The sequence below is a fragment of the Pseudonaja textilis genome, chromosome 6 (genome assembly GCF_049901715.1).
Source record: "Pseudonaja textilis isolate UNSWEBS1 chromosome 6, rPseTex1.2, whole genome shotgun sequence".
NCBI classification, from domain to species: domain Eukaryota; kingdom Metazoa; phylum Chordata; class Lepidosauria; order Squamata; family Elapidae; genus Pseudonaja; species Pseudonaja textilis.
This window is the reverse complement of record NC_141995.1, coordinates 12,376,631-12,448,719: the sequence shown is the minus strand read 5'-3', so window position 1 is coordinate 12,448,719 and position 72,089 is coordinate 12,376,631. Positions and strand designations below refer to the sequence as shown.

The 72,089-nt window shown below is 41.0% G+C and overlaps 2 protein-coding genes across 5 annotated transcripts; both read right to left on the bottom strand.

Moving 5' to 3' along the window:
- Positions 1-2,958: 2,958 nt before the first annotated feature.
- Positions 2,959-21,775, bottom strand: IBSP (integrin binding sialoprotein). Its single transcript, XM_026698352.2, has 7 exons — positions 21,668-21,775; positions 18,968-19,032; positions 13,632-13,682; positions 13,460-13,531; positions 10,957-11,025; positions 6,853-6,969; positions 2,959-4,100 (listed from the first exon to the last, which is right to left on the bottom strand). The coding sequence occupies exons 2-7, from the start codon at positions 19,019-19,021 to the stop codon at positions 3,558-3,560; spliced, it is 906 nt and encodes a 301-aa protein (XP_026554137.2). The 5' UTR covers positions 19,022-19,032; positions 21,668-21,775; the 3' UTR covers positions 2,959-3,557.
- Positions 21,776-41,627: 19,852 nt separating this feature from the next.
- On the bottom strand, positions 41,628-57,224 carry LOC113434859 (uncharacterized). Of its 4 annotated transcripts, XM_087935896.1 has the most exons (5): positions 57,101-57,224; positions 54,696-54,831; positions 51,382-51,420; positions 48,126-48,194; positions 41,628-45,804 (listed from the first exon to the last, which is right to left on the bottom strand). In XM_087935896.1, exons 4-5 carry the CDS (start codon positions 48,177-48,179, stop codon positions 43,969-43,971), a joined length of 1,890 nt encoding a protein of 629 aa, XP_087792022.1. In that variant the 5' UTR covers positions 48,180-48,194; positions 51,382-51,420; positions 54,696-54,831; positions 57,101-57,224; the 3' UTR covers positions 41,628-43,968. The 4 variants fall into 4 exon arrangements, with proteins under 4 accessions (XP_087792022.1, XP_087792020.1, XP_087792021.1 ...); XM_087935894.1 differs by lacking the exon at positions 51,382-51,420; XM_087935895.1 differs by lacking the exons at positions 51,382-51,420; positions 57,101-57,224 and adding an exon at positions 55,251-55,447.
- Between the last annotated feature and the right edge of the window lie 14,865 nt (positions 57,225-72,089).

Below are 72,089 nucleotides of genomic sequence, written 5' to 3'. Positions count from 1 at the left end.
TACTTTCTTGATAACTGTATAATGAACCTCACAAACTATAAACCTTGAAGAAACAAGTTAATTAAGACTAAGAGCTACTCTCAAGATATTTGACCGTTATTCTTAGTCACATTGATTTCAACTGTGCTTGAGGAATTTAGCTATCACTTCTTCCATCGAACTCTGCTGTTCCACCAGATCTCCGTTTTTCCAGAGTGCCTGCTAATTAGGCTATCTTGTTCGATATAACCTGCCTTCCATCGAGGACCTGTATACTGCACGAGTCAAAAAAGGGCCTGTGAAAATATTTACAGACCCTTCACATCCTGGACATAAACTGTTTCAACTCCTTCCCTCAAAATGATGCTATAGAGCACTGCACATCAGAACAACTAGACACATGGACAGTTTTTTCCTGAACGCCATCACTCTGCTAAACAAATAATTCACTCAACATTGTCCAACTATTTACTAAGTCTGTATTACTATTACTATTAATCTTCTCATCACTGCTTATTGCCCATCTCCTCCCACTTGTGACTGTATGATGTAACTTTGTCGCTTGTATCCTTAGATTTATATGGACTGTTTCTTAGTATGATTTGATTGCTTATTGTACCTTATGACTATTATTAAGTGTTGCACCTGATGATTCTTGACTCTTGAGGAATGTATCTTTTCTTTTTATGTACATTGAGAGCATTTGCACCAAGACAAATTCCTTGTGTGTCCAATCACACTTGGCCAATAAAGAGTTCTATTCTATTCTATTCTATTCTATTCTATTCTATTCTATTCTATTCTATTCTATTCTATTCTATTCAATTCTATTCTATTCTATTCTATTCTATTCTATAAAAATGCTTCAGATCTAATCCAATGTTTCTTCCATAGAAGCAGTGGTGTGGACCCCAAAGCACTTATTGCTAAATTGTTATTTCAAATGAGATAGAAAGGCCCAAATGCTAGAAAAAGCATTCATTATATGAATTATAATAATATACAGGCAGTCCTCGACTTAGAACAGTTCACTTAGTGGCAATGGCACTGAAAAAAGTGACTTATTATTATTTTCCACACTTATGACCAACGGAGTCACATTTATGACAGTTGCAGTGTCCTGGGGTCATGTGAGCCCCTTTTGCAAACTTCTGACAAACGAAGTCAATGGGGAAACAGATTCACTTAACAACTGTGTTTCTAATTTAACAACTGCAGTGATTCACTTTAACAAATCTGGCAAGAAAAGTCGTAAAACAAGGGCAAAACTCACTTAACAAATGTCTCACTTAGCAACATAGTTTTGGGCACAATTATAGTCATAAGTTGAGGACTACCTGTACATTGCCATCTATGATAACAAATATTCCTGAAAATACAAAGATGGGCCAATATTCTGAATGCTGAGTGAAGTCTAGTAACTTCTTCTGTTTCTTGGTTATGCCTATGGCTTCCATCCTTGGAAGCTTTGGGTTGTTGTGTGATCTTCCGGTCATTAAGATAACTTACTTTCCTTTGATGTTCCAAGAACAACTTTCATTAAAACAACAACAAAATATTTACTACTGTCATACTTATTTCCCAAATGTTTTCCTGAATTTTCATCTCCTTGGTGATCCACTTACTTTCATTGATACTCATTTTTCTTCATAAATACCCACCATATTTGTGCCATATAGTGATAATCCATTTCCAAAGAATATGTAAATGTCATTTGAAAGCATGTAATGACAAAGAAAGGCAGTTACATGCCTTCCTAGAGCCCTTAGGGTAAGAAGAAATCATAAAATTTGAAATGATTATTTGAAAACCAAAGCCTGTGGTATATTGTTACATGATATGTAAATAATGACAGCAGCCATATTGCACATCTAGGAAATAAATGTTAAGAGTCTGTGTCCAGATTGCTCTATTTGGAATGTGCAGGAAATATAAATTCTTAGCAAATTCAAAGTACAAACAGTGCAAATAAAAATATTTCGCATGAAAGGTATGGTTGCCACTGAGCTAGATCTGTGGATACCCGATTTCCCTGAGTTTCAGATCATATTCTTAAAATATGGCTAAATAATATGAAACATCTGTTTTATGTCTCAGTCCCAACTACCTCCTAGAATAGTTGTAACTAGGATTCTTTGAAAGTCAATAGCAGCCAGTCCAACTTTGGAGCTAGCAATCTTTTAAAATGCTAGATAAATCTGTGCAACAGAGCAGGTATCTCATGTAAATAGTGTGTAACTATTATGTCAATATTTTAAACCTGGTCCCAAATATCATGAACTGACAAATTGTATGGAATTTTAGCAGAAATCTCAGCAAAGCACCTGTAGATCCCAAGCACAGACTTAATAAATTAATTGGTATCCAACTAATTCATTCAACGCTAATGAACTAATAATCTGACAAATAAAACAGTGGTCTCTATTTTATATTCAGCTTTCTATATTCTATAGTCTTAGACAAAGTCTAAGAAGAGCACTGACCAGAACAAAAAAGTCATGTCCAAATGTTGTATAAGTGTGTCTGTGCAAGTTTTCAAGAATTTTTAAATCTATTTTTTTAAAACAATGTTGCCTAGTGAATCTTTAAATGGAACTACCCCTCAGGGTTCATAAGCAACAGTATTAAATTCTCTTAAGCCATAAAATTATATCTATATATTTTGAATTTTTAGAATGTTTTAAAATGTTTTCTTATTGCTAATCATGAACTGTGTGGTTCTGTGTTTTTTTTCATGCATGCAGTTGAGTTGACCTTGTTCAGATCTGTGATCAAAACGAGTACATATATGCCGGAAATATTATGGGAAACGTATGGCAGATGTGGATATACTCAGTCACCTTCCTCCTTTTGTAGAACTATCCTTAGTTTGAAAAATATTCTAGGGATCATGATTTGAAGTTTCCGTGGATAACGTGAGGATGGAGATCATACTGTTTAAGCAGAGTTGAACCAGAGTCAATATTTGAATGAGAATACCCTATTGATGGCAGTCTGAGCTTTCAATGCAATGTAGTAGCAGGAATGATTTTATTTTTCATCTATAACTAGTGTAAACAAAATTATAACCTTAATCAGTACAAAATAATTCAGAACAAATGAAATAGTCTGATAAGTTTAACTTATTTCATTATGTTTACTTGGAATTAATCTGGTTGGTATATCTTAACACTCAGTTTTAATATAAATATAAGAATGGGCCATCTATTTTATACAACAAACTTCAGTCTGATAATAATATTTTCATTTGACAAAAACTAGGCTAATATGGAGCCTAGTCCAGGTCCAGCACCATCCCAAAGAAAAATTGATGTTGAGCAACAAAATAATATTCATCTGTAATATGATTGTTTCTTTAAAATAAATCAATTTATAAATCCACGATGGGTACATGAGTATTGATCAAAGACATACCTTTAAAACAGTATATTTTCATAGTTAGTATGAATACCAGATATCAATTGTTTATCTTGTTTTACAAGCACCATTCTATTGTGATGCATTTTCCTGAGTAGATTTCGTGAACAATCGACATGCAAAAATATATAATCAGCATGTCAAGGGATGTCTATTTTTTTTCACTGATGATAATAATAATCTTGGCCATATACATCATATCCATGCCCTTTGTAGTAACTATACTCATCCTCATAGTTTCTGAAGGTATCTCCTCGTGGGTACCCATTCTCACTGCCGTAATAATCAGTTTGGACTTCATATCCATTTGTGGTGGTGGCATCATGCACCCATGGATCTTCAGTGGTAGTGTCATATTGGCCCTGATCTGCAGGGCTGGTCCCATCCTGCCACTGTTCACCTGTAGTACTTTCAGTAGGGTTGACAGTTGTGACCAAGGTGGTTAGACTGATGGTTGTTGCTTCGTTTTCTTCCTCTTCTTCCTCCTCTCCACCGTTTCCAGTTTCTTCTAGGGTGCTGTTTGTGCTGGTGGCATTGGCACCACTTCCATTTTCATCTACTTTCTCCTCTTCTTCCTCTTCGTTCTCCTCTTCCTCATTTTCATCGCTGTCTTCTTCCTTTGCACCTTTTTTGGGAGCATTATCTACCTTTTTATCACCTCCTTCTTTCCCTGGTTTCTGAAGAGGGTCTTTTACTCCTGGCATCTGTATTGATGCAAATAAAAAAAAAGTGGGGGGATAGTTAACTTGGGAACTATTTTATCAATGGCTAGAAAATAGAAGTAGAAGTTAGAAAATTAACTGTCAAATAGCATTTAAGGCGGAATTGTTCCTTTTAGGGATAATTAAAGGGATATATAATAAAAAGATAAAATATATGATCTTGCATATAACTACGTCAGCGAGGATCACATTTGCACAATATTGGAATAAGGGTCTAGTAATCCAAAAGATTTTAGAATGTGTGGAAATGGACACACTCACCCTAGAGTTAAAAGGTAAAGAAGATTCAGAGTATTATGTGGTATGAGAAAATTGGTATGAATGGGTGGACAATAGGAATAAGAATTATAGAGATAAGAAGAAAGTATAGAAATGTATATAAATGATTAAAAATTTATGGATATGTGTATTTGTAACAAAGATGTACTGTTAAAGATGTGATTGAGATGTGTAAAGAGAAAAAAGTGCAATAAAAATATTTTTAAAAATAAAATTAAGGAGGATATGTAAATAAAAATGAAGTGAGTATTTAAATAAATAATGTGAAGTTTATAAGGTCTGATATTTATTTGATTTGCCAATCGCTTACAAGATAATAGGTATAAGTATAAACATAGTTATGAATACATGAAATGGATACATATGAGAAAAATAAAAAGAAACAATAGGACAGGGACCGTAGGCATTTGGTGCGCTTATGCACGCCCCCTACAGACCTCTTAGGAAAGAGGTGAGGTCAATAGTAGACAGTCTAAGGTTAAAGTTTTTGGGGTTTGGGGAAGAAACCAGAGTCAGTTAGAGTATTCCAGACATTGACCACTCTGTTGCTGAAGTCGTATTTCCTGCAATCAAGTTTTGTGCAGTTAACCTTGAGTTTGTATCTATTGTGTGCTCTTGTGTTGTTATGGTTGAAGCTGAAGTATTCATTGACAGGTAGGACATTGCAATGTATGATTTTATATACTATACTTAGATTAGACCTAAGGCGGCGTAGTTCTAGGTTTTCTAGGTCTAGAATTTCAAGTCTGGTGGCATAAGGTATTCTGCAATGAGTAGAGGAGTGGAGAACTCTTCTTGTGAAATATTTCTGGACTTTCTCAACTGTGTTAATATCAGCTACGTAATGTGGGTTCCAGACAGATGAGCTGTATTCAAGTATTGGTCTAGCAAATGTTTTGTTAGTAGTGTGATATTACCAGAGAAAAAGCTACATAGGATTAGGTTAACTCTTAATGCCTTTTTGGCTATGTAGTTACAGTGGGCTCTAGCACTTAGATCATTAGAGATGAGTATTCCAATGAATTATATGATAAAACTGAACAGAGTGTTCAATTAAATAATGGAAAATGTTTAATAAGGGTAAGGGAAGATTATGGTGAACAGATTCAGAGAAAAATGGTTATAATTAATGTCTGTATAAGGTTTGTTATTTGTATTTGAAAGAGATTGTACCCAGACAGTACAGTGCCATTGTGGATATGGGAATTTTATGTTTAACAAAGGAAATTGCATAATAAAAAATATTTTTTAAAAAAGTGGGGGATAGATTAGGAAGCTAATTATGATCCACAAAGGTACCCATTCCCAGTATGTATGGTCTGATTTTAACCTTCACCAATATGGATTGTATAAAAATTATGGGAATCTTAAATTCATAAAGTTGAAAGACCCGCTTATACAACTGAATTCTTATTCAATGCATATATACTGTTGCAAGCCCCCAAAAGGCCTTCTGGGTTTAGAATTACAGTTCAACCTAGATAAGCTACTCAATTTCTGTATAATTCCAATTATGTTTGAAGGGAGAATCATTGTCTCTTTCCCCACTGATCTACTCTAAATATCAAAGACATGTGCACTTCACAGGGTATGTCAGAATGACTTTCCTTCTGGGCTGCCCCAGGCCAAGTATCACAAAACTCCTATAACATGTTATGTGTGCTTTTGCGGCATGAAATAAATTGAAATGAGTACACATCTCCTTCTGAATTGGATCTGAATTGGCCTTATACCAAAATTTAATGAGGATGATGATGATTTTCAAGTGCTGGGGAAATCAAGAGATTCAGGCAGTTCAAATGAGTATAAAGATTTATTGCAAGCTTCAGCTTTCTACAAGAATCTGAACTACTAGCGGTCAACGGAAATGAGCGGGAGTTAAGAAAAGAATTCAAGGTGGGCTCGACTTAGATTTCTCGTGAAAGTGCAGGGACTCAGGACTGATGATGCGTTTGACCCCTCCTTTGGGCTCAGCAATAGGCAATGGTGATCCCTACAGCCTGAAACAGCTGATCGTCGGGAGGCTGATCCAACCGACAATCAGCTGCTTGTGCTAAATCAGGCTGTGCTGAAGCTGACCAGGCTGTTTGCTGCGAGGAAGCAAATTGCTGGGAGACAGAGACAGATATTCCTACCCCACCCCACCGCCTTTGTTTTCCCCAAAAGCTAAGTGTGTCTTATACTTTGGAGCATCTTATAGTCTGAAAAATATGATAGTTTCCTATTAGCCAACAAGAGGTTTCAGGTACTTTTTAACAACCCCAAATTCTGTTCTATAGCCAAAAATGTAGCAGATGATGATGATGCATCCTAAAGCTCAGCTTCCTGCTATGCCTTTTTGTCTGTCTGTCTGTCTCTGTCTGTCTGTCTGTCTGTCTGCTTGTTTTAAAGCTCTTTGACCATGACAATGTTTTTATTTGATTTGGTGCATTCCAAATTCCCATAACTTGCTCACCTCTGCGGGAGGTTCTGCATTTCCATCAGTCTTCGTATCTCCAGCTGCAGGTGTAGTGGGAGCCACCGTAGTCTCTTCACTTCCCTTTCCCCCTTCATTTTCTTCATTTGACTGTCCCTGTTGGGGCATTAAACAATATGAATATCACACTGCATATTATTTCAAAAGATACATAAATGAAAACTGTGATAAAAATCAACCATTCAGGTATTCAGACAACTGAATACTGGAGACACATGAACAATATATAAGAGCTTTATTATGAAGCTTTTGCAAAAGGGAATTCTGCCCATGGGCAGAAAACATTTTCCCCAGGAGGGCTGGGTTTTTTATACAGGTTCAAATATACAGTCTCTGCCCCTTTCCTCGGTTCACAATCTATCCAAGCTACGTATCATCCTATGCAACACCCCTGTTATTGTAGCATAACGTCTGTTTTCTTGTCCTGTTTACCCGTTTCCATTTCCAGTAATCTCCATCATTAACATGACGCTGGTTAGTGTAACCTGCCAAATATGTAACCTTCATACAAAACAATAGAGAATTTCAGTAAATTATCTTAGGTTAACACAGAGGTTAAAGATGGTGTTACCATTGCTTTATATTTTCACAGGTATAATTCTACATATCACAAAAACACTTTAGTTATCATATTTGCTATCAATATTTTCATAGTACTAATGCTTATAAAACTACTGATACAAGGTAGTACATACTTCAACTTGAAACCATCCCATCATCTCAAATCCACTCAAGCCACTAAATGACAATGATAAATATTTGAATCTAAGGTAAAAATGGGGCTTGATACCTTTCCTAAAATTAGAACACAGTTCCTACATAGATCTCAAAACAACAAATCCCGTTCTTGGTAGAAATGGAGGTAGATGGGTTGATAGATCATTTCCTCTATATGTTAGGGGTGTCAAACTTGATTTCATTGAAGGCTACATCAGGATTGTGTTTGACCTTGATGGCTGGGTTGGGCAAGGCCAGGGGCCATGGCCATCTTGACATCACTCATGTCAGGGACTTATCTGATGGCCCAAGTGCTCTGCTAGTGAAAACGGGCTTCTGAACTCCGTTTTCAGCCTCCTGCCACCCTCTGCCAGTGAAAACAGAGCTCAAGGGGGACCACACACACACACGAGTTCTGTTTTACTGGCAGAGGCACTGCAAGCCAGTCCTTTGTTGTTTCTAGGGCAACCCCACAGGCCAGATTTAAGTACCCCGCAGGCCAGATCCAGCCCTTGAGTTTGACACTCGTGCCTGTCAAGTGCCTGGAATTCTTATCTAGTGATATGTACAAAAGGGCTTCTCATACAAATCTTAGTCCCTAGATAGTTGGCTAAGCAGTCAAGTTACAAGTTTCTAGAAAGGGCAATCGACAGTGGTTTTCTTACAATTCTGGTGCTTATGATCATGATTGGTGTGGAGAACAGAATATTTTCTGAAGTTGTTCCTGTGGCATCCCTGCACTTATAAACAAGATTCTCAAATGGTAGCATTCCAATTTTCATTGGCAATTTCAAACTACTCCCCAAAGCTGATATTAATACCTAATTGTAGTTTTGGAGGGATGTACTATAGGACACATGGTATAAAAGCCATCAATCCATGACCTGATATTTGAAGGATACCCTGAAAAAATTTAGTCTAAAATTTTTGGATGAAATTGAATCTCAAGCACAGTTGCTTGGAACTCTGATAATATCTTTCTACAAAATTGGCAGAACGTCATGTTTTGCAATATTATTCTAGCACACTGCTGGTCAGACCAACCTAAATATTTATATGTGAGTGAAGCTGCACTTAAGATCAGATGGTTAAAATGCTTAAAAATAAGTTGAAATGTGATACCATAAAAAAAATTGAAGTTATTTTCCTCTCAATCGAAAGGACTTGCAAAATTGCAGGGTGTGGCTAACTATTTGGATAGCTACCAGAGGTCACCGTGACCCCCATATAACAGCAGTTATAGGATTATTTATTTAAATGTTGTTGAGGTTCTGCCTAGGTCAAGACAGGACATAGCCTGGAATAAAACCACTGAAATGGATTTGAGAAAGACAATAACTTCATGAAGTCAAGTGTCTGAACGTGTTGAAAACTCAAAGTTGGAGTACCTATTGCCCTATTGATGTCTCTCTCCAACCTCTACATATTTAGGCAAGAAATCTGAAGGGATGATGTACATAAATGCATGTATGCATTTTAGAGTTTTTTTTTTTTTAAAAATCCTACCTTTATACTTTTATAGGTAATTCAAGGTTGCAAACTTATCTAATATTCCTTCTTCCTGCTATTTTCCTCACAACAACAACGTTATGAGGTAAGTTGGGCTGAGAGAAAATGAAAGGCCCAAAGTCACCCTGCCAGCTTTTATGCCTAAATTGGGACTGGAATTCATGGTCTCCTTGTTTCTGGTGTCCTAACCACTAAACTGGACCAGGTCTCATAAACTCAACTTCCCCTTGTACAAATTGGCTCTCATGCAGTGATATGGTAAGGTATTCATTACCTTTCTTGGTAATGAAATATCTGCAACAAGAAAACAAACTCAGAGAACACTAGAAACCCCACAAGTCAACTCTGAGCTACATATATTCTGCACCATTTTCTGAAAATAAAGTCCCTTGGAGTCCACACTGGCTTGATGGCACATCATCAAGCAAAACCAAATCCACACTCAATAGCAGTTATGAGGTTACCTAGTCAGGTAGTGAAACGTCTGCTTCCAAGGACTCCACAGTTCAACCTTGAACCTATTCTCTGCTGTTGGTACTGTGTCTACTATCAGGGCCTGTCTGTCTGTCTGTTTGTCTGTCCGTCTGTCTACCATTGATCTCCTTAATTCAGGCCAGTTTCTTGCCACCCAACTGAGCAGAATACTTATTTCTCATTTTTGATGGCCCATCCAGAATTTTGTTGCTTGCAGATCATGACAAAAATAGAAAGGCTTCCATGTACCTGCCAGCAGCCAGCATTCAGCTTTGTTCGGGTATCTTTCCACATCATTGTAGTTGTGCTTTTAAAGTTGTAGCAACGTTTCGGCAGAATCTCATCTGCCATCATCAGGCTTCTGTATTGTGTTCGTCTGTGAGTCAGACTTTCACAGCCGTTTCAGTTTTAAATTTGGGGCTAGCCTGCTGCTGTGCCAGAATGTTTTTTTCTTCATCCTGATTGGTTGAGAATCTTGTTCTGTGTTTATTGGTCTTGGAATTTGCTGTGTTCTGCTTGATTGGTGTTTCTAATATCTTCTGTCTGTTTTGTGGCTTTTTTTGTCTTGATTGGCTGGCAACATTGTGTTCCTGTATTGGAGGCTTTTAGTGCGGCTTGGCTCTGAGTAAATGGACAGCTATCATTTATTAGGAAGCTAGGTTTCATCTGGGTGCCTGGCTGGGGTGTGTTTGAGCTGGAGGTGTCAGGGGGATCTGTTTGTGCCCAGGTGTTTGCCTGGCTTCTGGTGTGGAGATTTTTTTGTTTGTGAGTGCAGGCTTCCAAATAATTGACAGTCTGGTGGAATCATCTCTTCTATTCATGCTTTCAGGTCTTTTTTCAACCTGTTCAATCTGTCACGAACGCAATACAGAAGCCTGATGATGGCAGATGAGATTCTGCTGAAATGTTGCTACAACTTTAAAAGCACAACTATAATGACATGGGAAAATACCCGAACAAAGCTGAATACCATACATGTAAGTACCCGTGAAAACTTAAGAAAACAAATACACACACACACACACACACACACACACACACACACACACATATATATATATATATATATATATATATATATAGAGAGAGAGAGAGAGAGAGAGAGAGAGAGAGAGAGAGTGTTGCTTTGGGACCCCAGCAATTGTTCTTGAATAAATGGACAAAAAATGTTTTCTCTCCAGACCTGTGGATCCTGATAGCTTTTACTGTATCTACAAGGTTGCTGCTTGTTTAGATGACTTAAACTTTAAAAAAATACAACAGCAAACCAGAATAGAAACTTGTGGTCAGTTACTAATCTTCACCATAACCATTCACAGAGTATAGGGTTTTAAAACAATGCTCCTTGGTTTTGTTTTGAATAAAACCAGACACATTCCTTACCCCTTCTTCTTCCTCTTCCTCCTCTGAACTATTGCCACCAAAACCTTCTTCAGATGAGTCACTGTTAAACTGAAAAGAGAGACAGTTCTGAGGCATTTGCTCCCAAACAACATGAATGCTTCCTTACAGAAAAGCAATCAACTTTTGATCTTCCCTACGTATACAGCAACCCTCAAGTCCAGGGGTGTCAAACTCAAGGCTCGCAGGCCAGATCTGGCCCACGGGGTGCTTAGATCTGGCCCACGGAGCTGGCCTGGAAACAGCAAAGGACCAGCCCGCGATACCTCCATTTTTTTGCTGACAGAGGGCTAGCAAAACAAACTAAAAACAAAACAAAAGGAGAAATGTTTCCCCTTTTGCATTTGAGCATGCAAGAAGGGACAGGAAAGGAAAAAGAGAAAGAGAAAGAGGAAAGGTAAAGAAAAAGAAGGGAAGATGGGAAGAGAGCAAGGAAGGAAAAATAAGGAAAGAGGAAAAGGAATTAGAAAGGAGAATAAAGAGGGAAGGAAAAAGAAGAAAAGGAAGGAAGGAAGGGAGGAAGGAAAGAAGGAAGGAAGGAAGGAAGGAAGGAAGGAAGGAAGGAAGGAAGGAAGGAAGGAAGGAAGGAAGGAGAGAGATTGTAATGAAAGTGAGGCAGGGTCTGGGGGAAGTCCTGTCTTAGCACGTGGTAGCACAGGTGCACCCGACATGAGTGATGTTGCATTGGCCATGCCCACCATGGCCACGCCCACACCTGGCCCTCCAAGGTCAAACCCAATCCTGATGCATCCCTCAATGAAATGGAGTTTGATACCCCTGCTGAAGTCTATGTAGCTTTTCCAGTACTTCAGAGCCCAGATTTCAGATGTTTTTGTTGCTGGACTTAAAAAAAAAAATAGAGGCGATACAGGAATACAGGTAATCATTGACTTGTAGTTCATTTAGTGACAGTTCAAAGTTACAATGGCACTGAAAAAAGTGACTTATGACCGTTTTTCACACTTACGACTGTTGCAGCATCCCCATGGTCATGTGATCAAAATTCAGATGCTTGGCATATTTATGACGGTTGCAGCGTCCCAGAATTTTATGACCTTCTTACAAGCAAAGATAATGGGGAAGCCAGATTCATTTAACAACCACACTAGTACCTTAGCAACTGCAGTGGTTCACCTAAAACTGTGGCAAGAAAGGTTGCAACATGGGGCAAAACTCATTTAACCACTGTTTATCTTAGCAACAGAAAGGGTGGGTTCAGTTCTGACAGTGAGAACAATCAACCAATAGAACAGCTTGCCCTCGGAAGCTGTAGGAGCTTCATCACTTGAGACTTTCAAGAAGAGATTGGACAGCTATTTGTCAGAAATGGTGTAGGGTCTCCCACTTGGGCAGGGGGTTGGACTAGATGACCTACAAGGTCTCTTCCTACTCTGATTATTTGTTATCTATTATCTGTTATCTGTTTGTCAGTTGTGGTTGTAAGTCAAGGACTACCTGTATACCTTGTAGTGAGGTAACCAATGATTGCAAGTTTTTGAATTCTTTACCATCATGCAGACTTGCATATTCCAAGTTCTAATTCGTATCTAAAGAGCTAGTAGTGTTTATATTAGTTCAGCAGTCAACCTTGAAAGTTCTCATAGGATACTAACATGCCTGGAGATTTGATTTTGTCATAGAATCTCTGGATTCTACGATCATCTCTAATTTTCCCTAGAAGGACTCCTGTCTGAAACCCTGCAGCTCAGTGTAGATTGCATTGTATAAGCCACTAGCTTATTTTACTAAAGAGGCCTTTGAAAGATAATTTTTTCCAGCTTAAACATGGCTTAGCAGTTTTGCAGTGCTCTTAGATTACGTCAATTTCTTTCATGCGACCGTAAAAGTCAGAAAATATTATTTCTTTCCAAAAGTGCGGGCTGAATAGCTCTTCCAGGCTTTTAAGAAAACTATAGATGTTCAGGGTTAATCTTTATATTATCCATAAGGAATAATAAGACAAGCAAGAAGGATACACAATAAGTTGCCCAAGGCTGCAAAACCACTGATCAATATAAAAATATCTCTGTTGTCCCTAACAGAGATGCCAAACCACTGTTCTGCTGAGGCAACCTTTCCCAGAAGACAATTTTTAGTTCTTTACATGACCCATGTTTGAAAACATATAATTAACAGGCCCCTGCATTACTCCCAACTTGTCCATAAGAAACCACTGCTTTATGGATGTTCTTTAACATCCCACTTGTCTCCTTAACAATGGAAGAAAGAAATCCTTCCAGAAATATATTATTTTGATGGATGCTTTTAAAGATTTGAATCTGGATCACATCTCCCAAAAGTCAAGATGGCAGCCACAATTGTCCAATCAAAGACCCGCTTCTCTTTGTACATGTGTTGCATACCCCAAAAAAGGGTGGGGCAGGCTTCAATTGTACTGTTGAAGTTGCCATCTTGCATTTCCTGATCCATCCCTCTGTGGAAACCCCCGTCTGGAGTTTAAAAGTTTGTTTAAAATTGTATTTACCTGGAATCTTTTCATAGGTGGGTAGAAGTAAGGATATCTATAAAGAAAATGCCTGTATCTGTTCTTGAACACCTGCCAAAATAAAAAGAAAGACATTTTAATAATTTAATCTAAAGGAAAAAAAATGCTACGCTTAGTAGCAAAATAAAAATTCAAGAATGTTGCCACTTACTGCATTTTCTTCTGAATCTTCTGACTTAAATCTTCTCCGGAAGTGTTTTGACTACAACAGAAGAGGAGATAACTTTTAAAAGGGAGTGCTTTTATTTTTGTTGTATTGCGAACTTAATTGTGGTGTCAGCCTCTATACTAATTTCCTGAAATGTGGTCTGGATGTCCCCCGCCCCGAAAAAAATGTATTAAATTTCAAAAAAATATCAAATACAAAAAACAATACAAAGAAAAAGATTTAAAAGGAGAAATGGAGTAACAAATAAACAAAAATCCCTGAACAGACAGAAGACTAAAAGGAAAAACTTCTGACTTTCTTCTGTACAGATAAGAACTTAAACATCACTGGTCCTTTGAACTAGAATAAGGCATAACAAACAGTACTTCTATCATCACAAACAATTCTAATCATCAAAACCCTTTTTTTTTTTTCAGTTTCAATAAACAGATTCAATAAATCCAGGAGTAGTACAGTAAAAGTGCGATTCTGGACTGAAATGAAATGAAACTATTTGTCTGAAATGGGTTTCCTGCCTGAGCAGGGGTTGGACTAGAAGACCTCCAAGATCCCTTCCAACTCTTTTGTTATTTTGGTATTCTGTTATAGAAACAGCAAATAACACTAAAGGAATATTAACCTGGCCATCATAGAGCGAAGTGATGATATGCTGAGCATGTAAACAGCACTGTTTTATTATCTACCCTTGGTAAAAGCTATCTATATATCTATAGGATCTGAATTTGCTTTTTAAACATTTCTTGTAAAAGTAGGACAGAGATAGTGTGACTCTAAACAAAATTGCAGGCTGGAAAACACATATGTCTAGAACCAGCAAAGCTACTTCTTGGTAGAGTTAGCAATATTTAGAGAGATCAGTGATCTAACTTAACAATATCTTCAATAACAACCTGCTTTATACTGAGACAGACTATTATAACTGGACTGTTTCAGGTAGGAATATTTTTAGTTTTTCCAGAAGAGGTTGGGAACTGAACTTAACCTCAGAACTATTGCTCATCCATCTTAAGCATGTAATGAAGTTGAGAGGGAACATGCAAAATTCACCCATTTGTTCCCAAATTGTTCCTGAATTTACCCATTTTGCACATGCCTAAAAATGAACTGATGGCGAAAAGGGACAATGGTTTTATAGGCTAAATATAATCATTTGTTGTGTGTGTGTTTATTGTAGCTTAAGTCAGATGCCAAGAAATAATGAGTGACTGCTGTATAATTCCAAGGAATTGTTAGGACATTGTTAGTTTGCACTTATGTTATATAGCAGATAGCTTTGAATTTAAGGAAGAGTTGCTAATCAAGAGTTGTGCAATTTCCTGATGAAATATTAATGTTTATGTAATGCAGGTATGCATTATGCGATCCGGCAAAAGACTGATATTGACAATACATAGAATTCTTTTTCCTACTATTTTCCACTAGATGGCATAGCTAACTGACAGAAAATTCAGCTGCTGGATTGAACAGGATTTCTTCCTTTACCATGGAAGTATAAGATATGATCGCTACTTTGGGGATATGAATAATTACACTCCATTGCTTTATCATTATCATTCAGTTATATCCTAAATATAGTGTAACAACAAGAGTGTTTTTAAAAATAAATGTGCGGATGTTTCTATAACTGCCTTAGGTGATAGATTTCTTTTAACTATTTGTAATATGCTACTTATAGAACATTAAACTTAAATGATACCTTATTCTTGGGATTCCATGAAAATTAATAAATATCTACGCTACCAACAAGTGAGTAGCTAGCTTGACTTATTCCATTTATCCAACCATATCAATTTGGCAAAGTTTAAGAAACAAAATGAAGTGCATCTTCCAAAGGACATATATTACACCGTTCAGATTCAGAATTTCAGTGCAAAGTGCAAAAGGAAGCAGGATAGATCATACTTGCTCTGATGAAGTACCTGGCTGATATTACCTCTATACTTCATTTGTCTTCAGTTTAACAAACCATGAAACTGTGGGTTTGGTCAAAGATGTTGCTTATCTAACAGGCTTGCATGAAATATTTGGTTTTGCCTTGGCAAAGTGGTTTGTGCTGTGTAGGAAAAAACAGTTCACCAAAGTTCAGGCAAAGCTACAGCACCAGTAGTTCCTGTTATCTTGAATTGTCAACCAGTCCTTGAAAAGGCTGTTGGAACTATCAGGTCTTCAGATGAGATTCATGGAAACAAGAAGGAGCTTTGTTTTTAGAAATGAATGGACTGTGTCATTCCATAAAGCAGCCTTAAGAGGTGCTTTTCTCAAATCTCTCTCAAAATGAAGCATCCCCTTAAAAAATCTGCATAATTGCACTCTGTTTCAATCTCACTGTCTTAGATTATTTATGGCTAGGGTGTTGCTTGGTATCTGTTTGAAAACTTACAGGAAGGGTAAATTTCTACAAATATTTAGATGAAGTCTGATCTCATAAAAAGAAGATCCACTAGGCAACTTCTTTGTGCAATAGATTCTCCTGACCTCTCTCCCATCCATTCATCCACCCACCCATCCATCCATTCTTCTATCTAACAATTCTCACGAAAGTATTGAGGGTCTCACAAAAGTATTGAGTAATCAAGTAATCTTTTTATGATGTTAAACCTACTCAATTCCTTCAAGTTTTTCCCTATGACATTTTTTCCCCCGTGGCTTGGATCCTGTACCAAATTAGCTTTCTTGTAGTATGTCACCTGGGACAGGGCAGTATATCGAGGTAAGGTTCTAATAATATGGACTAAAGCCAATCTATTAATATGTAGTGACTTGGAAATTAAACAGAAAATCAAACAGAATTTGCTACAAAAAGATTCGTGGAACAACATCATATTAAGAATTCATGCTTGCTGTGTCCTTCTGCAGGATTCTCCATTTCATTCATCAAGTTCATTTAATTTTGTCCTCCCCATCCAATGACTCAATGAGCAAACTGTCCTCCATCAGGGGAGGGGGTCTGTAGGGTGGGGGCAAAAAATCAAGATGGCAGCTGGGACTTTGCGATCAAAGTTCTGCCTGTATTTTTCACGTGTGTCCATGTGCAATGCATTTTGAAAAAGTTACACTTTGATCACACCATTGCAGCCATGGTCTTGAATTTTGACCCTAGGAATACCTTGATGCCTATTGTGAACAAACTGAACCTACATTGGGGGGGTTTAGGTTTCTATTTTCTTGTTTCTCCTTCTACCTACTTGTCCACAAAATTTTTTCATAGCTCTGCAAACCTCTAATTTACCTTAAATATGCTTTTATTTTCGTCCTGTGCATGGGTAGAATTTTGGCCAAATGATTACTGGCATTTATACGTGTGAGTTTTATTATAATTGTTCTATAATGAATATACATTTATGATTCATGTTTCCTAATACAATATTAGGCTCTTTGCAATCAACAAGTTGTTGATTCATGTTTAGACTGACAGGGCCAAAAATTCCATAGCCAACATCCTATCAATTGACTGTGCTTATTTGATGAGAAGGATAATTATAATAGTAAATATTTTAAAATTAAATCTATATGCTGTCTGACTCCCAGGGATTCTGGGTGATTTACAATTTGATAGACATTTTAAAACCAGGAGCAACACAATACACAAAAACAACACAAAACAAAAGAGCAGCGATACATTAGCAGAGAAAAGAAACCGAAATGGGAACAAGGAAAGGAAAGAAAGAGGCATCAAAATTCCTCACTAAAAGACTCAACAAAAAGCCTTCAAAATACTAGGAGGCGGAGGCTGTCCTGATCTTGGGAAGTACCTTATCTCAGAGGCAGGCACTGCTAAAGAGAAGAAATGCTTCCAAATCCTCAATAGGTGGCATCATTCAATCAATGGGACTTAGAGCATGTCAACTCTGCTAGATCAAATCAGCCAAGCAGCTACCATGTGTGACAAGTGATTTCCCCCAAGTACAACATCCTATGACATGGGTGTCAAACTGGATTTCTTTGGGGGCCAAATCAGCATTGTAGTTCTCCGTGGGCTGGCGGGGGGCAGGGAGTGGGAGTGGGAGATGGGATGGATGCACTTTGGCAGACAAAAATGAGGGGGTGCCTCATTTTCAGCCTCCATGGCCTCCAGCAACACTCTGCCAGCCAAAAACGAGTTTGACACCCCTGCCCTGTAACAATGTCATCTACACATAGCAACCATCATCTTGAATCACACTTGGAAGAGAATTGGCAGCCAGTACAACTCATGAAGCAAAGGTTTTACATGGGCATACCCAGGCACGCGGAACACTACCCATGCTGTTATGGTCTGGACCAGCTGAAGCTTCTGAGTGGTCTTCAAGAGTAGCCGCACATACAGTGCATTGAATTAATCAAGCCATCAGATTTCCAGGGCATAAATGGTTGTCTGAAACCTACAGATTCTTGACTCTTGATGAATGTATCTTTTCTTTTATGTACACCGAGAGAGCATTTGCACCAAGACAAATTCCTTGTGTGTCCAATCATACTTGGCCAATAAAGAATTATTCTATTCTATTCTATTCCCCTCACCTGAGGGGAATAGGAAAAGGCACAACTGGTACCTCAAATGGAATTGGGCAAAGCTTCATTTTTTTAAAATAAAAACAGACAGATCTATGAATTTATATTACTATAAAATAATTTGAAATAATTCTTTATGGGGTTATCTTGCTTTTTAAAATATATTTGTTCTAAAGGATACTGCATGGCTGTGCAGTTGGAGTATAAATATGAATAATTTAAAGGAAATGCTTTATGAGATCAAATGCCTACTCTGGAAAATTGTCAATTGCTCCAGCAAAAGTACCATGCGTACAAACAGTTTTCGGCAAACGTAGCCAATATGGATCAAGATGTTCACCTCAGCTATTCAAAATTCTGAATTCATAGATACATATTCCTCATCCAGAATAATCAGTTGCAGCCAGTAGATTAATAGTGTTAATTGCCAGAGATAAAAGCTGATTGAAGCAAATGTAGAGAAGGCTAGAAAGAAAAATACATAAAAGCATAAATAGATAATAGGTGAATAAACAGGTGCATTTTTTTTAAAAAAAGAACAAAATCAATGGGTAATAATTTGTCCCAAAAGAACTGAACCTAAAAATGATTTATCATTTGGTGAAAATTTATTTTATATTAGCATGATAAATATTAATTAATTGATAGATTTTAAAAATCAAAATATTATAATGGATTTGAAATCTGTTAAGTTGTGGAAAAACTTCTCAAACTAATTAATAATGATAATATATTACTAGTAATAAAGCAATGAGTGGACATTAAAATGAATATTCACAATACAATATATATCCTAGCCAGGATAAAGTATTGTTATTTTTACTCACAGAGAAGGCACAAGTGATTCCTATAATACAGAGGAAAAGCAGGGCTGTCTTCATTTTTCCGGTGTCTGAAAAAGAAAGAAAGTAAAATAAAATATATCTCCAAATAGGAAGATAAAGAAAATTGGAAGATGTTAAAGATAGGCAATTTCTACAATTCTGTTCAAATAATATCAGAAATATATTTGTTGGGACTTCTCATAGGATTTTGACAAATGATTGATTGATTTCATCAGTAAATTATACAGACCTTCGATTAATGACAGGGAAAGCTTTTTAACATTGGTTTTTCTATACTTGATATTTAAGTGAGGGTGAGTTGAACATCGTGGTTAAGATGTTAGCCTAGGAACCAGAAACCTGAGAGTTGTGGTTATACCTTAAGCATGAAAGCCAGCTGGGTGACTTTGGGCCAGTCACTCTCTCTTGGCCCAACCTACCTCAAAGGATTGTTGTAGGGAAAATAGGTATGTTGGCCACCTTGAGTTTTATATATGTAAATGCAGGATAAAAATGTAATAATAAACTGTCCATTCTTGCAGAAATTTAGAAACATTCTAAGTTAAATTTAGAAATATTAGATTTAGTATACAGATTTAAATACAGATTTAAATACAGATTTATACCAGCAGTTTATGTATTATAAAATCTAGATTTCCATGGCTAACTCATGCTAACTAAATTGTATTAAAAATGGTGGATGAGGGAGACAAATCGTGTCACATCTGAATTTTGAGTTTCCATCCACTGATTGAGCTAATTCTCTGAATATTGGATGGGGGGAGTCCCCATCTCTCTAAGTGACACATTCAGTTTCTCCTCATGATTATTTTTTTGGTGTACCTCCATATGGCTACCTCAGAGCCAACTTTCAGGCTGTGGCAGTGCCTTGAATGAAGGAGAAAATTCATAGAGAACTTTATGCTTGGAGTTCTTTCATGTTTATTTATTTCTGTCCAGATGTGGAAGTACATGATGGCATTACTGGAAGAAAGAATGGGCTAAGGGAGCAGAGGCAACCCTATGAACAGCATTGGAAGGCCACCATTACAGCCTCTCTAGACTGTTCCACAGTCATGTAATGTTGCTTCAAAGACCTGAGGGCAATCTCAATGATTTCCAAATATTGGGAAAAAAAGATGAGGCCTGAGCTTATTTTTTATCAGCAATTCTTACATTTTTTGCTGGGAATTGATTTCTGATTTACAAATTGTTACAGCCCTCACATAAATGTATTTATTAATATATTCATTGCATTTCTGGCTAATCTCTTTTGGGTCATCAGCACAAACAACATGCATTTCATCTTTTTACAAACAATGCTGAGCTAAAAGGTATATTTCTTTGAACCCAAGGAATCTAAAAGGCTAAGGAGCTATTATGGAACATGGTTTTTTGGAGAATGATTACCAAGCTTTGCTTTATATGAAATAACAGGTTTTAAAATGGTGAAATAGACTTTCACAACCTGATTACACCCAGATGTATTTATTTCCAACCAGCATTTTGAAAGTTGGACACCAAAACATCTGCAGAGTTCCAAATTGAAAAAGGATTTTCCAGATCTCAGAGTCTTAAGAAACACAAGAGTAATTGCATGCCATTTCTCTGTTGCTAAAAATTATCCATTAAATTTCAGAATTTGTTCATGAAGCTGCCCTGGAACAATTTTGCCAGCTTCATTAGGGCTAGTGACAGCTTTATTTAAGTAAAAGTATCTGTAAGTGGAATAAACCTTGTTAAAAGAGTGCCATGTTAATCCATACCTAATGTGCTTTGTTACAATTTGTATTTAAACAAGTTGAAAGAAACAAAATTCAGTGAAGCATATAAAGTCTATAAAAGAATATGAACATATATAATGGTTAGTTTTAACTATATTCAGACCTTCTAGAAAATATTCCAAGGCCTAACATAAGCAATATATTTAATTGGTGACATCCATATTTATATTTTTGTTTCTACTACACGAACAGTTAGCTACAAATTCCATGTTGTACGCATTATCTTTGTGTAGCAGACAAATGATCTTTAATAATTTCATGACTGGGGAACATTTGAACAATAATTTTGTGGACTATGAAATGTATTGGGTTCATCTCTATCTGCATTATAGAGAACTATGTTTAGGAGTTTATTCATCAAAGAAGGCGGTGGGGAGGCCCAATTTGGCCCTCCAGATGGATAGCAATTCCTATTATTATTATGGACCGTGTTAACTGCTCAATGTTGGAGTTTAGTAATTTTGGAAGACTACAACCTGCCTCATCCTTAGTTAATGCAGGAGAAGTGCCATAAAAACACAGTGTATTGACTAAATACCAAGTTTCTTTGTTATAATAATGTTGACTCTATAAAATCATCTCTCTTTCCATCACCATGCCCTTTCCCCAGTTCCTGAGAGAAATCATTCTAAATTAAATCTAGCTAAGTGTTTTAAAGAAAAGGAAAAACTAGACTGTCTCTGTGTTATGGTTGTTACAGTGTAAAATCCCAGCCTTATTAATCTAATGGAAATACAGCAAGCAAAATATAGTGGCTCGATAAATCACTGTTTTAAATCACAGAAGTAATGAGAAATTCATAACTGCAAAGCAAAAATACTATCTTAAAAACAGAGTCAAAAATCAAAAATTGCATGGATTAAGCAATGTCAGAAACTTCATTGCTTGCAAAGAACCAATATAATTGCCCGTCACTTACCAGGCTGCAGTCCTGCAGGATGGAGATCGGTCTCCAAGGAGTCAGGGAACAGAGATTTAACAGAGCATCTGTTTGTTCTTGGCCAACCTACTGGGATACGCACACTATTTTTACCCTCCACCAGCCAATCAGCGCTTTCCTTGCATGATGTCAGCAAGTGGACTCTTACCAGAAAAATCTCCAAACTTCAACCATTTCCCTAGTCACAGATGTCACTTTCAAACATAAAGAGCTGTTTTAGTGCCCAAAGTTTTGGATCATTCCACTTAATTGAAGGGTTGAGCTAGAGATGAATAGGTTTGGACGCTGAACTCTATAATGATGGTCTGGGTTTGAATTGAACTCAATATTGGGATCATTAGTTTTGTGTGTGTGTGTGTGTGTGTGTGTGTGTGTGTGCATGTGTGTGTGTTTCTTCTGTGGGAGAGAGGTAGACTAGGCAACAAGTACAGAAGGAATGTTCACTCTGTTATAAAACTGCAAATAAAAAGCAAGTGAAATGTCGGAGGGACAATTCATCTGAACATGGATTACAGCTGACTTTGTTCTTGAAAGGTCATTTTAACCCTTTATTTGTATTACTAGGGGTTCTTTGAATAAACGTAAATGACGACAAATGAATAAGTGTGTGTAATTATTTTTCAACTAGCAGTTGATTGTGCATTTCATACTCACTGTTTTTGTGTGGCTAAGGTATTTCATACAGCATATATCTCCAGAGCACAGAAAACTTAAGGCCACAGAAATGTAGAAAAAAAGCATTCCCAGATATTCCAAGATATTCCTAGTAAGCTTTCCTAGTAAGAATATTTAAAATGATAAGAAGTTGAGCTGGATCAATATTTATTTGTTTGTCTTTATTTCTGTCTATATGGCCCCTCATCTCACCGAAGCAACTCTGAACAGCAGTTTCAATAACAATAGTATAAATAATTGTAAAAATATCACACGTAATCAAGATAAAAAAGAAAAATGGCAGCCAGGGGTAAAAGCCTCCTGTGAGCAAACCCTGTGAGCTTTGTTAATTGTGTGATTCAAATGCCTGATCTTAATTCTGATCTCTGGTGGTAAGGTGTTCCGTGACAGAAAAAGCACAGTTCCTGGGTTCTTTGGGATGGCATTCTTTATTTGACAGAACCACCAGCAGAATTAATAAGGGTAGAGTAGGGACAGGTAGAGGCAGTAGGTCTTTTGAGTATTTTGGCCCCAGGCCATGAAGAACTATATACTGTGGGTGAGGATCACCCCCTTGATATGTACTTGATTACGAATCAGTGCATTGCATGAAGCAAATGGTATCAACATGAATTAAGAAACAGCCATGTTTCCCAGTACTATCACATTTTGGACATCTTCCAGATGTTCTTCAAGGGCAACCCCAAATACAGTGGACTTAAGTAGCCCCTTCAAAAGACGATCAAAGCATGAGTGACCATACAGTGCCTCCTGATCTAGGAAATCATACAAGTAATACCCAACACAACGTTCTGTAAAAGCTCCCCTGGTCATGGCTATTGTCATAGTTTGCCACAGGCCAATAGCATCCTTTTACTCATAGCATCGACTCAGATGTCTACAAGAAGCTAAATTAAACAAAATGAGTTAGTACCCTGTTTCCTTGAAAATAAGACCCAACTGAAAAATAGGCCCTAGCATGAATTTTCAGGATATAAATCCTACCTCAAAAATAAACCCCAGGTAAGATCGTCAATCAGACAGACACATTTAGTACTGTATTCCCCTGGAAATAACTGGAATATAAGCCCTAATGCATCGTTTGGAGCACAAATTAATATAAGACTGGTCTTATTTGAGGGAAAACATGGTATAAACATCTTTAAATATGGCTGGAACAATTTCTCTCTGAAACTACATAGAGTTGTGTTAACCATATAAAGTTAGATGGGCCTATATTGGATTCCATATATTGCAATGTTATATGTTCATATATAAAACTGCTCTTGTCTTCATTTTTCCCCAGAAAGTAGAAGTCAGCAATATCACAACTCAAAACTTTGATGTTTCATGTACTCAGATATAAACATCTCTGTTAAAATAAAACTTCCCATTTTTGAAGCATCACTCCAAACTATCTATCATCAGCACATCCGATGACAGCTCAAATTCTCTTTGTGAATTATATCTTGGGTAAAGAAATATTTTCTTTTGATGAAAAATGATCCCCAGGATGATACATCTTCTTTATGTCTTTTATTTCATTTAGAATTCTTTGGAATTATTGAAAATATTTATTGTCACCATCTTCACAAAGAGAAGAAGGAAAACCCACGAAACTACAGGCTGTTAGCTGGATGTTAATATTGGGCAAAGCCTTGGGCAGAATGATCAAGCAGCAAGTTTGAAATCATAACTTTGTTGTCAACAAATTATGCCAGTATTATCAAATACTTCCTATTTGATTTATTTTATAGATTAAAAGTATGCAATAAAGCTCAGAAATGTCATTTCTAGTTCGGAAAGCATAAAAGAAATTTCCTTAAAATCATCAGCTTTGTTACAGATTCTTTTATATTTCTAACATGGAGTATATTTTGAAAAAGTATTAAAAATACTGGCAACCCAAAGGGCACTTCTCTTTGCTGGACTTAAACAATCTCTTTTCAGCTAGGGTCTTCAGCTTTGGTTCCTATTCTACAGCAAGATTAAACTCTGAGAGCAGAAAACAAACAAAAACCCCACACATTGTTAAATGTGGAACACCATAAAAATGTGGTGCATTGAAGAACTGTAAATTTTAAAAAGTGTTATTCAAAAGAACAAGGCAATCAGACAGTGTGAAGTCCCAGTGTTTCCAAAGTTTACCTTATTAATAATGTTATTAATAACAGAAAAAGATCTGCAGAAAAATGTGTAACATTTAGCGTAGGTTGAGCAATAGTGTTCCCTTAAATTGCAGAGTTTGAATGTTCTAGGTGGTTTTGGTTAGGATACCAAAGATTAGTAGTCACTGATCTTGAAAAAAATACATTTGACCACAAGAGGACTTTGGTTTTTCTGACTCCTTTAAAAAATGCCATCTTCTCGAACTGTGTTCTTCAACACTATTCCTAGTTGGAGACACCATGATGACTCAAACAAAATGGCCACCTATATTCAGTTTAATTCTCATCAGCATTCCTTGGTGGTCTGACACTTGACTGAACAGTTAGGGAGAAGCATGTAGATACCTGAGATTGTGGTTTAGGATCAATCCAAAATTATTAATATGCACTTTATATGTATATGCTTTTCCTTTTAGTCCTCTGTCCTGAGGCTCAACATAGCCAGTTCCTTTAATCAATCCTTGTAGGACTTGATTTCTAGTCCTTCATCATCTTGGTAAACCCTCCCTTCTCTATATATTCATTGGATTCTCAATACAGGTAGTCCTTGACTTACAACAGTTCATTTAGTGACCGTTCAAAGTTACAACATCCCTGAAAAAAATGATTTATGACCATTTTTCACACTTATGACCATTACTGCATCCCGATGGTCATCTGGTCAAAATTCAGATGCTTGGCAACTGGTTCATATTTATGATGGCTGCCATGTCCCGGGGTCATGTGATCCTCTCTTGCGACCTTCTGATAAGCAAAGACAATGGGGAAGTCAGATCCACTGAACAACCAAGTTACTCATTTAACAACTGCAATGATTCACTTAATAACTGAGGCAAGAAAAGTTGTAAAATTGCAGGCATCTGGCTGCAGCAGAAATAGCTTGCGGTACTACACTCTAACTACTGCGCCACCAAGGCACTATATGTCTAATATGTCACTCCTAATAAATTCTTTGAAGTTTTTTGAAGTTTGGCTCAAGGCTCATGATTTAATTAGGGCGATCACTGGAATCCTGACAACTCACTTAACAAATGTTTCACTTAACAACATAAATTTTGGGCTCAATTGTGGTTATAAGTCAAGGACTACCTGTATCTTTTCTGCAGTGCCCAGAACAGGGCACATGAGACTCGACCAAAGGAGATTCTAGCAAGCTGTACATCTTTGAGCTGGGCTTGGTCTTCTATTAATACTTCCCAAACCAGCAATTGCCTTTTAAGTAGCTATAGCACCTCATTGCTTAAATTCAATTTGTGATATAAGCATCTAGGTCGGGATGTCAAACTCAATTTCATTGAGGGCCGCATCAGGTTTGTGCAGCCAGGGTGGGCATGGCCAGCATGACGTCACTTGTGTTGGGGGGCACCTGTGGTAGCCCAAGTGCTCTGCCAGCAAAACAGTCTCCCAAGCTCCATTTTCGGCTGTGACCACCTCCTGCAACCCTCTACCAGTGAAAATGGAGCTCTGGAGGGCTGGGTGCGAGCTCCATTTTTGCTGGCAGAGGCACTATGGGCTGATCCTTCACTATTTGCAGGCAGTCCCACAGGCCAGATCTAAGTACCCCATGGGCTGGTTCTAGCCCACGGGCCTTCAGTTTGACACCCCTGATCTAGATGTATCACCCAGATCTTTTTTACATGTATTACTACCAAACCAAGATTTCTCCATCCTATACCTATGCCTTTCATATTTTTTTTCTCCCCAAGACGTATGGGGAGAAAAGAACGCCCTGTTGTATTTTATTATGTTCATATCAGCCTACTCGGATATTCCTGAATCTTCTCTTTCTCTTCTGAAATATTAGCTGCTGCTGCTGGCTTTATATCATCTTGATCCTTTTATCAAATCAGTTAATACCAATATGGAAAAGTACATGAAACAGGCCTCTGTCGATCCATTTGATTTTACTCTCCAAGCTGAGGTGATGCTATTGTTGATTACTTTGGGGATGGGGTGATTCAGCCAATTATCCATCCATCTAATAGTGGTACCACTTAGTCAATATATTTCAATTTTAGTAATGAAGATTCCATGAGATATTGACTTTTCTTCCGAGATCAAGAAATACTCTACTGATGGAATGCATCAGTGAATTACTGTCAGTTAGCAGCTCTCTCAAAATAATGAAACCAACAAGACTTTGTCATGTTTGTGATAAATCCAGGCTGGTTCTTGTTAATCATTGGGTTTTTATCCTACCCACAATCATGATAGCTAATCATGTGGATGAGGACCTCGTCCTGTAATTTCCTGACTTATCCTTATTCCGTTTTTGAAGACAGAGTCAACATGGATGTCTTCCAGTCTTTTAGAAACACAAAGTTTCTTCTTAGACTCAGCGATTCTGTGGTCATCTTCACCATTTCCTTCAATATCCTAGCATGTAAACCATGAGAGACACATGACATGGACCTTGTAATTTTTAAACTAACACAGTTACTTTATATTTTACTTTGTATTTTAAACATAGTTACTTTATATTTTGATTTGACTTATTTTTGTTTGCCATCCGTCTGGTAAACTTGCAAGATTTGTTTCTCTCACCATGTACATGTAGACATACGAACTAGACGGTGTTGTTTCTTTGTGTCATATAATATATATATGGGTACATGCATAATTATTTGTTTGTTTGTTTTGTCGTGTTTATGTTTATATTAAAGGTGGAGACTCTTTGAGAGCTGTTGTTGTTAGTTGCGAAGTTGTGTCTGACCCATTTCAACACCATGGACAACGTTCCTCCGGGCCTTTCTGTCCTCTACCATCCTCTGGAATCCATTTAAGCTCACTCTGACTGCTTTAGTGACTCCCTCCAGCCACCTCCTTCTCTGTCATCTCCTTCTTTTACCTTCAATCTTTCCCAGCATTAGGCTTTTCTCCAGTGAGTCCTTCCTTCTCATTAGGTAGCCAAAGACTTTGAATTTCATCTTCAGGATCTGGCTTTCTAAAGAGCAGGCAGGGTTGATCTCCCCTAGGACTGACCAGTTTAATCACCTTGCAATCCAAGGGACTCGCAGGAGTCTTCTCCTCCTAGCACCAAAGTTCAAGGCCTCAATTCTTTGGTGCTCAGCCTTCCTTATGGTCCAACTTTCACAGCCATACATTGCAACTGGGAAAACCATAGCCATACTCAGTTTTGTTGAGAGCTATATGCAGCATAATTTCATTTTAATGTATGCCGATTAGTGTACATTCAAAGCGACAATAAAGTTATTCTAGGTCTAGGCTTTTCTCTCTTTTAAAATGGTGACAAGGTTTTATTTAAAAAATCTATTAGACTGGAATGTAGGAAAACTTCTTATCCTACGGCTGTATGGATTAGATAGCTTCTAACATCCCTACAATTGAAAAGATAAATTACAAAACGATGGCTGGATACTATCTCCTGATAAGAAAACGTTCCTTTGTGTCAACTGACATTTGAGTATCTAACTTCAAACAATCTTGGTAGTTGATTTACTATGCAAAGGAGGGGTTGCTTTTACCTTGTCCAACTTTCCTCTTTCATATTTTTTCTGTTATGTTAACTATAAAAGGGGATGTAAGCTAAGGATCCTCTTTGAATGAGAGGAATTTCTTTTGTCTGAATATTCTGATAAATTGTAATAAAATGATCTTCCTGTCTTGGTCTGTCTTGTTGGAAAATATGCATGCCAAGACATGAGCCTGAAACAGCCATATTTAGCCTTCATTAGCCTTGGAGACTTCAATGCATTTAAATCAGCTAAGTATTCTTACTTAATTCTTATTCTTTCCTTGTCTACCCTGAGCTGCAGTTCTTTCCTTTAGCTACACACAAAATAACAGCCAACTCATGCTCCCTTTTTTATTGAGGGAAAAGTACAGACGTTTAAAGTACAGACATTCTGCTTTCTAAACATCACTTTTTTCCTTGCAGTAGACTTCCCCCTCCCCCCCCCCGATAAACACACAACAAAATCACACACAATAAAGATTTTTGTTGTTTTTATTTTGATCATTTTGCACAAGCTTATTCTGTACATTTATTTTTCCTAAAGTGTTTGGTTACTGCCTTGTATCCTTCTTTGGTTATATAACTCTACTTCTTTTTCCAGTAGATATCCCATTTTCATTTTGGCCTTTTAGAAAGCTTGTGTGTAAACACACTGATAACTTTAGCTACTTTATATACTCTCCTATTTTTCTTTCCAGTAGGAAAGACTCCCCATCCTTCCTGGATACTTTTTTCCTTCTCAATTTCAATTTACTAGATTTGACCCAACTTTCTTCTCTATTCATTCCAATCTGCTCTTCATAGTTCTAATCAGGGGTGGGATTCAGCCAGTGTGGACTGGTTCAGGTGAACTAGTAGTTCTGGTGACCATTTGGCCCCGCCCACCCACCCCTGCGCTATTCGGTCATATATTTCCTTGGTTTGAAGCCCAGCTGATTGACGCGGTGGCACGGATTGCCTTGCCTCAACTGTTTTTACACCAGAGCTGCAGTAAAAGGTAAGTTTTTTTTTGCTATTTTCAAATGAACCGCATGTACACACTCACTGAACCAGTTATTACACCAGTTGAATCCCACCACTGGTTCGGATATGTAAGTCTGACTTTTCTCTATTCCTCTTGATGTAATGAATTCAAGGCTCACACAATCACTTATCTCCATGTCCCTTGCACATTTTGAACCAATTCTTCTTACTTAGTAAGGATCATGTTAGTGTTTTTCAAGCTTGACAACTTTAAAATGTGTAAACTTCAACTAGCAGAATTGCCCACTTACTACATTATAATAATCTCTCCCTCTTTGTTAAATCTGCTCCTTATGAACAAATGGTAGACTTTCAGGGTCAGGCTCTAGTTGTGTGTCATCTTATCAAGTCCCAGTGATGCTTAAGTTTAAGTTCTGTTTCTCATACTCTCTGCTCTGCATAGACGGGCATAAAAACACTTGAGAATGTGAATAATATAACTACCAGTTTTGCTGTTGTAATATGAACCAATTGTAGACTTTCAGGATTATGTTCTAGTTGTGTGTCATCTTATCAAGTCCCAGTGACATTTAAGTTCTGTTTCTCAAACTCGGTTCCCTGGCATAGAAGGGCATAAAAACGCTTGGAAATGTGAATAATATAACTACTAGCTTTGCTGTTGTAACTTATTGATAATCTATGTCCTAACTTCCCCTTTTGCTTCTTTCTTTCCCTTCTATAATTCTGGCACCAATACCTGGTAGTATGTCAGTTCTGGGCATTTTCAACTTCCCCATTTGCTCTAGCTTAATGTTGTGATAAGATTGGAAAACATGTTCTTCATAATCTTCATGAGATGGAGCTTCTCTGTTTCCAGGAACCTTTGATGTAAGTTGTAAAAGTCCATGGTCTATGGGTCCTTTGTATCCTCTACATAGTCATTTGTTCACTTCCAGGAACCTCTACACTCCAAGCTTGGTTGTTTCTTTGAAGATGTTTCATTACCCAAACTAGGTAACATCATCAGTGCTAGACTAACACTGATGATGTTACCTAGTGTGGGTAGTGGAACATCTGCAAGAAAACAACCAAGCTCATAAAGCACCAAGGACCCCTTATTTCAACCCTGAACTACAAATATTTGCCTTTATTGGTACCTGTACACTCCTTCTACCCAATGACTCCCAACTGGCAGGAATGACAAAAGTAGTATTTGTGTTCCATTTCCCCCACCTTCCTATCGAGTGCATGATACTCTGTGAGGGCTGCGACAACCCACCCCCATTTGAATCATGAGGAAACATATTCAAAGTATGTTCTGGAAGTGTCATTTGTCTCCAAGTGAATCAGTAGGAATGAAGTAGGAACTAATTAAGGAAAGAAGCAACTTAGAACTTAGAAGAAATTTCCTGACGGTTAGGAGGATTAATCAGTGGAACAACTTGCCTCCAGAAGTTGTAAATACTCCAACACTGGAAGTTTTTAAGAAGAGATTGGATAACCATTTGGCTGAAATGCTACAGGGTTTCCTGCCTAAGCAGGGGGTTGGACTAGAAGACCTCCAAGGTCCCTTCCAACTCTGTTATTTTTAAGGGGATGGTTACCATTTGGTGGAAGAGTCACGGCAGTCAATCCCTCACACCTAGATTTGATTATCTGGAAGACAACCCAGCTACTACAGTATTATATGAGGACTGCACGCTGCAGCCTTGGTTTCTCTGGGAAGAAACTCCCTTAAAAATCTTGATCTTAAATGTACTACCCTGTATGCAAAATCCATTTAGAAAAGTCATGACCTGCCAAAGTCTTCCCAGTAAACTCTAGTTATACTCATTACAGAGCCCGCTCAATAAAATATTTCTAAAAATATTGTGTTACTAAAGATAGATTCCTGTTTTTATAGTGAGCCCAAGGATAAGGGAAAGCAATTGCAATGGATTCTAAAAATATGACTTTTGTTCTTTCTTTTTTCCTTGGGATATAGTGTCCAGTTGGAATAAAAGAAACTTTATAATAGAATCTTTCCTAAGCATTTTCATCTTGGGTGTTCTTTTCTGAACTAGATATTAAATGGAGAGCAAGAAAGATTTGTTTTTATTGTTAAGCACCAGAGCTAGTTCTCAGACTAATAAGCCATTCATGTAGCCATTCCTCAAATAGTCACAGCTCTGATTTACCCCTCCTTCATAGATGCAAGGGGAAAAAACCCATACTAACCCCCATCCCCTTTAGCTAGAAAGCATTTCCCCCAAATGAGGCAGAATTGTCTCGTATTAATTTCCCTGTCCCGGACTTTTTCATTTTAGAATATAATACTCCCCAGAATTGTGGTGTTTTTTGACCTTAATAGATACTATAATCAGACCTCTTGAGGTTAATTGGTTTTGTCTACCAGGCAAAAGTGTGACCATAAATTTGATATCAAGCAGCTCTTGATTCAGCCAGTAGCTGGATGTGTATCTGTTTCTCCAACTAAGATGCACAACTGTGTGGGCTTCAATTCCCAGAACACCCATTGCTGTGAATTTACCAAAATTCTATCAATATCTCTAAAGAGCAGGACACAATATTAGGCATCCACTAACATAACTTAATACAACTATGTCAAGCATTCAAAAGGAATGCTTTGAAAATCTTGATAATGTGAATAAAATATCCAACCATGTCCTTAGAAGGCTCCTGTAGACTTAGTTGACTGCATGTACACTTAATACTTCTACTTAATACTTCATGTTAGAGCTTTTCTTAGTATGGTACAGAACACAAGATACAAAGGCTACATTTGTTTTATTGTAAAATAAATTAAACTCCTGCCTTGCTCTGCTATCTTTCAATTATTATAAGTTTACTACTGTAGACATGTATGTGGATAAATATGTTTACCAAATAGCACAATGACAAAAATATCTATTCAAAACTTTTTAGGCATATGGAACTGATCGCATTATCTGTTAGATCCTGGCTAATGTTCAATTTAATGGGAGATTAAAATCAAACGTTCTACTTTCTAGGGAAACAGAAAATGATATAAAAGCTGACCCTGAAAGAACCAAATGACCCAACAAAATATTAGAAAGAGATGGGGAAATTACAATGTCTCTTTATTGTTTATGTTATTCTATAGATCCAGGTGCTGCTGGCAATTGGATGGGTTTGTTTGTTTGATGGACCAAGGTTTTCTTAGCTTTTTATATTTCTTTTAAAGTTGCAAAGAGAAACATAAATAAAAATATAATTCTCTACATATCCCTTTACTCTTTATAGTAAGAAACATCTTGTTGCCTTTTCTATAAACCCATGTTGAGTAATCTAATTTTGTCAGCTTAAAAACAATCTGAAGGCAGATGCTGAATGTTAAATAGTCGTCATATAAAGCAGCTACTAGTTTACATTAAAATATCAGCTAACGTTTTCAAGCACATCTGTGCACGCTCACAGAACCTGTTGTTAAACCGGTTGCAGCCCACCACTGGAATGATCGCTAAAAGAGTCAGTCATTAAATGAAGACTAGAACTAGCAATAGCAATAAAACTTAGACTTGCATACCTCTTCATAGTGCTTTGCAATCCCCTCTAAGGGATTTACAGAGTTAGCATATTACCCCAACAAATATACTATCTGTATTTTACCAATCATTTCTTTAAAATACGTTCTCCTTATTTATAAATTTGTAAAATAAGTGATGGAAGACTGCAACTATACAATATAATTTACAATTTTGAATAGTGTATTTCTGAAGTCTCCAGTAAGTTACTTTGACAAAAGAACTGCAGGATCACATGCATATCAATGTTTTAATCATTTCAAGTACAGGCAACTATCCTAGAATTAAATACTTATCCCACATATGCTAACTGTTATGTCCTGAGGACTCAAGGAGTTCTCACTCAGGTCCACTCACTTTGTGTGGGCGTTATTCCCCCATTCCCATTGGTTGGTTCTCCCCAGCAGCCAGCTATAAAAGCAGGCTGCGGGGTCCAACTGGTTGCTGATTGCTGCGAGCCAGTTCCAGGCTTGGCAAGCACGGTCAGCCCTTTATTTGTAAATAAAGTACTGTTGCACTCATGCTCTGGTTCAGCCTCTCATTGCTCAAACTTAACACTGGCGACGAGGATGGGATGGCTACCAGATGCACCTTGCAACCGCTGAGTCACTAGCCACCGATCCGCAGCCCAGAGAGAGCGATCGGCTGGCGATAAGGGGAACGCTGATCCGCAGCCAGAGAGAGCGGTCAGCTAACTAAACGAGCGATCAAAAAGAGCAAACGCAGATCCGCAGCCAGAGAAAGCGGTCTGAGTCAAAAAGTTAGAAGCGTCTGTAGCCGCTTGTTAGCCCCGCTACGGGGAAAGTGAAGCGCTGCGAGCCGCAGCCGCTCTGCAATTGGCGCGAAATTCAAACGGGTGTCATTTGAATTTCGAACCAGTAGGAATCACAGCACAGCGCTGTAGAGAGTCACTAACGCCCACTTTTTTGGCGCGAATCTAGACACCTCCAACGGCTAGCAGCCAACGTGGTAACCCAGAGAGAGAAAGAGAGGTTAGCAAAAAACCTCTCCAGAGCTGATATCACTAGTAACTCACGAGCGCTCGTAGTCCCAGAGAGATTTTTCCGCAGGTAGCCCAGCCGTTCCAGCACCATGAGTTCCAACCCAGTATTCCCAGCGTTTAAACCAGACGAAGAGAAGTGGGAATCGTATAAGAACCGTTTCAATCATTACATCGATGCGGTCGGCCTGGCGGATGCGGGAGAGCATCGGAAAAAATCCTATTTCCTAATCTACTGCGGAGCCACCGTTTACGATACCGCCGCAGCACTTGTAGCGCCGAGAGAATTGAAAAACGTTCCGTGGTCCGAGTTGCTTGAGATCCTCACTAACCACTACGCTCCCAGGCCTTCACAAATCGCCAGGAGGTTCACGTTCCGTATGAGGAAGCAATCAAGTAAGGAGACCATCAATCAGTATATGGCCGCCCTCAGAACAGCAGCCCTGCACTGCGGGTTTGGAACATACCTAGAGGACATGCTCCTCGATCAATTAGTTTGTGGGGTCAAGGATCTCAACCTACAGAGGCGACTGCTAGCCAAAAAAGACCTCAACCTTGCGCAAGCGGTAGAGGAGGCCCTAGCAGCCGAGCTAGCAACGAACTCAGCCACCGAAATTCAGGGCCCAAGTGCCAAGCTAGCATCGTTCCCAGTCCATTCCGAAGAGGTGGAAGCGGAGGAAGCCCACAATGATGAGAACGATGTCCATCGCCTCACCAATGACAGACGGTCGCAGGTAGGGGCCAAACAAGAATACACCGGTCCACCCAAGCACATCACGCTGTGCCTAGCCTGTGGGGGATCACATCAAAGGGCCACCTGCAAGTTTAAAGGAGCCGTTTGCAACAACTGCCATAAGAGGGGGCACATTGCGAGAGTCTGCCAAGCCCCCCAAAGCGCTGCACACAGACCCCCATCCTCGCACTCGGGACCACAGAGGCAAGTATTAAACTGTCGCACACACCGCCTTGCCAGGCGTACTTGCCACACTGTTAGTAAAATTTCTCTCTCCGTTTCCCTAGAAGGTAAACCGTGCCACATGGAGGTGGACACAGGGTCAGCGCTCTCAATAATCTCGTGGAACACCCTCAAGAGACTCCACCCCAGCCTATCTACTACCCGGCTTCAGAGATGCCAGTTCGGTCTGAAGGACTACCAGGGAAGGCCATTCCCGTGATCGGCAGAGGCAAGTTCTTTGTCAGTTTTAGAGCTTTTAAAGGCCACCTACCTCTAGTGGTAGTTAACGGCAATCTACCCACCTTATTGGGGCTCGATTGGTTTCCCCACCTCGGCCTAGGGTTAACAGGAGTCCATGCTGTCTCAACCTCAGACACTGACTCCTTATTCGCTGACTACGCAGATGTGTTCAGCGAGGAGCTGGGGTGTTATAATGGAACCCCATCTCGCTCACCGTTGACCCCCAGGCAGTCCCAATCAGATTAAAACCACGTAGAGTTCCATTTGCTATTTGACCAAAACTAGACGCTGAATTAGATAAACTACTAAAACAAGGGGTCATTGAGCCAACAGATTTCGCCAAGTGGGAGACGCCCATTGTCACACCCTCAAAAAGATGGTAGCCTGAGAATTTGCTCGGACTACAAGACAACAATCAATAAATATTTACAAGTTAGCGCCTACCCCGTGCCCATCATTCAGCACTTATTGCACACATTCGAACCGGGCAGTATTTTTGCTAAATTGGACATGTCTCAAGCATATCAACAGTTCCCTGTTGATAACCAAACAGCGGAACTTCAGACCATCGTCACTCACAGGGGTGCCTTCCGATGCAAGCGTCTCCAATTTGGCGTAAGTGTTGCCCGGGTATTTTTCAATCCTCATGGAGCGGATTTTACAGGGCCTCCCTGGTGTAGTACCCTACTTCGACGACATCTTGGTCTCGGCCAGGGACAGACCCCAACTCTTCCAGAGAGTGCGAGCAGTGTTAGAGAGGTTCAGACAGCATGGCCTCAAGTTAAAAAAAGAAAAATGCGCCATTGCCACTAGACAGGTGGACTTTCTGGGTTATAAAATTGACGCCTCTGGCATTCACCCCTGGAGTCCAAGGTCAGGGCGATCCACGAAGCTCCCACACCGACCTCCAAAACGGAGCTACAAGCTTTCTTGGGGCTCCTAAACTTTTATGCATCCTTTTTGCCCCATAAAGCCTCAGTAGCCGAACCCCTACACAGATTACTAGACAAAAAGTCACCGTGGCACTGGGGGGCACAAAGAAGACCAGGCGTTTAACGCCGTCAAATCACTACTTACGTCAGAGGCAGTGCTCATACAATTCGACCCCAACCTTCCTTTAATACTGGCAGCAGACGCATCCCCTTTTGGAATTGGGGCGGTCCTTAGTCACCGACTCGCCAATGGCGCCGAGGCCCCCATCGCCTTTTTCTCCAGGACGCTCTCGGCCACGGAGCGAAATTACAGCCAAATAGACAAGGAAGCCCTAGCAGCTGTTGCAGCCGTGAAAAAGTTTCACGAATTCCTTTTTGGCCATTTCTTGAACTGGTCACCGACCATAAGCTCCTCCTGGGCCTACTGGCCGGCGACAAACAGACACCTCAAGTCCTCTCCCTCGGATGACAAGGTGGACACTTTTCCTAGCGGCCTACTCATACAAACTTATCCACCGCCCGGCAAAACTCTATCCCACGCTGACGCGCTCAGTCGCTGCCCCTTACCCGCTCCGGCTGAAGACCCAGCTCCTGTCAATGCCATTTTTGAAATCACCCAGTTGGACCTGCCCATCACCGCCCTTGACATCGCCGCCAAAACCAAGGCAGACCAAACGCTCGCCCAGGTGCTCGACTGGGTGAGGAGGGGGTAGCCGGGAGGCAATGTTGATAACAAATTCGCACCCTTTAAGACTCGCATGCAGGAGCTGTCCAGTTTGCAGGGTTGTCTACTGTGGGGCACTCGAGTGGTCATTCCGACCTCGCTGCGTACCCGAGTCCTGGAGGCGTTGCACGAGGGACACCCCGGCATTGTGAGAATGAAGGCGTTGGCACGCAGCTACGTGTGGTGGCCGGGTCTAGACGAGGACATTGTCAATTGGGTAAGTTCCTGCAGCATTTGCCAGGAATCCCATCCTGCTCCCCCCATCGCCACCCCTACCAGATGGGAGAGCGCCAGCGCCCCTTGGTCTAGAATCCATATCGATCTGGCCGGCCCCGTGCATGGAAAGATGTTCCTAGTGGTCGTGGACGCTTATTCCAAATGGATAGACGTGGCGCAGCTATCCACGACCACCACACTAGCAATCACCAACGTGTTAACGCGCCTGTTCGTTACACATGGACTACCCGACTCCTTGGTCTCCGATAATGGCCCACAGTTCGCATCAGTAGAATTCAGCCGTTTTGCAGCCAACCTAGGCATTCGCCACATTTTCACAGCCCCATTTCACCCTGCGAGTAATGGGTTGGCTGAAAGGGCCGTCAGGACCACCAAAGAGGCCCTCGCTAGGTTTGGCAGAGATGACTGGCACCACAAACTCTCACGGTTCCTGATGAGCCAGCACTCAACCCCCTGTGCAGTCACCAATAAGTCCCCAGCGGAACTTCTGATGGGCCGGCGCCTGAGGACTGTATTAGATAGACTGCACCCACAATACTGCCCTGACTCTCCCCTCGCTTCCATTTCGGGGGTTAGACATTTTATGTTACAGGAACCGATATTCGCAAGGAATTTCGCTGGGGACCCACTTTGGATTCCGGGCGAGGTCATCACCGTCACCGGGCCGAGATCGTATAGAGTCAGGCTGGAGGATGGTCGCGTCTGGAGGAGACACATAGACCAACTCAGAAGGCGCCTCAGCAACCTCGCAAACAAGAATCCAGAGTCTCCAGTCGAAGGGGAACCGTCTCATCCGCCACCCATACACACCGCACCCAGTGACCAGTCTGCGCCAGCGGTCGTTCCGGTCAGCCCAAACTCGGACAACAGCACCCAGAGAGTTGACCAACCGGATCCAACCCACGAGAGCTTGACCCCAGAAACCAACCCGGTGGTTTCCGAGGATGCCCAGTCCAGAGAGAGTGTTGGCGACACTATGCCAGCTCAACCGTCACAGACTGATACCGAACAGTCAGACAATGTTCCCGAGTTGCGCCGCTCCGGGCGCCAACACAAACCCCCCATCTACCTCAAGGACTATGCGTGTTCGCATCTGGGGGGAAGGGGTGTTATGTCCTGAGGACTCAAGGAGTTCTCACTCAGGTCCACTCACTTTGTGTGGGCGTTATTCCCCCATTCCCATTGGTTGGTTCTCCCCAGCAGCCAGCTATAAAAGCAGGCTGCGGGGTCCAACTGGTTGCTGATTGCTGCGAGCCAGTTCCAGGCTTGGCAAGCACGGTCAGCCCTTTATTTGTAAATAAAGTACTGTTGCACTCATGCTCTGGTTCAGCCTCTCATTGCTCAAACTTAACACTAACAGAATCCATTTTCAGCAGTGATGGCCTCCTGCAACCTTCTACCAGCGAAAAAGGAACTCAGGAGGGCTGCATGCAGTCCTCCCAAGCTCTGTTTTCACTGGCAGAGGCACTGTGGACCAGTCCTTCACTATTTCCAGGGCGGCCCCATGGGCCAGATCTAAGCACCCCGCAAGCCAGATCTGCCCCCCAGGCCTTAAGTTTGACACCCCTGGAGTTGAGGATGCCAAGGATTAAAGAGTCCTCTTTTCAGAAGCCTACACATCTATTTCCCATGTACGATCTAAGAGAGGCTGTGCATCCTGTCACTTGAGTAGTTGCCTTTTTATTCATTTTTGGTTGCCAATTATTTGCAAGGAAGGCATCCTTTCTTATCTTTCCTGCCAAGGTATTAATCTCTTAGTTTAGGTAAAAGTATTGTTATGTCCTCAAGATAATTTGCAGTGGAGTTTCCCTATAGTTTCAAAGTTTATTTGACAAATTTTATAAGTTGGGCAAGAGTTGCTCATTAAAATGTGCACAAACCCAAGGCCTGATTCCTTTTCAGAATTGTCTGCCAAACTGTCTTTGCCATGCTAGTGTTAACAGTGATATAAAGCTAAACCACTTGGGTTTGCCAAGGCATTAACTTCAAAGCTCCTTATGTTCTTGTGGTGAAGTTTAATTACAAAGAAGGCCTGAAGCTCAGTTTGGATTTCAAATTAAGCTCCAGGGCAAAAATACCCAACCAAATCAAAAATTGACATTGTCATATGATGCCAGCTCAGCACACTTTAAATGAAGATTGAAGTTCAAATGTATGTTGTTGTTGTTTGTTGTTTAGAACATTTATTGTTTTGATAAATGCCCTGATGATTGTGACTGTTGTTTTAGGACCTTTGTATCTAGTCACAGAATAGACACAACCTGGCAATCTCTTTCTTTGTACCTTATAAGACCACACTTGAAATATTCCATCCTATTTTGTTTGCAACAATATATATATATAAAGGCTGAGACTCTATATAGAGTAGAGAGAAGAGCAACAAAGATGATTAGGGGACTGGAGGCTAAAATATATAAAGAATTGTTGCAGGAATTGGGTATATGTCAACTCATAAAACATTTTGTATACACGTTTTATAGTTGTCAACAGAAAGAAGGGGTGGGAGTTTCAAAGAGCAGGCAGGAGTGTGGAATCGAAAGTGCATTCCACTCATATTTTCTTCAAAGATTGATTAGATGACTGAAGCTTCTGCCTGAAAAAATCTAATTGGAGAGCATGATTGATGACTCTTGGCTATGGATGTTTTCCATTGGATGATACACTCAGAGGGGTGAGGGGAAAAGCAGGGTCAAGGGTGACAGTGAATTACGTATCTCAGAGTTGGCTACACCCAGGCAAATGCCGGAATATTAACTTCTAATAAATCATCTTTAGTCTTGGGAGTGTGGCTTGAGGCTCATGATTTAATTGAAGTAACTGCCAGAATCCTGACAGTATGTCTAGTTTGATGAAAAGTAAAGCTAGTGGGTGACATGATAGCAGTGTTCCAATATCTCAGGGGCTGCCACAAAGAAGAGGGAGTCAAGCTATTCTCCAAAGCACCTGAAGGCAGGACAAGAAGCAATGGGTGGAAACTAATCAAGGAGAGAAACAACCCAGAACAAGGGTCTTCAAACTTGGCAAGTTTAAGACTTGTGGACTTCACCTCCCAGAATTCCTGAGCTAACATGACTGGAGGAGGAATTCTGGGAGTCCATAAGTCTTAAAGCTGTCAAGTTTGACCTAGAACTAAGAAGAAATTTCCTGACAAGTAGAACAATTAATCAGTGAAATGACTTGCCTCCAGAAATTGTGGGTGCCCCAACACTGGAGGTTTTAAAGAAAAGATTGGAAAACCATTTGTCAGAAATGATATAGGGTTCCCTGCTTGAGTAAGGGGTTGGACTAGAAGACCTCCAAGGTCCCTTCCAACTCTGTTATTCTCCCCATTCACCAAGGGTTTAATCTGTTGCTGTGCATACAAGGACAGCTTTAAAACACTTTAAATTGGCTAGGTTTTGTCACTCGTTACGTTGGAGGAAAATCAGGTGACTAGCAATACCTGAGTTGATGAAGACAAAGTCAGCATCTGGGACGGCCAACTTCACAGGAGTATAGTTTCCTGCAAACCATAGAATGGCTAGGTAGCACTTTAATTTAGCAGTGGCAATAGGAGCTCAAATGAAAGTCCATTTCACTATCTTATCCAATGTGTTGCATCATTTATAAATTTACAAATGGTAGTATTCTGTAAGCATCATGAGCTAGTATTTTGTTGCCTTTGGGATCTAAGTTGCTAAATTCAGATACTTCAAAAATATTGGCAAATAAGTAAGTTTATTGCACTGAGTTTTACTTACATCCAGTGAAACTTTCTTGTAACAACCCTATGGTAAAAGTCACCATTACATAAAAGATTCACCAGTAAAGATAACATTAATAAAAATGTGGAAGTAACTTATCAATCTTGCAAGAACAAGTGACTTATTTAATTTACTACATTTGATAATGAAAGAAACTAGTTCAAGCACATTACAGTCTATAATGAAACAAACTAGTCGTGGCCACAGTTACTGAAATGAAATAGTCTCGTTGATTTTGCTGAGTTTAAATAATGAATGTACTCTTTTAATACAAAAATGAAAAACCTGTAGCCCTCCAGATCTTAACGGACTATATCCCCCCAAAATTGTAATCAACATTGCATTGGAGAGGGTTTATAGCCCTAGCCTAGTGTATCTACTTTTAAGCTCATTATCTTTATATGCTTCTGAGCCAGTTTTGTTTTAATTAATTGCTTAATCTTAACAAAAACTTTGGGACTGGGAAGGGATGGATTATGGAGTGAAATGTACAGCAAAGCTAATAGTTAGAGAAAAACCCAGACAAAAATCCAGCTTGGATCTTTCTAATAATAGTTAAGATCAGATGATGTAAAAATATCTTTGGACTCACAAAAGTTGCCAAACCATTGTGCCACTGGTGACATTCCCAGAAATCAGACCATTTTTAGCTCCTGCAGAATATATTCATGTACCCTGCATGTAGCTACATTCCAGGCTGAAAATGTACAAATTCTGGTTAGCTTGAAGGTAAGCATTTTAGTGTGAATTTTAGGACAGGAAAGATAAGGAGTTAGTGTTCAAAGTTCATTCTTCTGTATAAGACCAGCATTCTCTAATTTAGTGTCCTCCAGATGTGTGAGATTGCAGTTCCCTCTGTAAAGCTACTCCTGAAACAGCCATTGTATCAGAATAGCATTTATGCTGGAACAGCGAAATCCAATTTAGAATCCTTCGATGAGAATCAACTCAAAACCTCTAGCAAATCAACACTGTAATATCTCCAAGTTCACAATACTGATGGTATTTGGTGATACAGTATATTATGGATGGTTTGTAGTTGATGTATTTCCTCATAGGTTAAATATTTTATTTTCTTACCATGCTTAATAATGAATGATGGACTTCTGATCCCCATTTAAAAATTTCTAGAATTGTGCACCAGGTGATAAAATTGTTTCTTTTCCACTAAGCATTTCCACTGGATGTTCTGTACTGGGAACAGAGACAGAAACTTCTTTTCTTCATGATTTTGCAGAACTTTGTAATTTAGAAATCCTTCATCTTGCCCTCTTTTAGTTCCCCCCCTTTTTTTTTTTAAAAAAAAAAAAAGGAATTTTGCCTCCACTCTGTGACCTATTGGTCAACTTATCTATGTCCTGGGTCATTTTTCTAGTCGAATATCCTTTCAGTGTGTAGCTTATGATTTGTTTTGACTTTTACAGTGTTTCAGTGTGATTAATTTGTGTTTCATCTTAGCTGGGATTTCACTGTATAAGTAGCCCTCAGGTAACAATGAGAATTGAGACTAGAATTTATGTCATTAAGTGAGACAGTTGTTAAGTGGGTCTCACTCAGTTTTGCATCCTTTTATGCCACACTCGGTAAGCGAATCCCTGTCACTAAGTGAATTGCACAGTCACTAAGCAAATCTGGATTCCCCCGATGACTTTGCTGGTTGGAAACTGGCTGAAAAGATTGCAAATGGCTATCAGGTGACCTTAGGATTCTGCAACCATCCAACGCCATACATGCCAATTGTCAAATGCCCAAATTTTGATCACATGGCCACAGGGATGCTGTGACAGTTGTAAATGCAAGGACCAGTTGTAAATCACTTTCTTCAATACTATTGTAACTTTAAGCAGTCATTAAATGAATGATTGTAATTCAAGGACTACTTATAATGCAATGATTAGCAAGTACTTAAGATAGCTGGTTACTCCTTATAGTCTATAACAGGGGTGTCAAACTCAAGGCCCGTGGGCCAAATCTGGCCCATAGGATGCTTAGATCTGGGCAGTGGGCCTGCCCTGGAAACAGCAAAGGATTGGCCCATGGTGCCTTTGCCAGTGAAAATGGAGATTGGGAGGACCACACGGGGCCCTCCCAGAATCTGTTTCTGGCCGCAACGGCCTCCTGCAACACTCTACCAATGAAAACGGAGCTTGGAGAAGACGTGTATGGCTTACCCGGACTCTGTTTTCAATGGCAGAAGGCTGCAGGAGGCCATTGTGGCTGAAAATAGATCTCGGGCAGAACGCACACAGCCTTCACAAGCTCTGTTTTCGCTGGCAGAGGGCTGCAGGAGGCTGTCGTGGCCAAAAACAGCCTCGGTGAGTGACGTTGGGCTGACCATGCCCCCAGGGGTCAAACACAACCCTGAAGTGGCCCTCAATGAAATCGAGTTTGACACCCCTGGTCTATAATGTGTCCAAGATTTGATAGGATATTGCTTTATCTTTAACAATATTGCTAGAATACGTCTTAAGCAAGTTGGAAGAGATGTTGGACCTTGTTCTGCCAGCACATTTACAGCATAGCCTGAGCTTTAAAGAACCTTGACACACTAGCTTTGTGGTGCTGTCAAGATTCCACACCCTAGTTCTATAATAAGAAGCCACAATCCCCCAAATTAGAAAAGAAAACAAATGTCAAAAAAAGAGAGGGAAAAATCACAGAGAACACAAGAAAGAAAGGTTTATTTACTCTAACTTTCCTCAACTAAGTGCCCTCTGCATGAGTTAGGACTGTATTTACCGAAATTCCTAGCCAGAGAGCTGAGAAGTTTAGCAATTGTAGTTTAGAGACATCTAGAGAACATGAGATGGGTAGAGTTGGCTCCACCGTTCTCCATTTTGACTGTACATCACTTTCTGCCTGTAACATTTTTTTTTCAATGCTTAATTATGTGTCCCTATAGATCTGGTAATGCATGAACTACTTGAGAGCAATTTTCTTTCTGCAATTTAGGACAGTGCACCTATATTCATAATTGTCAAATCTACACGTTGTGCTACATTTGTGTTTGTACAGTTGTTGAAGCTATACATCCCAAAAGGCTGGCTGGCCAAGTCAGACATCATTTTTAAAAAAACGAATGCACATTGTGACAGTGAGAGCAAAGAGTGAACAAGCAATTGGTTTTAGCCTACCTTAAATATTGTGACTCTCCTCAAAGAATCATGAGGAGCTGTATTCACATATGTACACATGTAGAACTCTAGTTTCCAAATGGATGTCTGGAAAAAGAATATTGTTATTAATTCAAAGTGCGCCCTTGGCTCACAAAATAGTTTGGAACCAGGTGCAAAGGTTCTTTTTTTTATTACTGGAGAAATCTGAACATTGTTTAGGGATTGTAGTGGTTTTTTGGATCTTTTTTAGAACTCTCTATTTTATTGTAATTGTGACTGTTTCTTTTCATGGATAGTTATCTTTTTTCTAATAGTGAGGTCAGTAGAGCAGCCAAAATAGACACCAAGTGTTGCATAAAAAGGTTTAAGAATTTGTTACTTCATTGAACTTCCCGGCCTAATACAGTGAAGCGATTATCAAAACAAGAGTGAAATGTACTATTCACACTTTTGCCAACAATGCTACCATTTTGACTTATTATATTGATACGTGCGGCTTTTTTCCTACTGTTTTGCCTCTCAAATAGTTTATTTTGAACTGCTGGAATTACTAGAATTTCCAGAATCACTGGAGCTGCTATTAGAATCATCTGAGCCATTGGAAGCACTGGAGCTGTTGGAAGCACTTGAACTATTAGAAGCACTGGAGCTACTGGACTCAGAAGAATCACCAGAATCACTAGAGTCACTGGAATCATTTGAATCGCTGGAGCTGTTGGAATTGCTGGAATCACTGGAGCTACTAGAGCTGCTAGAAGAGTCACTGGAATCACTGGAGTCACTGGAGCTGCTTGACTCACTAGAGGCACTGGAGCTGCTTGAGCCACTGGAATCACTAGAACTTTTGGAATCACTGGAATCACTGGAGCTGCTTGAATCGCTGGAGTCACTGGAGCTGCTGGAATCACTGGAGCTGCTTGAATCACTAGAATCACTGGAGCTGCTTGAATCACTGGAGTCACTAGAACTGCTTGAATCACTGGAATCACTGGAACTGCTTGAGTCACTGGAATCACTGGAACTGCTTGAGTCACCAGAAGCACTAGAACTTTTGGAGTCACTGGAATCACTAGAACTTTTGGAATCACTGGAGTCACTGGAGCTGCTTGAATCACTGGAACTACTGGAGCTGCTTGAATCACTAGAGTCACTGGAGCTGCTGGATTCACTGGAACTGCTTGAATCACTAGAATCACTGGAGCTGCTTGAATCACTAGAGTCACTGGAGCTGCTGGAATCACTGGAACTGCTTGAATCACTAGAATCACTGGAGCTGCTTGAATCACTAGAGTCACTGGAGCTACTCGAATCACTAGAGTCACTGGAGCTGCTCGAGTCACTGGAGTCACTGGAGCTGCTGGAATCACTGGAATCACTGGAGCTGCTTGAATCACTAGAGTCACTGGAGCTGCTGGAATCACTGGAACTGCTTGAATCACTAGAATCACTGGAACTGCTTGAATCACTAGAATCACTGGAGCTGCTTGAATCACTAGAGTCACTGGAGCTACTCGAATCACTAGAGTCACTGGAGCTACTCGAATCACTAGAGTCACTGGAGCTGCTCGAATCACTAGAATCAGTAGAGTCACTTGAGCTACTGGAATCACTAGAGTCGCTGGCATCTTGGGCCCCATTGGAACCATCTGGGCTTCCGGGATTTGCTGAGTGGCTTGATTGTTCTGATTCTTCATCATTTGAATCGCTTGAACTACTTGGTGCCCCAGGTTGCTGATTGGAATCGCTCTCACCAGAATCAGAGTCATCAGCATATCCAGGGTCATCTCCTTGCATGCCCTCGTCATATAAATTGAAGCTGTCAAGGCTGTAATGATCATTAGAGAACACGTCAACATCTTTTCTTGACTTAAGACCATTCCTGCTATGGGCTCCATCACTATATTGTTTTCCAGGGAAAGAATCTGTCTCGTGAACGTTGGGGCTTCTGGTTGTGGATGCTGGACCTAGAACTGCATTGTTCTCTCTCTTATCCTCAATGTAATTTTCTTCCACATTGATCTTTTTGAAAAGATCCCCTTGAGAGCTTTTAAGGTATTGATTTTCCTGTGTATTATACTGGCTGTTACTTGTGGTTTGTGCAAGTCCTATGCCGTCCTGAAGCAGCTGCCTCTCCTTTGCATTTGGATGCCCTCCGTAGGGGCTAATAGCATCATCTGTAGAGGTTTTTCCAGCTGTAACATGTTGTTTCTTGAGGTGGACCAATATTCCTCCTCCCTGGTGATCGCCATCTTTGTTTTGCTTCTGCTCGTTATTATGGGCAGGGTTAACTACTATTTTTTGGTCTACATTAGTAGAATTAAGATCATCCCTGGGGCCTCTTCTAAGTACATCGCTCCTCTGGATCTGTCACAAAGAAGCATGAAATATTAGTATGTGAACATATTTAGAGACATGTTACTCGAAAGTGGGGATTTTGGAGGAAAAACCCTTTATTGAATCTGCCTTAAGGAGTCATAGGATATATGTCAATAATTCTTTAGTTCAGGGGTCTCCAACCTTGTTAATGTTAAGACTTGTGGACTTCAACTCCCAGAATTCCTCAGCCAGCTAAGGTTGGAGACCCCTGCTTTAGTTCAGATACGAAGAGAATAACGACCTGAACAAATTTGCTTTGTACTGGTGATTATCTTTGTAGCCATACTAAAGAATTGTTGACATCTTACTATGATAAGGATCAAAATCAAAACAAACTCAAGAAAGGAGAATAAATGGGGAGAGAAGAAAGAGAAGATTGAGAAAGTCAAAGAGAGAAATTGCAAGAACATAAAGCCATGTCGGACACCTGGCACCAGAAAGAACAGAAAGCTAGTTGATTTGCAATGATTGCAAGTCAAATTATGGAGAACACACATATACAGAATGTTTTTGGTGTAAACCAGATTTAGTTACATTTCCTTTTCTTGTCTCATGATTATAATTCCTTTATCTTATTCTTTGTTAGATTTCTTTTTTTTACACATTGCATGGTCAAAGGAAATAGCAAAATGGGAATAAATATAAAGTATCTTTTGCAAGGCCCTGAAAACTTGGTTTACCAATGGGTCTGGGACAGAGGTAGTATTCAGCAGGTTCTGACCAGTTCTGGAGACCTGCTAGCTGAAATTTTGAGTGGTTTGGAGAACCAGCAAATATCTCCTCTGACTGGAGATTTTACAGTATCCTTCCCCTGCCACGCCCACCAAGCCACATCCACAGAACCGGTAGTAAAAAAAAAATGAATCCCATCATAGATCTGGTATTGCGAGTGGGATTGACTCCATCAAGTGGATTATTTGATTGATTGTTGTCCCCAGGAGTGTAAGGGTTATTAATTTTTTTATTGTTTTTACATTGGCTTTGTAAGTTTCTATCTTTGTAAGCTGCCCGGAGTCATTGAGAGTGATTTGGGTGGCCCTATAAATTTTCTTCTTTTCATAGTAGACACCAAAATTTGTAATCAATCCAATAAGGACTATTTTAACTATAAGATATAATTAGATAAAAATTTATAGAACCAGAAAACACAAAATTACAACTAAATATAATAACACAACAATGAAATATATATTTTAGTGATTTAGGTAAATAACACAAATAACAAGATTGTTAGAAAGAAAGGAAATATTAAAAAAATAACATGAATACGAAAAGTATGTAAGTTCATTGACATTGCAGGTAAACTCTGCCCACAGCTATGAGTTTGATCCTGATGGGACTCAAGGTTGACTCAGCCTTCCATCCTTCCGAGGGCACTAAAATGAGGACCCAAGATAGTTGGGGAAATATGCTGATTCTGTAAACCGCTTAGAGAGGGCTGTAAAGCACTATGAAGTAGTATATAAGCTTAAGCACTAATGCTATGTAGGATAGATAGATGTATTAATGCTAATTTATTTCTCATTTTTTAATTCTTTCCAATACTGTGCCACAGATTTTCAGTGTAAGGTAATCTGTGAAACTGCTTCAGACTGCTCCACCAGAAAGAAAATTCTGAGGAACTTCCTATGCTGAAGGGCCACAAGTTGTCTACCTCCATTTTAGGGGATGGACAGAAAACAGCGTTAACCAGTCAACACAGGAGTGGCATAAAACCATCTCCATTATGACAGGTTACTTAACATCTGCTGAATGATACTGTTCCATGACCACTAACATGGAACAGCCAGTGAAGTAAGAAGAAAAGCTGAATTTTTAGTCTTGTATTAGTACTCATGGTTTTTTTTCCAAAAATGTTTGCAAAACATAGAATGAGACCTAATCAGTTATTACGTGCCACAAAGCCACCTGTTGTCAATATAGCAATTTCCCAAATTTTAGATATGTAGTCATTATCATTCCCAGAAGTCCTAGTCAGCATGTCCATAACTACAAAGAACCTAAGCAAACATTCTTATTGCAAGCATGTGAATTTTGGGTGACTCAGAATGTGTGAATCAGGATTTCAAATTTGTTCAAGTCTAGAACTAATTGCCTTGCAGAGTTTATGAATTAACATGGTTTTCACCAATTCCCCAGAAACTTATTTTCCATTTTCCAGTGGATTTTTCTAAACCAGCCATTTTGTAGGTTTGCTCTGGATCTAGTTTCTTGATCATCAGACTTATTTAAACTGTCTACTACATCTAGTAGATCACTACATCATCTGATCCTTATAGTTAATTTTTGTTATAGTTCAGTTCACTTACAGGAGAAGCAACAGCTAGTCCAAGAACACTGATAAGGAGAAGTAGAGTCTTCATATTTGGAATTGTTACCTATGAAGAAACCAAAGTACATTTTAGCATTAATAACAAGAAATTCATTTCATAGTACAAATGTTGACAATATTTATTTTTTTCTGCATAATCTGCCTTCAGAAGCAGAATGTTTAGTAAATTCAGTCAGCAATATTATTTGAACCCAAAGAGTCTCTCATAGAATGAACTTTGAGGACTGATGGAGACAGAACTGTGTACAAGACTGAAATTCCATTTTATCATTGGTTGGTCCCAGAAATAACTGCAATCTACTAGACTGCTACTCTGAGAATTTATCTTTAATTTCAATAAATTTAATCATCCCTAAAATGTAAACATTGGTGCAATACTTTACTAGAGATGCATACCAGAATATCCTTTTCTAATCTAATATCTTTCAGCTGGGATTTGCTTTATTTTATTTATTATATTTACACCATTTCTCAGAATGACTTATGTGGAATTCTCCCTTTGATATCCATAGGCACGAATTTTCAAGGTAGATTTTGGGGGAGTGAGGGGGGAGGGGGAGTGAGAGACAGGGAGAGCGGGAGGGAGGAGAGAGATTCACTGGTCCAAAAACATCAATGAATTTTCATGGATGAAGATGGCCTTTAACATGGATCTCCCTGAGCCTAATTAATAGCTTAACCATGATACCAAGTTGTTTCTCTTACCAGTAGAAATTAACCTGGTCCTGTTTACTAAGCAGAGTTCCTAATATCTAACGTATCTTCCCCCAACCTAATACTCTCCTATGGTGGGGCTGCATTTCCTATATAACTCCATAGTCAACATAGGTATCCTAAATGGGATGGGGTCAACAGAGGTGGTAGTCAGTGGGTTCTGACCAGTTCTGGAGAATCGTTAGCGGAAATTTTGAGTAGTTCAGAGAACCGGCAAATACCACCTCTGACTGGCCCCGCCCCCATCTATTCTCTGCTGCCCAAGTCTCAGCTAATCGGCTGGGTCTTTTTTAGTGTGGGGGGGGGAAGAGAATGGAGATTTTACAGTATTCTTCCCCTGCCACACCCACCAAGTCACGCCCACCAAGTCAGGCCCACCAAGCCACGCCATGCCCACCCACAGAATCAGTAGTAAAAAAAATTGAATCCCACCATTGGGAGGTTGGGAGTACAGGGGCAGAACTGCCATTTTGTCCCCCTCAGAAGGCAGAAATTGTCCCCTCAGAAAAGCCTGAAATAGCATGTTTGAGACATTTGTGAAAAATAAACCGTTCTTTGACTTACTTAATAAATTGTTCAAATGTTTTTTTATCTTATCACCATAGAAAAACTTTAAAATTATTAATAAAATAAGTACATGGGAATTCAAATACAGCTAAAGTAATATACCAAAGGATATACAACATTATATTAAGATAATATAGCAACACCTCCTCTGAAACTATTTATAATACATCATAGTCAGGATACTCAGTTTGGCTTTACTTCCTGAAATCTCCACCTCCTGATTAGTTGGTAGGAGACTTAGTCATCCTCAGTCCTCTCTAAATATCGTGTTGAGATTAGAAAAATACTAATATAGCACAAATAGATCTATAAAAAGGCACTGCAGCAATATATAATAAGGACTTCTTGTTGTTGTTATTTTGGTCTCTCTGGGATAAAGTAAGGCATTTTGAAAGTCAATCACTCATCACATTGTTAAAAGAATTATCCAGCCCAGGGGTCTCCAACCTTAGCAACTTTAAGATTTGTGGACTTCAACTCAAGTCCACAAGTCTTAAAGTTGCCAAGGTTGCAGACTCCTGATGTAACCATTGGGATTGGTGCAAGTAAGGGAAAAAGAAATAATTTTCACTAGGAAGGCTGCTATTTATCTGAGAGTCAGAGCAGTCGAACTATTTGATTTGAAAATAATATAAACCAATAGCTAACAATGCTCTGTCCTCCCATCTCAGGGCAAACAATTGTGTTTGGGTTGCACAAAGAGTCCCAAAATGTTCCATATAAATCCTTATTGAACAGCTTCTAATGATTCCATGTCCTTATAGGCACATACCGGTAGTTCTTGTTTCACAGCCCTAAATGGGACTGGGAACTCAGTTGCTGAGTGAAGCGGCCATTACATGAATTCCCACATGACCGCCCTGCTTAGCAATGGCAGTTCCAGCAATCCTGGTTTAGTCCAGTGGTGGTATGCTACCAGTTTAGCCTGGTTCAGCCAAACTGGTAGTAAAAAAAGCCTCCGACAATCAGCTGAGAGGAAAAAGAAGAGAAAAGCAGGATCAGCCCTCCCACCTGCCCCTGAGCTTTTCTCTTCTTTATCCTTTCAGCCGATTGGCGCTACAGGCCTCAGCTGGTGTGGGGGAAGCTGCCAGGGCGCGTTAGGCAAAGCACACCAAGCCACGCCCACCGAACCAATGGTAAAACAATTTGAATCCCACCACTGGTTTAGTCATTAAGCAAGGCATCATCTGATCACAACTTGAGACGTTGTGCCAGCTTCCTATTTACTTTACTTGCCAAATACTGGTTGGGAAGGTTGCAAATGACAACCTTTACAGCAAACTGTGATGGTCATAAGTGCAAAGACCAGTTGTAGGTCTCTTTTTTCAGTGCCACTGTAACTTCAGTCATACATTAATGGTAATTAAGCAAGGACCACCCATAAGAAATGAAGTACTCTAAACTTCAAACACTTTTAGTTCAGCTGGTATATAATCACCTCCTCTTATATGGGAAGACTTTAATACGGCAGCTGTGGCTTTTTACCAGTTCTTTTAAAGCTGAATTTAGGGCTGTTGCATGAAAAATAATCCCAAGATAATCAAAGGCCTTAACCTGTTCAATTAACATTCCTGTTATTTTGCCATTCGTATTTATGGTCTCTTTGGGGGGTGGGGGCATAATTTATAGTTAATAACTGAGTCATTATCTGAGCAATGGGAGGCAGACTGGCCTAATGCTCTCCACAGTCCAAGAGCTTAAACTGAGAAATTGGTTCCATAATCTGCATATAGAAATAATAGGTCTATCCACCAGCCCTGCCAGGAAATGCTCCAGTTTTGTGACTTTTTTCCACCATAAAATGGATACAAAATATTAAATAGGAAATGGTTTAAAATGCGCCCTTGTCCAACACTCTGGAAGTGGGCAACAAAGCAGAAAAACGATCTTAGTTGTCAAACCTAATTTAGGTATTATCATGCAACATTTTAATAAGGAATGTCAGGATGCACCTATGAATGGACAAGATCTCCAGTTTGTTCCACAGTTGTCTAGAAAGAATCAAAAAGGAAGTCAACAAATGCCATATGTATAGGACTCCTCTGAAGGCTTATGAATATTTTTTGTATAATGTATAATGTTGTAAAAATCTAACACTGACTAATATATTTGATCAGACAATAATTAGAATAGATATCAAAAGGGAAACTAAAGGAGAGTAGAAAGAAGTTTCACTAAAGCTGCTGAAAATTATGAACTCTTGCCACAAAAATTTTGCTGCAGAATTTTATACTCTCACTACTCAGATCAAGGGTTTTTTAGTAGTTCTGGTTTCAAACAAGAGTTTTTCTGTTTAGTCAAACTATGTTCCTTGTGTAGTATTTTTGAACATTAAAAGCTTTAAGATATCTGGCTGACTGGGGAATCTGGGAGTTGAAGTCCACACATCTTAAAGCTGTCAAGGCTGTAGGGATAGAATAGAACTCTCCAAACTTGGCAACTTTAAGACTTGTGGACTTCAACTCCTAGAATTCTCCAGCCAGCCAGTTGCCAAGTTTGGAGACCTCTGGGATAGAATAACAGAGTTGGAAGGGACCTTGTAGATCATCTAGTCCAATCCCCTGCTCAAGCAGGAGACCCTATACCATTTCTGACAGATGGCTGTCCAGTCTCTTCTTGAAAGCTTCCAGGGATGAAGTAGCCACAACTTCTGAAGGTTAATAAACACTATTCTATCGAACAACAGTTGTTTTAAAACTGAACAGCTTGACTAGAGGAGAACTACCTGCTCTCCTCTTCACTTGTAGAAGACAGGTCCCCCATTCATATAAAATTGGCTCAGGGCCATTGCAAGATGCTAATAGTAGGCTACCCATGAGAAGTCTAAAAATATATTGGTTTTTGCAAAAAGACAGAAATCTGGGAGTTATGAAAGGCTGCTATATTTAACACAAAGCCTTTGCAATTACATAAGTGCTTGCTTGTGCGATATATGGCATACAAAGAACAAGACTCCACACTAGTTTAAACTCAGCTTTGAGTTCCAAGATCTTCAACCTGTTCTCCCCCCACCTTTCTTTTGGGGGGTTCACTTTACAGATATTGGAGTTAGAACTTACTTTGGCTAATGATAGGGTCTTTGCATGTAATCTTATGAACACCCTATTTGTCTAAATAATTTCAGTAAACCTCCTGAGGAGAAAAAATTAAACACACAATTCCTCCCTACCTAATATTGTTTCTTACTTTGATGAGGTGATCATTAAGACAAATAAGTGGTATTTACCGATACGCACACATAGATTGCATTCTCTCTGCATTCTGTGCATTTGAAGAACTTACAGCATCACAGGGACATCTGGAAGTGATTATGTGACCACTATAACTGGCTGAGGGTTGTTGGGTTTTTTATTCTCAAAGGAATGGCAGCAAATATACTCATGTAGGCTTTAATTATCAACACCAGGCCTTGGGCTGATATGCCACCCAAGACCAAAAAAGCCACATGAGTTGTTAATCATCTCCTCTATGCTAGTCAAATGATTCTGTACCATGAAAAAGCTATCTCAGTGGCTATAAAGGTCCAGGCACTGTGAAACCACCAGAGAGGTGAGAATTCATAATAATAGGTTTCTAGCTGTCACGAGATGGGACATCCCAATTTAGGTGGGGGAAAAAAGCTTCAAGAGAAACATATAGAATAAATAGATGGGAAAGTCCACCATATCATAAGGTAAAAAACCTCAACGTTCTTTTTTTAAAGTACTTAAGAGTTCATTATTGTGCTTGGTTAAAACCAAGGTATCTATTGAAACATTCTTCTCAAACCACTTGGGTTTTAAGTTTTCCACGGGGTAGAAATAGGCCAAGAGGATAGAGTAGGTTCTCTCCATTTCAAATATCTTTGGAAAGCATTATTGTAATGGTAAGAGAAATGACCAGAGGTAACTTTCAAATAAGAGCAAGAGGTTAAAATATCATGCCTATAAAATAAAAAGCAACTGAGTCTTTCTCATTAAAAAGAGGGCATCTCAGAGACTTATAAAATTCTACATAGTAATGTGAAAAAGGCAGAGTGAGATATATTTTCTCTGCTAAAGTTAGACATTCATTGTCAATATATTCAGGTCTGGTAAAAGAAAATGCTGCTTCATGGAATGTGTTAATTGATAGACTCTATTGCTCCAAATGCAGCAATGGTCTTTTCCCAAAGTTGATGTCATAAAATTGCTCCATCTAGCACTTCTACTCAAGAGCAATGATGGGGAGTTTAAAGCCATTCAGCTGTTGGCCTTTTCAATAGTTTTTCTCGATGGCAGTGATGGCTAACCTTTTTGTCATCACATGCCAAAAGTGTGCACGCAACACCTCGCATGCAACAGCATGTACACGTGCCTGTACCCACAATGCAATGCACCCATAATGCATGTGTGACCCACCCTGCGCATGCGTGTGCAACTCTCCCATGCCTCGTTTTGGGCCTAGTATGCCTCCCTTCAGCCTCCTGGGAGCAAAAATGGGGATGGGAGGTATCTCACGCATGCGCCCCACCGCCCACGCAGGCGCAGCAGAGACCTGAAAATCAGTTGGCCAGTGGCATGTGCAGTGGAACTGAGCTGGGGCAATAGCTTGAGCACCCACAGAGAGGGCTCTGTGTGCTACCTGTGGCACGCATGCCATAGGTTTGCCATCATGTAGGGGTGGGATTCTACCAGTTCACACTTATTCGCTAGAACCGGTTGTTAACATTCTAAGCAGTTCGGAGAACCAGTTGTTAGAAGAAATTACTGGCCTAATCCTGTAAGGAAGGCAGGAATGAAACATTCTGGTGTTGCTTACAGAAACTGCCTCTCCGTTAACCCTTATTACATTCTTGGCAGGACTAGACTTCCTGTCTCAGGAACTTCTCTGGAGTTTTTTTTCCCTCCTTTGCTGGTACTTTGCTTGTGTGGAGTGACCATTCAAAGTTACAATGGCACTGAAAAAAAGTGATTTATGACCATTTTTCACACTTATGACTGTTGCAGCATCCCCACAGTCATGAGAGGCCAGGCAAGGAGATGTGTGCCTCGATATGAGTGATATTGAGTTGGCTACATTCACCAATTAAGCCACGCCCACAGAACCGGTTGTTAAAAAAATTGAATCCCACCCTTGCCATCACGGGTCTATGGGATAACTTGGGAACAGCGGACTATATGAATTTCCCATAGCTGCTCAAAATGGGCATATGGAACCATTAAGCCCGTAGAATAATATGCAACTGAATCCCAATGAAGACAGAGGAAGAAGCAATGGTAGGGAAAAAAAGTTGTAGCCTTCATACCTTGGTTGTGAGCTATCCAGAAACAACTAATGTAGAGGAAGGATTAGGTGGCTAGTCTCCTTGAGCAGAATTTTACTTCTGTAATTGTTCAAAAAAAGGCATTCACACCAGAAGAGGACAACCAAACCTGATTAAGCTGTGGAAAGAAACCCCAAAAGTATGTGAGAGGAATATTAACACCATCCTTTTTCTGTTACCTTTTTGTCTTAGGTTTCAAAACAAGTAGAAAGGCAAAAAATGATAAGGGGAAATGGAACCAAGGCCACCAAATAGCAGTGTGTACCTAATACCATCTGTCCAAATCAGGGATAATATTTCCAGTAAATAACTTATTTTTAGCATGGTGCCTGCCAGACATTCTTCCTTTCACCTCTATCTCCCAGTGCATAAAACGAATTCTCCTAACATTTTAATTACCTTCTAGCAACTTATAGGGATTTCAACCTGTAACAAGCCAACTTATACATTGTTATAGCTTTCATTACAGTTTCTTTGCTCCATTCTGGTCTCAATCTCATATTATCTTAAGGGGGAAAATCCTGTTCTTATTTTTACCTGTCAAATTTTGGAAGAATAGTTAGATAGCAACAAAGATTCTGATCTTTTCCTTGTGCATAAATTCTGTCAAAATACTGTTCAACATGTGTTTCTTTTTTCCCAAAAAACTAATTCCATCTAGATATTCCAGGAGAAGAATTAACACTTTAATGAATGTCCAAGCTCATATTCCACATTCTAATCATTTCCAGTTGCTGAAAGAACAACCACAAAGCCCTCATTATCTCACCACTAAATTCATACAGCTGCTGAGATAGCATCTGCCCAAATTCAAAATGCAGCTTAAGGATCAGGTTTGATGTTAAATTTCCCCCTCTGCTGAAGTTCTGGTAATTGCTAGCATCCTCAACTTAGATTATTCGCATTTTGAGAAAAACCTGTACATTAAAACCAAATATGCATTTCATACTACATTCAGTTTGATCCTAGCTAGAAGAGTGCCCTATTTAATCCTAAACTGTGTTATCAGCATGTTAGATTCTTCAGACATTACCATAAATGCTTCAATTCCCTGAATTTAAAACAGGACTTCCTCAGTTTTAAAAATTACTGTACTGTTGAGTACTATATGGAAGTGAAATGAAACCATTTGTCTGAAATGGTAGGGTTACCTGCTTGAGCAGAGCATTGGAGTATTGGAGTACCTTCCAACTGTGTTATTCTGTTCTGAATCTAGCTATATGCCTGCTGGTAATGTTTTCTTTCATCAATGGATCATCACTCTTGAAATAATGGAAGGACAAATATGCACATTGCAACTTCTCATAGTTTCACATTTTTCCATTCATAAATTCAGTTGCTCCAATTTTTCTGCTTTTTTGAGCTTGGAAGTTTACACATCTGTATACATCATTCTCCATGACTTTTGTTTGCAGTTATATCAACACTATTCAACTATTTACAAAGTGTACACTACTATTACTGTTAATCTTCTCATCATTCCTTATCACCCATCCCCTCCCACTTGACTGTTTCCAAGTATGTATATGGAATACGTATGTATTCAGTATGTATACTGAAAGTATTTACACCAAGACAAATTCCTTGTGTGTCTAATCACACTTGGCCAATAAAGTATTCTATTCTATTCTATTCTATTCTATTCTATTCTATTCTATTCTATTCTAACATCTACAGATTGTGCAGATTATTATAATGTATATTTCAGTACTATTTTAATGAGAGATGGAATGTACTGTAATATACATCACTTAATCACCAAGCTGCATTTCAACTTTTGGATAAGTGTGAAATCCCAAAGATAACTGGATTTCACTTTGTGGTTTGCTTGAAAATATAAAATTGTTTTTGTTCATATTTTGAGATGAACAAGTCAAAATGGAACATTTGTACTTCTAGTCATCAAGAGTTGAACTCAACTCAATGGTACCTTCTTAAGAAAACTCAACTCAATGGTACCTACTGAGAACAATGCAATAGAAACTACTTTTTCTATCATAATTCTATAGGTCTTTTTTTAGCTTTTTTGACAAATGGCAAAAACCCAACAGACAAGATCATAACATTTCTGAATGAAGAAGTGCTCTAGTTATTTAGATGTCCACTTGGAACTCTGTCTATTACATACAAATTTATGGCATACAATTCTGTGCAAATACACAAAGCAGCTTTCATACAGCAGAATGCTGCTAAATCACTTTTAGTCTTTCTTGTTTACATTTTCTTATTTGCTTTTAAAATGGACAGCCAGTGTAAGAATTTCAAACAGCCATTTATTTGGAGAAAAAATATATTCAAGAGCCTATACACTCTATTACTCCATATTTTTTAATAAAGCGATTATATGGGAAACTTTGTTTTTCCAATTAAAAAAAAAATCCACTCACCTTTTTGCTGGACACCTGTGAATAATTTAAAAACCATTGGGGTACTGGATGCTTCTGTGCCTCTGGTCTTTGAGATGAAGACCCAGCAAGGGTACCCTGCAAGAATATAAACTGTGGTTTAGTTTCTAAGCAACCAATTGGAGCTTAGCAACTTCACATGGTCTTAAATGGAAACCCACTAATCCCTCCTTTTGTCCTTGAAATTATTAGGTACCTTTGCACTAAATTGAACTTCTCCTTATCCCACACTCCTGCAAAATACTAGATAAGTATATTTTATGACTTGTTTGTGGAAGATAATATATATTATGAATGCCAGATAAGGTCCTGGTCTGTGATTATAGTTTTATTCTCCTACATTTTCCTTTCGAGATGTTCAGGAGATGCTTTCTAACCAAAAGGTAACATTTTAGTGACACCTAGATCCGGCTATCTGTTACCCAGTTTACTCTTAATAACTATTTTTATGATGCTTCTAATCACATATTCTTGCCTGCCTATTGTCAAAAGCTTCTATTTATTCATACTCAGGTTTTCCTTACAAGCCTCCCAAGTACTGATTTTTGCTGTAATGAAAAACGTATTTATTCAACGTAGACATCACATATCTTCTTCTAACTCAGAGATCTGGATCAGACATCACAGTAAGCCTGAATATGAATCAGAAAGATATGGCTATGCACACTATCTGTTTATATTCTGACACACTAAACCAAATTTTGTGATATTCCCTGACATTGAATATGGCCAATAGTCTCTGCACAGAGACAATGGATATTGTATAGAGATTTTTTGCTATGTGTTTTATTAGGAACAGAAGTAAAGCTTTTCTGCAAGAGATCCAAACCATAATGAATATATTGCATCTTGAAATTTGTACACATCCCCAATTCATAAGACCATGGCATTTTGGGAGAAACACTATCACAAGTCATTTTTATTCCTTAAAGATATTTTTATGATGTTTTAGTTGCTCATGCTACATTATATTTATGTGGTTGTTCTTTTTTTCTCATATTTTGAAAACTGTCTGGAGTTTTGGAAATTAGCCAGTTAAGTTTAGCAAATAAACAAAATCTTAAATTTTGGTTTTAAATTAAATTGTATAGAGTTGCTTTTATGTTTTGTAGTTTGTGCTTTTTAATTGTTCTAAGCCTCCAAATGCTTACAGAAATTTAGTTATAACTAAACAAGATCTAATCTTTTATTACTGAATGATATAAAGTGCAAACATCCGGAAACCTTTGTATGCTTACAATAATCAACAAACACTCCGTAAAACTTAACTTCAAAATGACTATGTTTTTTATTAATAGGGACTCTTTTATCAGTTGCAAAGGATTTCAGATATTTAGCAGCCCTCACAATCTACAAATAGTAGGAAAGTGAATGTGAATTCCCAGAATTCCACAGCAACTCTAATAAAAATTCTGGAAGCCCACTGTTCATTGGATTGCTGTAACATATGTGCTACTGCGCCACTCCATACACCGGTGGCAGGGGTGGGATTCTACTGGTTCTGCCTGATTTGGGTGAATCGGTAGTTATGGCAATGAATTGGCCCCACCCACTCGCCCCTGCCCTATTCTGTCCTTTATTTGTGGGGTTTTCAGCTCAGCTGTTCGATGCGGTGCAACGGATTACTTCTCCTCAGCTGATTTACTAACCAGGACTGCAGCAGAAGGTAAGTTTTATAGCTGAAAAAGCAGCTTTTTTTCAAATGCTGCGCATGCACAAAGCACGTGCTCACCAAACCGGTTATTACACTGGTTGAATCAAACCCGACCGGTGGTCACTATTTCTGAGTAACTGTTGCTATTCTGCTCCAATTCAGTTCATACTGGTGACTAATTTTCACAGTCACTTGCATCATATCATGTTGCAGGTTGTTGAATGGCAAAGCTGTTGTGGAGCGAAGGGACAAACGAGGCCAAGACCAGAGCATATAAGTAAAGGCTTTATTCTGGGGAATAAAGGGTTGTTGAGCCTGCCTGCTAACAAGGCAGACTGCTGGAGAACAACAACGGCTGGCTCCGTCCGGCAGCCGGCTTTTATAGCCAATTGCCAAACGGAGCCAACCAATGGGAGCTGCTGATGCTCCCGCTTAAAGTGCGGACCTGGTTGGAAACTCCAACCAGTTCCAAAGACATAACACCCCTCCCCCCTGGCTGGGTGCATGCATAGTCTTTGAGGTATGCTGGAGGACTCCGCTGGCGACCCGAACGTCGTAGCTCCGGAGAACTGCCGGTTGGCATTGAGTCCGAGGAGCGCGGGTCTGAGGCCGCTATGGAGTCCTCTGGGGTTGGCACAGGAACCGGAGAACGAGAAGTCTCCCCTCGTTCGGTTTGGCTCGGTAGCGTGTCTAGGCCTGGACGGTCGGTGCTCCCGCTGGGTGGACATGCAGGAGCTTCGGGCCAGCGGTCTAAGTCCGTTCTTTGGTCACTTTGTTCGAGTGGGAATGTCTGGCCCCTCAGGGAATTTCCCTCTGGAAACTGGGTGAGGATTCGTGGGTTGGTTGCTGGATTCTGCTCACCGCTGTTCGGGTCACTCCGCCGCCTGCGTAGCTGGTCCAGGTGCCTCCGCCACACTCGACCGTCTTCTAATTGGACCCAGTAGGACCTTGGACCCGTGATGGCTACGATCTGCCCCGGCACCCACAATGGATCTCCCGCATAGTTCCTCGCGAAGACTGGGTCCTGCAAGGTAAAGTCTCGCACCTGGCTGTCAGAACCCAAAGGGGTATCAGGACAGTAGTGGGGATGCAGCCTATCGAGAGCGGTCCTTAAGCGTCTCCCCATTAACAGCTCAGCCGGGGATTTGTTAGTGCTAGTGCATGGGGTTGTGTGCTGGCTGAGGAGGAAACGGGATAGCTTGGAATGCCAGTCTTCCTGACCGAATCGGGCTAGTGCCTCTTTAGCTGACCTGACGGCTCTCTCCGCCATCCCATTGCTAGCAGGGTGAAAAGGGGCCGTGAGGATGTGTCGGATGCCCAGGTTCGTGACATACCTGCTAAATTCGCAGGACGAGAACTGTGGCCCGTTGTCGGAGACTATCGTGTCCGGGAGCCCATGAGTCAGAAAAAGTCTGGTCAGGGCTTTGACAACTGCCTGCGTGGTGGTCGTGGGGAGTAAGGCAACGTCAATCCATTTGGAATATGAATCCACGACCACCAAGAAAGTCTTGCCATGGACCGGACCGGCCAGGTCGATGTGCAGCCGTGACCATGGGGCGTTGGCACTTTCCCACTTGGCGGGTGAGGCTGCTGGTGGGGCTGCTCTGGATTCCTGACAGGGTTTACAGGAGCTTACCCACTCTGCGATCTGATCGTCCATCCCGGGCCACCATACGTAACTGCGAGCCAGCGCCTTCATTCGCACGATGCCCGGATGGCCCTCGTGCAGCACCTTCAATATTGGCACGCGAAGGGTGGATGGGATGACGACTCTGGTACCCCACAACAGGCATCCCTGGAGTTTTGACAGTTCCTGTTGACGTGTTTTAAATAGGACAAAATCAACTGAACACTTTGTTTCCGGCCACCCCCTCCCCACCCAGTCCAGAACCTGGGCGATTAGTCTATCTTTCTTGGAGTGTGCCGCGATGTCATCAGCAGTCACCGGTAGCTTAAGTTCGGAGACTTCGAAAATCGCGTGCACCGGAGCTGGGTCTTCGACTGGGGTCAGTAGAGGGCAGCGGCTGAGAGCATCTGTGTGGCTTAAGGTCTTACCGGGGCGATGGATCAGCTTGAACGAGTAGGCCGCTAAAAACAATGTCCATCTGGTCATCCTGGGGGACAGAACTTGCGGAGTTTGCCTGTCTCCCGATAACAGTCCCAAGAGTGGCTTGTGATCTGTGATGAGTTCGAAGTGGTGGCCAAAAAGGAATTCATGAAATTTTTTGACTGCCGCTACTGCAGCCAGAGCCTCCTTGTTAATCTGGCTGTAGTTTCTTTCAGTCATGGAAAGGGTCCTGGAGAAGAAGGCAATTGGCGCTTCTGTGCCATTGGGGAGCCTGTGACTAAGGACAGCTCCTATCCCGAAGGGGGATGCGTCAGCGGCTAAAACCAAGGGTAGGCGTTGGTTGAATTGAATTAAAACGGCATCAGAGGTGAGTAGCGATTTGATTGCTTTAAATGCGAAAGACTCTTTGGGGCCCCAGTGCCACGGAGCGTCTTTATCTAACAACCTGTGTAGCGGTTCAGCAACTGAAGCTTTGTGTGGCAAGAACGAGGCGTAGAAATTTAATAAACCTAGGAAGGCTTGCAGTTCCGTTTTATTATTAGGTGTGGGTGCCTCGTGGATGGCTTTTACTTTTGACTCCACTGGGTGGATGCCGGAGGCGTCCAGTCTATATCCTAAAAAGTCCACCTGTTTAGTGGCGATGGTGCACTTCTCCCGTTTGAGTTTGAGACCATGCTGTCTAAACTTCTCCAATACTGCTCTCACCCTGTGGAGGAGCTGGGGCCTGTCCTTTGCTGAGACCAGAATATCATCAAAATAGGGGACTACTCCTGGAAGACCTTGGAGGATTCTTTCCATTAGCGACTGAAAAATCCCCGGGGCCACGCTAACGCCAAATTGGAGGCGCTTGCACCTAAAAGCCCCTCTGTGTGTTACAATTGTTTGCAAGTCTGCTGTGTGGCTGTCGACAGGGAACTGTTGATACGCCTGTGACATGTCTAGTTTTGCAAAAATTGTGCCGGGTTCAAAAGTGTGCAATAGGTGCTGGATAACTGGAACGGGGTATGCGCTAACCTGAAGATAACGGTTGAGTGTCGTTTTGTAATCAGCACAAATTCTCAAACTACCATCCTTTTTAAGTGGGGTGACTATGGGGGTCTCCCACTTGGCGAAATCAGTGGGCTCAATTACCCCTTGCTCGAGGAGTTTGTCAAGTTCCGCATCCAATTTGGGGCGGATGGCAAAGGGGACCCTACGGAATTTTAGGCGGACAGGAACTGCCTGGGGGTCTACAGAGAAAGAGATGGGTGTGCCATTGTAGCAACCCAGCTCGCTACTGAAAACGTCAGAATAATCAGAAAATAATGTGTCTACATCAGAAGTTGAGACAGCATGGATTCCTGTGACATTAAGGCCAAGAGAGGGGAACCAATCTAACCCCAAAAGACTAGGGAGGGTACCATTAACCACCACTAAAGGCAAATGGCCTTTGAAGGTTTGGAATTTAACAAGGAACTTGCCTTTCCCGAGGACAGGAATGTTCTTGCCTTGATAGTCTCTCAGCGTGAGGTGGCACTTTTGTAGCTGTTTCCGGGTCAGTCTGGGTTGAATCCTTTTCAGCGTCTCCCAGGAGATGATTGAGAGCGCTGAACCGGTGTCCACCTCCATGGTACAAGGTTTACCTTCTAAGGAGAGAGAGAGTTTAATCTTATTAGGAGTTTGGGAAGTGTGGTTGGCGTGGTAGCACGTGTAACAGTCTTCTACTTGCCTTTGGAGGCTAGGGGATGAAGGAAACTTCTGGGGTGGAGCTCGTGCTGCCTGGCAAACTCTTGCGAGGTGACCTTTCTTGTGGCAGTTGAGACAGCTGGCGTTTCTAAATCTGCAAGACGCCCGGGAATGGGCACCCCCGCAGGTCATGCACAAAGGAATCTGTTGCGGGCCACTGCTGTTTCTCTGTCTCCCTCCTACCTGGGGCTGTCTCAGTTGCCTTAGACGATGGACATCAGCAGTTTCAGGGGGTTCAGCTTCGCTCATTACTTCCTCCGAGTGGACGGTGGAAATGCCTGGCTTTGGCGCCATGCCCTGAATCTCGGCCGCGGACTGCACGGATAACTCAGCTGCCAGGGCTTCTTCCACCGCTTGGGAAAGACTTAGATCTTTCCGGGCTAGTAGGTGTCGTTGGAGTGTCTGATCTCTTACCCCGCAAACGAGTTGGTCAAGAAGCATGTCGTCTAAGTAGTTCTTGAACTCACATTGAAGCGCGGCTGTCCTCAGGGCTGCCATGTACTGGTTGATGGATTCCCCTTCAGCCTGCTTCCTCATCCGGAATGCGAAACGCCTAGCGATCTGGGAAGGTTTGGGAGAATAATGGTTAGAGAGTGTTTCTTGAATTTCGGTCCACGGGACGTTTTTTATCTCACGTGGTGCGAAGAGTACGGTGGCGGTGTCGAAAACCTCAGCGCCGCAGTAGCTTAGGAAGTACGACTTCTTTCTGTGTTCCGCGGCATCCGCCAGGCCAATGGCGTCCAGGAAATGGTTGAAACGGTTCTTGTAGGAGTCCCATTTCTCCTCGCTGGGCTTAAATGGTGGGAATGCCTGATTGGCATTCATTTCGGAACTCTCAGCCTCTTAGTGGGGTAGGCTGTCTCTCTGGGTGGTCGTGGCCCTTATGATTTGCGCAGCTTTGAGTGTCTCTCTGGGTGGTCGTGACCCTTGGGTTGCGCAGCTTCAAGCACTGGCGGCTGTGGCTGCAACGCCTGAGGCTCACCCCGTGAGCTACAACCTCGTGAAGGCCGTTTAAATCTCGTGCCCTCCGAGTGCAATGGCGGCGGTGGCTAACAGTGCCGGAAGTAGCTTCTATGACTTCAGCTCAGTGTTTCGCTAGCTTGATTTGAATTCAAATGGCAGCAGTTTGAATTACGCGCTCTTTTGCGAGCGGGGCGGCTGAGGCTGTCAGCGCCGTGACTTTCAGCTCCGAACGCAGCGGTTTTGAATCACGCGCTCCTTTGCGAGCGGGGTGACTGAGGCTGTCAGCGCCGTGACTTTCAGCTCCGAAACGCAGCGGTTTGAGCTCGAGCTCTCAGTGAGCGAGGCAACTACGATCTGTATGCCGTGGCTTCAGCTCTTTTGCCTTCGGTGCTTCTGGTTGGCCGGTAGCATCCCACCCTCGTCGCCAGTGTTGTGGAGCGAAGGGACAAACGAGGCCAAGACCAGAGCATATAAGTAAAGGCTTTATTTTGGGGAATAAAGGGTTGTTGAGCCTGCCCGCTAACAAGGCAGACTGCTGGAGAACAACAACGGCTGGCTCCGTCCGGCAGCCAGCTTTTATAGCCGATTGCCAAACGGAGCCAACCAATGGGAGCTGCTGATGCTCCCGCTTAAAGTGCGGACCTGGTTGGGAACTCCAACCAGTTCCAAAGACATAACAAAAGCAATATTTCCTTTTGCCACAAAAGGAAGACTAGGATGTAGTGGTAAAATTGTTAAAAGGGCAAATGTGGAACTTTCTGTCCAACTTCTGCTTTCTGGTTGCTGTATTGTGCCTCCTTTTTTCATGAGAAAAAGATTCGTTCATTTTCTCATTTCTAGTCTTACTTAAAAACAAAAACAAAGACTCCGAGATGATGGAAAACCTGCTAGAAACTTATTATATAACGTATTGTTAATTTTGCAGATGTACAAATAACTGGAACTTTTGCTTAGCAGTAGTTGTTATTGTATTGACTCTATTCATTCAGTTAGGTATATGGAAATTCTAGATTTGTTTTCTCAGATAGAAATTAAGCCTCAGATAAGAAAGGAAGCTTGTCACTTGCTCAATGGCCAAGAGTACTTGTTCATAAGCATCACTTCTCCAGCAAACAACTATTTTCCATATTCTACCAATAGAAGAGAATATTTGTTGCTCAGGTTGAACTGTGGGGATCCTTAACACTCTCTGAGCTTGGTTGTTTTCCTGCAGATGTTTCATGACCAAACTAGGTAACATCATCAGTGCTGGTAAGGGAGTGGGGTGTGCTCTCTTTTTCTTTACCAATGGCTTGCCTTGTCAGTGTTGGTTGGAGTATTCTTGGTAACTCCTTGATTAGGCTGTTGTTTCTGTTGGCTTGTTTGTCTGAGTTAGTAGCTTCTTAATTGGGATATTATTTACTTCTTGATTGTTGTTCTAGTACAGAGGTCTCCAAACCTGGCAACTTTAAAATTGTGTACTTCAACTCCCAAAATTCTCCAGCTAGCTGGCTGGGGAATTCTGGGAGTTGAAGTCCACAAGTCTTAAAGTTGCCAAGTTTGGGGACCCCTATTCAGTATTAATCTTGGTTTTCATCTCTTCTTGTCTAGATGTTGATTGCTGGTGTGGAGGTGTTTTGGTTCTTTTGTTTCCTTTTTCACTTTTTGATTGTCTCCTTTGAATGGTATATAGATGTTGTTTACCTCTATGTGTCTGTTGATGGCTGATTTGTCTGAGTGCCAAACTTCCAGGAATTCTCTAGTATTTTTGGACTTGGCTTGGTCTAGGATGCCTAGTTTCCCAGTTGAAACTATGGTTAAAAAGCTATGGTTATTAAATTAAGATGTTTTCATCATGTCTTCTAACTGCTACATGGTGCTCATGGATGCATTCTTCTAGTCTTCTGCCTATTTATCCTACACAATGGCTGTTACAACCCTTACATTGTATATGTTGTAAATGACTTGGTTTTTTTTTCTTCTGGGACTGCTGTATCTTTTGGTTTACTTAGGATGTTTTGGAGGACTTTAGTGGGTTTGTGTGCTACTGTAATGCCATGTGGTTGTGATAATCTTTTGTTGGTTTCCGAGATGTTTTTTATGTATGGCAATGTTATCCTTTTCACAGCTTGTGTTAGTTGCACTGTAGTGGGTTGACTGGTCAGGCATTTTTGATAAAGGTCCAGGGGTATCTATTTTGTTGGAAGATGTTGTTTCCTTTTCCTGATGTTCAGGGTTGCTGCAATGTGTTTGTATTCATCTAAATAGTGTCCTCCCACAGTTTCTCTTGTGGGAAGAGTGGAGTTGGTAATGGGATACTTGGTTAGTATGTGCAGTTTTTGTATTATGTGGTAGCAATGCAAGGCCAACCATCCTAGTCTTCTGCTTTTTTAACTGGGGACATTGGGTACTAATATCATGCTAAATCTGTGGTTCTCCAGATGTTTCTAAATTATAGCTCTAAGCAACTCCACTCAGCATGGACAAGTATGGAGGGTTCAGTAACCTTTGAAGGCCATCTCTAAGTCCAGATGTTGTCTACTCCAGGATTGTTTTTTCATTCACAGGATTGCTCTTCATCTCTGTTACTAGAGATGATTTTTTGGTTTTGTTGGCTTACTTTCTTTTCAGGGTTTCAGGTAAAACTTGGGGTTGATCTTGTCTGCTTGCATGCACAGAAATCATAGTTTCTTCTAGTCTCCACATTTTGGATAGAGCCAGTTTCAGAGTTTTACCTCATTATATTAAGAGATTTGTGCAAGGAAATGGAAATAACTCTTCAACTTCGCACTTAGAGAATGTTCAACTTTTCCCAGGTTTTTATCCATTTACTTGCAATCTATTCAAGTACTTTATAAATGACATGCATTTTCAGGAGTGGTTCACAGCGTAAGAAAAGCTTAGACCAATCTTGCTAATAGCAATAGCTCTTAGTCTTATATACAGCTTCGTAGTGCTTTACACCTCTCTCTAAGCAGTGTACAGAATCAGCATATTGCCCCCCCCCAAAAAAATCTGGGTCCTCATTTTACTGACCTCGGGAAGATGGAAGGCTGGGTAAACCTAGAGCAAGGTCAGGATCGAACTTTTGGCAGTCAGCAGAGTTAGCCTACAATACTGCATTCTAACCACTGTGCCACCATGACGCTAACCTCGTGAAATTAGTGAAAACATCTGTGTGTGAGAATGGGTGTATATGTGTGTGTGATTAAATAGATTTAGAACCCAATTCACACCATATTCTGTCGGCTGAAAATGAGACATTAAACTTTTCCCCTTTGCAGTTCTGATCTGATTTATGGGAACTTTCTGTGCCATGAAGAACACGTCTGAACTATTGTGATGGTGTGTGGAAGTGACCTTGGGAAACAGAGGAAGAGCCATAATCAGGAAACGATTGGACAAGAGGAAGCTAAGCAGAAGGAATGCGGACATGGTAAATGTCTCAGACAGGACCCTACCTAATTTCTTGGCTTGCAAAGGTGATGGAGGAGAAATGAACTTTCAGACTTGCAAGATTCTGTTAATGTAGCCATACAATAAAGTAGAAGTAGTTCATCTAGATGTGTACTTCCTGTTTGCCCCACTTTGCAAAGCTGACTGCAGCTTCATTAAAATGGGATATGCAGAAGTAAGTCTACTGGAATATCTCTGTATGATTTGCAGGGAATCAGTAAAAGATATGGTTAAACAATAGAAGTGTCAGCTTTGGAAGCCATATTTTATTTGGAAGCTTCGAGGCTACCACATTTGGTGCATGGGAATTTGGGAAGGGAGATTTCTTAGTGGGGTAGGATAACTAGACACAACAACATTCTTTCTTAGGGAGTCAAGGATATGTTGCCCTGCACCTGGATGTACATGACTGAGGGAATGTCTCCAGTTGGGATGAAGATTTGATTGGGCCATGTAATGGACTGATGGGTGCAAGTGATGGATCTTTGAATTCTCCTTTGGGGAAGGGAAAACCCAGAACTCTCAGATTCAAGTTTTCCAAATATGCCAATATGACTTCTCTAATAAATTCTTACTTGGATGGACTTTTTTCTGATTGCTGAATTCAGAGGGGGAGTTTGGTTGGAACGTTGACAAGAAGAACCTCCTTCCAAATTAGGTTTCTGAAATCAAGAAAACTTGGAGTCAATAAAAATGGTTTCTCTGTTCTAATTCTGGTACATTGAGTCTTAGCTATGACAATAGAGTTAGTAGCAGAAATATGACTTTTTCTGATTCTCTGTTTGTTTTGTGACTGGCAGTTGTTTGGTACAAAAACCAGCAAGATATAATTAGGTAAACTTTGGCCTTGCAAGAGTTAAGAATGGGGAATAAAATTGGGGTTGGCAATTTCCAGTTATGCTGGAAAATAACTAATAAAGAAATCTCATCATGTGCTTTCATCTTGAATCTCTGTTTTGCCTCTGGCCTCAGCTGGGGGTTCAACCAGCAAGCGTGGATTCCATAGGTCTCGTCAACCCACTCTTCCTTTAAATAATTTATCTAATGTGAGACAAGGTAATATTTTAGGAGCTGGTGTTAAATTTGCTTAAGCCTTTTAAATATACCTTTCTAAGCTCTAGGTTGTTTCTCCTAGCTGGCAAATATTAATTCAGGATAAGAACTTGCACAGAAGATGAGTACAGCAGGAATTAAAATATTTGAATAGCTTTGGGGCCAAAACCCAAAGTATATTTTTGTGCATGTTTAGATGTTCGCTGCAGTAGGAAATAGCATTTTATGTAACTGTCCCCTCTTGAAAGTATTTACAAACCAAATACATGTGATTTTTTTTAATAGATGTGTCTTAGGGATGGGCATTCATGAGTCACATCTTACTCAAAGCTCCCAGCTCCTTTTTCAAAGTCCCTAGATTTTCTTTAGTTTGTACTGTTGGTGTTAGGTGTTATGATTATGGAAGAGTTCTCTGGGCTAGAAATAAGGCAACCTTATTCTCCAAATATTGAAGATTACAGGAGGTTCTCAACGTATGCTTCTCAATTGAGCCCAACATTTCTGTTGATAGACAGAACTGTTAGACAATTGTTAAGTGAATTTTCCCTCATTTTATGACCTTTCTTGCCACAATGGTTAAGTGAATTACTGCCATTGTTAAGCTAGTAACACAGTTGTTAAGTGGATCTTGGTTTGCTTGTCAGTAGATCTCAAAAGGTGATTGTTATGTCCCTGGAACTTGCCAAAGTCCCCACCCAGGTCCGTTCATGCTGCGGGGGCGTTTGCTGCCCCTCATTGGCTGGCCTCCCTCGACAGCCAGCTATAAAAGCCAGCTGCAGGGTCCGGCCAGCCGCTGATCGCTGGGAGCCTGCTCCAGGCAGAGCTAACACGTTCAGTCCTTTATTGCTACAATAAAGTCTTGTTGCATCCAAGCCCTGGTCTAGCCTCTCATTGCTCAACTACAACACTGGCGACGAGGATGGGATGGCTACCAGAGGCAATTCGCAACAGCTGAAATCACTAAAACCGCTGAACCGCAGCCGCGCCGCTGGAGAGCTCGGTCAGCAAAAGCGAAAGTAATAAGCGTCTGTAGCCGCTTGTTAGCAAGCTACAGAGGAAAGTGAAGCGCTGCGAGCCGCAGCCGCTCAATACAAAAAAGCGCGAAATTCAAACGGCTGTCGTTTGAATTTCAAGCCAGAATACAGCGCGGTGCTGTTATTCCGAGTCACTGACACTTACACAGGCGCGAAATTCAAAGCGCTATCAGAGGCGTTAAGCCATCACCGCCTACGCTCTCCAGGAGCGCGAAAATCAAAACGCTGCCAACAGCCGTTGCAGCCTAGCCACAATTGCAGCCCAGAGAGAGAACAGAGAGGTTCTGTGGAGCCTCTCCAGAGCTGTAATCACTAGCCTGGCAAGAGCACAAGTGCCATTTTGTTGTCCCAGAGAGATTTCTCAACAGCATAACGCGCAGGAGTCCTCATCATGAACTCCAACCCAGCCTTCCCACCGTTCAAACCGGAGGAAGAAAAATGGGAGTCATACAAGAATCGTTTTAACCACTATATCGACGCTATCGGTCTGGCTGATGCTGGGGAGCACAGAAAACGGTCATTCTTCCTCAGCTATTGCGGAGCCATCGTCTTTGATACAGCCACAGCACTCGTCGCTCCACGTGTGTTAAAGAATGTTCCCTGGGCAAAATTGCTAGAGATTCTCACCAATCATTACTCCCCCAGACCATCACAAATTGCGAGGCGTTTCACCTTCCGGATGAGGAAGCAAGCGGAAAAAGAAACCATCAACCAATATATGGCCGCCTTGAGGACTGCAGCCCTCCACTGCGGGTTCGGGAACTATCTTGATGACATGCTCCTCGACCAGCTCGTCTGCGGGGTCAAAGATCTTCACCTCCAGAGGCGACTACTCGCCAAGAAGGACCTCAACTTATCCCAGGCCGTCGAGGAAGCCTTGGCAGCCGAGCTGGCAACCCAGTCAGCCACTGAAATTCAAGGTCCCGTTCCCAAACAAAGCTGCGCCACCGTTCATTCAGAAGAGGTAGTCAACGTAGACGACCCTAACGATCAAACAGACATCCACCGCCTCACCCATGCCAAACAACCACAGGCAGGAGTCAGGCAAGAAACCAACAGCGCACCCAAACACATCATCCTATGCCTATCCTGTGGTGGACCTCACTCAAGAGCTACGTGCAAATTCAAGGGTGCCATCTGTAACCAGTGCCACAAAAAAGGCCACAACTTTGAGCTAATCACGGACCACAAGCCTCTACTGGGTCTTCTTTCCGGAAACAAGCAGACTCCCCAAGTGTTGTCTCCCAGAATGATGAGGTGGACTCTATTCCTGGCGGCTTATTCGTACAAGCTCATCCACCGCCCAGGAAAAACGTTAAGTCACACAGACGCCCTCAGCCGCTGCCCCCTGCCAGCTCCAGCAGAAGACCCGGCCCCGGTCCACGCCATCTTCGATGTCACCGAGCTCGACCTTCCTGTCACCGCTCTCGACATCGCCACCAAATCCAAGACGGACAAAACCATCGCCCAGGTACTGGACTGGGTGAGGAGGGGGTGGCCGGGCTCTAACCTCGCAGCCGAATTCACACCTTTTAAGACCCGTCAACAGGAACTGTCTAGCATACAGGGCTGCCTGTTGTGGGGCACCCGGGTTGTTATTCCGGCCTCACTTCACACACCAGTCCTAGAGGCACTTCACGAGGGCCACCCGGGCATCGTCCGGATGAAGACGTTGGCACGGAGCTACGTCTGGTGGCCTGGCTTGGACGACGACATCGTCAAGTGGGTAAGCTCATGCCAACCTTGCCAGGAATCCAGACCTTCCCCTCCAGTCACCACGCCCACAAAGTGGGAGAGCGCCAACGCACCGTGGTCAAGGCTACACATTGACTTAGCGGGTCCTATACACGGCAAAACCTTCTTGGTGGTTGTAGATTCATACTCAAAATGGATCGACGTGGCCCAACTATCCACGACCACCACGCTAGCAGTTACCAAGGCTCTAACTCGCCTATTCGTAACACACGGGCTACCAGATACCATTGTTTCGGATAACGGCCCCCAGTTTGCCTCAACAGAACTTAGCCGTTTCGCCACAAATCTTGGCATCCAACATATCTTCACGGCTCCCTTCCATCCTGCCAGCAACGGACTGGCAGAGCGAGCCGTTAGATCCACAAAAGAAGCGTTGGCCAGATTCAGCAAAGATGATTGGCATCACAGACTCTCCCGTTTCTTGCTTAGTCAACACTCGACCCCTTGCATGGTCACCAACAAATCCCCTGCTGAACTTCTAATGGGTAGACGCCTAAGAACTGTGTTGGATAGGCTCCACCCTCACTATTGCCCTGACACGCCTCTCACTTCAATGACGGGGGTCAGAGATTTTGTCTTGCAGGAACATGTATTTGCGAGGAACTATGCCGGAGACCCACTGTGGATTCCAGGAGTAATAGTAGCCATCACCGGCCCCTGGTCGTACCGGGTCCAGCTGGAAGACGGCCGCATCTGGAGAAGACACCTGGACCAGCTAAGGAAGCGACAGGGTACCTTCGCCAGCGTCGGATCGTGGGCTCAGGTCGACCCTCAGGTGCCACACCAAGTTCCCATCGTAGACCATGCCAGAGCCTCCGCACCACCACCACCCGGACCAGGGGAGCTGGCAGTAGACCGGGACTGCCCGATGGGTCCGACACCGGCACCAGTAGACGAGGCCACGACATCGCCAACCAGAAGCACCACACCGGTGCCTGTGCAACCCTCAGAGCAAGGCTGCACCACATCACCAACTCCACCGGGTTCCTCGAACTCTGAGACACTTGGTAACTCACCGGAGTTACGACGCTCGGGGCGCCAGCACAGACTGCCCGCTTATTTAAGTGACTATGCGTGTTCGCATCTGGGGGGAAGGGGTGTTATGTCCCTGGAACTTGCCAAAGTCCCCACCCAGGTCCGTTCATGCTGCGGGGGCGTTTGCTGCCCCTCATTGGCTGGCCTCCCTCGACAGCTGGCTATAAAAGCCAGCTGCAGGGTCCGGCCAGCCGCTGATCGCTGGCAGCCTGCTCCAGGCAGAGCTAACACGTTCAGTCCTTTATTGCT

Excerpts from the sequence above, each read along its gene's own strand:
- IBSP (XM_026698352.2), bottom strand. The coding sequence starts at position 19,021 with ATGAAGACAGCCCTGCTTTTCCTCTGTATTATAGGAATCACTTGTGCC. Across the intron at positions 13,683-18,967 it reads GAATCACTTGTGCCTTCTCT|TCAAAACACTTCCGGAGAAG; the intron begins GTGAGTAAAAAT and ends CTTCTGTTGTAG. Across the intron at positions 13,532-13,631 it reads AAGATTCAGAAGAAAATGCA|GTGTTCAAGAACAGATACAG; the intron begins GTAAGTGGCAAC and ends TTATTTTGGCAG.
- LOC113434859 (XM_087935896.1), bottom strand. The coding sequence starts at position 48,179 with ATGAAGACTCTACTTCTCCTTATCAGTGTTCTTGGACTAGCTGTTGCT. Across the intron at positions 45,805-48,125 it reads GACTAGCTGTTGCTTCTCCT|ATCCAGAGGAGCGATGTACT; the intron begins GTAAGTGAACTG and ends TCTTTGTGACAG.